Source organism: Oryctolagus cuniculus, chromosome 3, assembly GCF_964237555.1.
Source record: "Oryctolagus cuniculus chromosome 3, mOryCun1.1, whole genome shotgun sequence".
NCBI classification, from domain to species: Eukaryota; Metazoa; Chordata; class Mammalia; order Lagomorpha; family Leporidae; genus Oryctolagus; species Oryctolagus cuniculus.
In genome coordinates, this window is record NC_091434.1 from 11044379 (window position 1) to 11116467 (window position 72089).

General features: G+C 41.7%; 1 protein-coding gene across 2 annotated transcripts; it reads right to left on the reverse strand.

The window, feature by feature from the left end:
- Nucleotides 1–10906: 10906 nt before the first annotated feature.
- CCL20 (C-C motif chemokine ligand 20) lies at nucleotides 10907–14817 on the reverse strand. 2 transcript variants are annotated; one of them, XM_017343177.3, is made up of 4 exons: nucleotides 14089–14817; nucleotides 12811–12922; nucleotides 12052–12129; nucleotides 10907–11394 (listed from the first exon to the last, which is right to left on the reverse strand). In XM_017343177.3, the coding sequence occupies exons 1-4, from the start codon at nucleotides 14165–14167 to the stop codon at nucleotides 11373–11375; spliced, it is 291 nt and encodes a 96-aa protein (XP_017198666.1). In that variant the 5' UTR covers nucleotides 14168–14817; the 3' UTR covers nucleotides 10907–11372. The 2 variants fall into 2 exon arrangements, with proteins under 2 accessions (XP_017198666.1, XP_008257494.1); XM_008259272.4 differs by having other exon boundaries at nucleotides 12811–12925; nucleotides 14089–14808.
- Nucleotides 14818–72089: the final 57272 nt, after the last annotated feature.

Here is a 72089-nt window from a genome sequence, read left to right on the forward strand (position 1 = left end):
TTAGAAAATCTGCCTTTGTGAATTCTTTCTCTGTCCTTTTGAAATGTAGATTTTTGGAAAAACCTCTTGCCAGAGTTACAACACAGGAATAACTTTCCCAAGGACCTGAAAGTCTTCCCTTTGAAATGTAATCATCAAAGAAGACAGTGCCCTATCTCCCAGCTTTATAGTGGGGTGGGAACCTAACTTCTATGGGAAGGTACCTGACTCCAAGTTGTAAAATTGTCTCCATTGTGAAAATATTAAAAAGTTTACTGTTCCTTTGGTAAAGTCAATTAGCAAACACAGATGGCTTACAATACCCTACTCTAGCTCTTATAAACTCTAATTCCCTTTGTTTCAGCAGAATTGAGTCCAGACTTTAGAATGGGGTTCACTCTTGTATTGACTAGCCTTGCGTATTTGATTTTGTCTGATACAATTTTTGCTTTGATAGGCACACTGAAGGCCCAGTTAATTTAAAAGACCACAAATTTGCAATAGTACCAGACCAAAGAGAGTGGAGCTCAGCCACCAGTATTTAGCAATCTGTGAATCAAGTATAAGGGTAAACTGAGACACATGTGGAGTTTTGCAGCTTGCATGCAGCACAAGGGAGCAAAGGGACAAGAATGTCCACAGAATTGATTTTGTGTCAAAGGCTGGGATTAGGCTGGCTGGGGAAAAAGCTAGAGCCTACCGACATGGTTGAAAGACAAGGGAGGAGGGAGAGTGTTGTGGCACCTGCAACTCTAGAATCCCATATCGAATCCCAGCTACTCTGTTTCTGATCCAGATCCCTGCTAGTGTGCCTGGAAAGTAGAGAAAAATGGCCCAAGTGCTTGGGACCCTGAACCCCTAAATGAGACCCCAGATAGAGCTCCAGGCTCCCGCTTCAGCCTGGCCCAGCCTAGACTATTGTCGCCATTTGGGGAGTGAACCAGCAGATGGAAAAATCTCTAAATCTCTCTCTCTGCCTTTCAAATAAGTAAAATAAATTTTTAAAACAAATTTAAAAAGAAAAGAATTTTAAAAAGAAATGAAGGGAATGTATGAGATCTAAGTACCAAGAAGAGAGGTTGCCATTCTCAGACAGGAGTTGAGCAGCTCAGACCCTGTCACTCATGCCTAAGTCCCTCACTCATTTTCATTGTCTCAAGGATAAAGGCACCATCTTAAGGTGACAACTGTCCTTTCACCCTTACCTCCAGCCACTTCTGCGGCATGCGTGCACACACATACTAGCACATGTGCATGAACAAGCTTTGCTACACACAAATTAATTTCCCCACCTGACACCTTGAAAGAGGGACCTATATGTTCACCTCATTTCTTGGAAGCCTTCTGCAAGCCCCAGGTAGAACTCACAGTCCTACCCTTAAGTTCCATAGCATTTCTGTTTAAAAAAAAGTGCTTTTCTGAATTAAAATTAAAAGTCTCTTCTTTCTTTTTAACTGGAGGTTTAAATGTTGGATGGGGGGAGGGTTTGTTGTTGGCTTTTCAGTGCAAGGGGATAATATTTTTACCCTCTTTTCTAGTCAAATGGAAAACACCCATTTATTCAAACTGACAACTGACTCATCTGCAGGCAGGTTTCATCAGCTAGAGAAAGTGGAGCTGAATTTTACAGTAGGGTAGAGAGGATGGGCAAGCCAGGTCAGGCCCAGAAGAAATCTGAGCTGAGAGGAGCAGGGCGGTGGCGGAGGTAAGAAGAAGCAGGTGGCAAGTCCTTCCCCAGGAGCCCCGAGGGTAGAAAACTGAAAAAATGGAATCCTTTCAGTGAGTGCCACCCAATATCCGGTCCAGATGAGACTGCACCCATCCTGCCAAATCCAGGGAACGGGTGATGAAACAGGGTGGAGGAAATCTCTGTGATTGCCTTAGACTTGATTTTATTAAAAGAGACAGATACTAGGTGACATCTCTGTGTGTAACATTTATTATATAGGCATCTGACAAAGTGCCAAGGCAAGGCCACAGAAGTACCACAAAGCAGAGCAAAGAGCTTATTGCCTCTCTCATCATGGACATGGGGTGGGAGACATAATGGTGCCCTTTACATTTTTCAGGGAAAACCATGTGTTAGCTTCTGCCTTGAGACGTGAACAAATCATGGCCAAAGAAGTCCGGTGATGTGGGACATCCATTCATCACCAGAACCCTTCTACTCAATGAACATACCCTGAAACAAGCCCAAGACAGATGTGAATGAACTTCTGTGGCTGAAGGAATTACATAAGGAACTGAAGAATTTATGCAGAGGCCTGCACTGGGGCATAGTAGGCTAAGCATCCACCTTTGGCACCAGCATCCCATATGGGCACCAGCTCGTGTCCCAATTGCTTCTCTTATGATCCAGCTTTCTGCTCATGACTTGGGAAAGCAGTATAAGATGGCCTAAGTGCTTTGGCCCCTGCACCCATATGGGAAACCCAGAGGAAGCTCCTGGCTCCTGGCTTCAGGTTGGCCCAGCTCTGGCTGTTGCAGTCATTTGGGGAGTGAACCAGCAGGTGGAAGACCTCTCTCTCTGTCTCTACCTCTCTCTGTCTGTAACTCTGCTTCTCAAATAAATTAATAAAATATTTTTAAAAAGAATTTGTGTAATAATGTCATGTTGACAATGTTAGACTTTATGGAAATGTGTGATACATCCCAAATGCCCCAAGGTTAGCCTCCATTTGTTCTTCTCAGTACCATAGTCTTTGTCTCCTATTCCTGCCTGAATCCACTTCTAAACCTCAAGACTTGGAAATGAGCAGCTCTTTTCTTACCCCGATTTGGGCCTCTGAAGCATTAAGCTCATTGTGACCTCAGTCTGAATGAATCTAAATCCAACACTTCCCCTTCACCTGGAATTAGGTGAATTTAGTTTTATTATATCTCCATTAAGATGAGTGTCCTTCAGATGGGGAGGAGAGAAGAAGGAACAAGAAAAATAAAGCAAATGTTCCACACCAGCCTTGAGACTGTTTCCTGCTAGAAACACCTTGATGCTAATCACTAAAGGAATGCACCATGTCCTCCAGCCACGTTGTACTACCAGGTTTATTTATAATCTGAACCAGAGTCACAGAAAGAACACAAGCTTGTAAAATCACCAAGCCCAATGGAGGCCACCAAGTCACAAGTCACCAAATCACAGTTTGAACACACATTTAAGTTTTCCTATCTTAGCCCTAGCTGGAGTCTTGTTACTTGGTCAAAAGCCAACCCAGTGAAGAGCGCTTTATGATCTTCAGGATTCTACCTCTGACCTAGTCTCTCAGAATAAACCCAGGCCTAGTGCAACAGCCCTCACAGACCCTATGTTAGCACAGAAAGGTGAGATTGCATGCTAGGATGGCTTTGTAAACGTTGGTTGTCTTTACCTTATCTGGTTCCTTTCTCAGCCACAAGTAAGGCGTAGATGCTGTTTCTGAAAGACAGTGAATTGTAACAGACTGTATAATACAGATATGAAGAAGTTCTCCATTCAAACCTCGTCCCTACTCTCTAGCCTTTCATCTGACCTTATTTTTTCCTTCTTAATACATATATAATATAGCATGTATATGTATGTATATATAATATATAGTGTATACACACAAACACACACACACTCACACACACCTGTTTGATTGCTATGTGTGTTGCTTTTACCCCACCCTCAACTAGAAGCCACATGAGAGAAGCAGCTTTGTCCTGCTTATCCCCAGTGACCATACAGTGCTTAATACATAGTGGGTGCTCAAAAGCTATCTCTTGAGTGAGTGAATAAGTAGAAAACATGCTATAAAGAGATTCAGGAAGAAAGAAATTACAGTGTGGTGTCTGACACTTCCAGGGAAGAAGTTATCTATACCACAGTTGAAATTACTCTTGGCCGGCGCTGTGGCTCAATAGGCTAATCCTCCACCTAGCGGCGCTAGCACACCAGGTTCTAGTCCCGGTCGGGGCGCCAGATTCTTTCCCGGTTGCCCCTCTTCCAGGCCAGCTCTCTGCTGTGGCCAGGGAGTGCAGTGGAGGATGGCCCAAGTGCTTGGGCCCTGCACCCCATGGGAGACCAGGAGAAGCACCTGGCTCCTGCCTTCAGATCAGCACAGTGTGCCGGCCACAGCGCGCCGGCTGTGGCGGCCATTGGAGGGTGAACCAACGGCAAAGGAAGACCTTTCTCTCTGTCTCTCTCTCTCTCTCACTGTCCACTCTGCCTGTCAAAAAAAAAAAAAAAGAAAGAAAAGAAATTACTCTTTATTGTTTGAAGAAACAAAATTTTAAGAATAAACTCACTGGAGCTGGCATTGTGGTATGACATGTAAATCTGCCCCCTGCAATGTCAGCATCCCATATGGGTGCCGGTACGAGTCCTGGCTGCTCCACTTCCAATCCAAGTCCCTACTAATGGTCTAGGAAAAGCAGGGAAATGTGGCACAACTACTTGTGCCCCTTTTGCCCATATGGGAGACCTGAATGAAGCTTCTGGCTCCTGCTTTGTCCTGGCTCAGTCTTGGTCATTGCAGCCATCTGGGGAATAAGCCAGCTCATGGAAGATCTCTCTGTCTCTACCTCTCTATATATAATTCTGGTTTTTAAATAAATAAATAAATCTTTTTCAAAGAAAAATCATCTTTGGTACCAAAAAATATATGAAATGTTTTGACAATTTATACTTTCTAAAGCAGCAAAGCATTCAAATGGCCATGAAGACCACAAAGAGCCAAAGTCAAGGGGCATCAGCCACAGAATCACCTTTATATCAGAGGCCTGGTTGCAACCTTGAGCCACAGTGTCTCTGAAGACTATGACCTTTGGAAATTCCTCTGAGCCTGGTTCTCTTTATCTGTAAGATAAGCATAAAATAGTACCTAATTCATGTTTAAGCGAGATACTACATTAGCAATCTTAGCAAGTAATTTTAGCCTATAAGTGCTTAGTAGTCCAGAAAACATTAAAGACGTGACTATTACTCAAATCCTTACCTTCACCATTGTTTTCTTATACTTCTCATCCTTCCATCCCAATACTGCTTTGTGCTCCAACTCAGCTCCACAATGTTCCCCTCTGACTTTCCCAGCACCTCTTTTCGATTGTAAAGCAACTTCCTTGTCCTTCCATCTTCTACTTCCCCATCCCCTTGTCTCAGTTGAAACCCAAGCTTATGGTAAGAGCACTACTCCTCTGTGGTATTTTCAGGAAAAGGAGGTTCTTTTCCATTTCCTCTTCCGCCAGAGGACCAGCAGTGAATTCAGACTCCTATTTGTGTGCTTCTGTGATGGCATTTCTCCATTCCTATACACCTCCCCCATACAGATGCAAGTTGACCATCTCCTTCCATTCCCCTCCATCTGATCTTGATTATCTCTTCACCTTCTTTGAGACTTTGGCATGGATTCATAGTCTCCCAGTTCATTATTGTTGCCTACATCAGTTGAAAAACTTACATTCATGAGCCACAACTCCACTTATTGAAGTTCTTGTCCCCTTCCCCCAGCCAAGATTCAGTTTAATACAGCATTTACTTCTCGGTAGGGATCAGGGGACCTGCCAGGTGACATTACAGAAATGTAATCAACAAAACCTAGAAGGTGGGAAACTACAGAGCAAATAGCCTGGTTTTTCCAAAATACAAATTTCAAAGAGAAAAGGGGTTTATTACGGTTTGAACAATGTTAATTATTAATGAGTCATAGATTAAGGATGGAGACTTGATCTAATGATAGTGTCTGGGAAGTAGGTCTCCTGGAAGATCTTCAGATTTTTGGAAGCTCGCCCTCAGAAGAGAGTTCTCATAAGAGAGTTGGTTACATATACCGAGTAGGCTCCCTGTGTCATTCTGCTTTGTGACTTGCTGATGATCACTCCTCCACACTCACTCTACCACTGCCAGCCTCCACCATGTGCCAGACTAATGGATCACCCATTCTTGGAGCATGTACCTCCAAACTGCAAGCCAAAAATAAAACTTCCCCTTAAATGTCTCCTCTTAGGTATCTTAGTTAATGTTTTTTTTTTAAAGATTTATTTATTTGAAAGACAGAGTTACAGAGAAAGGTAGAGACAGAGAGAGAGGTCTTCCATCCACTGGTTCACTCCCCAGTTTGCTGTAATGGCTGGAGCTGTGCCAATCTGAAGCCAGAAGCCAGGAGCTTCTTCTGGGTCTCCCACATGGTGCAGGGGCCCAAGGACTTGGGCCATTTTCTACTGCTTTCCAGGCCATAGCAGAGAGCTGGATAGGAAGAGGAGCAGCCAGGACTAGTACCAGCGCCCATATGGGATGCCAGTGCTTCAGGCCAGGGCTGTAACCCACTGCACCACAGCGTTGGCCTCAATTAATGTTACAAGAAATTAACACAAGGGTGGTAGAGGAAAGGAGTTTACAGATTAAAAACAAAAAGAAAAAAAAAAACAAGCAAATGTAGTGTGTGGCTCTCACTTGAATCTTTCTTCGAACAAATAAGCTTTAAAAAAACTGTTAAAAATGAACAAGGAAATTTAAAAATTGACTGAATATTTGACGAGATTGAGAATTAGTGTTTTTTTTTACATCTATGATAATCAAATTGTGTGTTGATAAAAGTCCTTATATTTTATTTATGTTGAAATATTCACAGACACATTAATTTGATATCTGAGAAATGCTTCAAAGCAATCCATGGCCTACAAGTGGGGAGAAGTGAGTTGGGGGACAGCAGGGTGCAGCTGAAACAAGACTGGCATTAGCCAATTAGTACTGGGTATGAGTACACAGGGGATCCTTATAGGAGTCTCTCTGCTTTTTTGTATTTTCCTTTAATCACAATCAGAGAGGGAAGTCAATAGGAATGACTCATCTAACTTCCAATGTCCTTTCCATTTGAGTCACACATTCATGGTCACACCCAGACCCTGGCTCCTGAAGCTACACCAGCCCCTCTGATCCACCCAATGTCCTGCTCTTTGTCCACATGGAGGTCTTTCATCTGAAGACCTCTCCATTTTTTCCCATATGAGATACTGTTTTCAAATATTGGAACATTGAGCTTGGGTTCTAGTAACCACTTCTCCCTCCTCGTGAGGGAAGCTGAACCACCATTTACCGCTCTGTCGTCATTTTCAACTCTTTTGGTATATTGATTCTCTCTTCCTCTTTCTCCACCTCTCTCTCCTTTTCCTCCTCCCTTTTCTGATCCTTTACATACTTTTCCATCAAAAAAGCTTCCCTCTAAGCTTTAATTCCTCTTACCTTGATTGTCAAGCTGCTTGTCACCATCCATTCTTCAACACTGAGATTCTCATTTCTACTATCTCACTGAATACTACAAAAATCAAGAATGACCTATGTACATCAGTGAACCAAGGACTTCCAGGATCAAATGCCATTATCCAACCCTTATTTTATGTGAGCTCTTAAAGACAATGGACAGTAATGTAAAGCACTGGTGAGTCACTGAAAAACTGTGAGAAAACCATAAGAACATAGGAAGTCAATATGATGTTGATGGCTATGGCTGGACATTAGCAGGTCTTACACAAGAGACTTTCAGAACATGTAACCGAAAATTTTAGAAACATTCAGTTGGTTATAGAGTGATTCCAGGAGTCAGGACTAGACAGTAATTACAACTTCATGGTGGATACCCATGTTCTCAGAAGACAGTACAAACTGAAAGGTCTGCCTAACATAAGAGAGAACAATGGCCGGCACCGTGGCTCACTAGGCTAATCCTCCGCCTTGCGGCACTGGCACACTGGGTTCTAGCCCCGGTCGGGGTGCCGGATTCTGTCCCGATTGCCGCGCCGGATTCTGTCCCGGTTGCCCCTCTTCCAGGCCAGCTCTCTGCTGTGGCCCAGGAAGGCAGTGAAGGATGGCCCAAGTCCTTGGGCCCTGCACCCGCATGGGAGACCAGGAGAAGCACCTGGCTCCCGGCTTCAGATCAGCGTGGTGCGCCAGCTGCAGCTCACTGGCCACAGCGGCCACTGGAGGGTGAACCAACAGCAAAGGAAGACCTTTCTCTCTGTCTCTCTCTCTCACTATCCACTCTGCCTGTCAAAAAAAAAGAGAGAGAGAACAATGGTATCCTGTGCTATTTTTTCCTAAGTCAAATGGCTTGATGGAAGTTTAAAGAAGATCTTTCCTTTATCTCTATCACTTGAAACTAAGAATGAGAAAGAATTCATGTATTACATGAGTAAGTAAAAGTAATTTAAAAGGAGAGGAGATTCTGGTAGAAGAAGACAGACACCAGGAGTTTATTCTGTGTAGTTCTATGAATGCGGAATCAAAATAAGGCAAGCTTATCTACTATAAAATAGCTCAGAACAGCCACAGGTTGAACATACACATGGGGGCATGTGGGAGCTTTCCATGATGCTGGTAGCATTTAATATCTTGAAGGGGCAGGGTTACATGGTTACATACATATATAAAAATTCATCAAGCTGTATTTCTTTTTTTTTAAGATTTTTATTTATTTATTTGACAGAGTTACAGACAGTGAGAGAGAGACAGAGAGAAAGGTCTTCCTTCCGTTGGTTCACTCCCCAAACGCGCGCAATGGCCGGAGCTATGCCGATCTGAAGCCAGGAGCCAGGTGTTTCTTCCTGGTCTCCCATGTGGGTACAGGGGCCCAAGCACTTGGGCCGTCTTCTACTGCTTTCCCAGGCCACAGCAGAGAGCTGGACTGGAAGAAGAGCAGCCAGGACTAGAACCGGCACCCATATGGGATGCCAGCACCACAGGCAGAGGATTAACCTAGTGCACCATGGAGCCGGCCCCAAGCTGTATTTTAAGATATATATACTTACTGCAAGTAATTTATACATCAATTAAAAATTAATAAAAATATATTCATTTTCCAAAATGGAAGAAAAGAGTTGTGAAGTGGGACCAACGTCCCTAATCCAAAGAAATTGTTAGTACAGTGAGTCTAACGCATTAAATATTCAAATTACAAAGTGAGCCTAGGCACTCTGATCCCAAGCTTAAAAAAACAGCTTTATGAGTCCCATTGGACTTCTCAGATGTCTTGCTCACCTTGCTTGCTCATGTACTTTCACACAAGTGCTTGACATTGTTGATCAATAAATTGGCATTTTGGCCAGGAGATTGCAGTTTGCAGAAACTCACTTCGCAGTTTTAGTACTCCTTGCCCCAAAAACATTCAGACTACTAACAAATTTTTTTTCTTTTCCAACTCCACAAGTCCTACCCGGTAATCAGCCAAATCTGCTGTCCTCTGACAATGCGTCTCCTTAGCAGTACTGTTCCAGACAAAGGTGACTGTTGGTGGTGGCTGGAAGGGGTGTCCTGAATGAGTGTTAGGCTGGGTTTCGGGATCTTTTCCACACCTTTCTTTTTGCCATGGCCTCCACTGTGGTCTCATCAGTTCCCACCTTATTCATTGCAGCTGGTGCCTCTGTTTCCCATGAGCCTCATCCCCCTTTCTTCTGCCATGCAAAGACCACATCTGCCTTGTCTTTTTCGATGGTTCTCAGGGTACCCATGTCAATTTAAAACCACTATATTTAGCTGAGGCAAGAGTTTCCCTTAATGTTCCACTTCCACCCCCACGGAGTGCATACTTTCCCTTTGAACGATATTGCTTGATAGTGATATGATTGCTATTTTGAGCAGGACGATTCTTTATTGAGCAGAATGATCCAGCACATTCCATAAGGTTCAGCATCCCACACCCCAGCCCACTGAATAGCTGCAGCTCCCCACTCCCAGACTTTGTGACAACTGAAGCATGTCTCCAGATATTTCCAGACACTCCCTGCTTCCTTCTTTCCAAATGGCTACCTACTTCTGGTCCATGAACTAAACAGTGCAAAATTGCTATCTTCAAGGATCGAGAACATCGAATGTCGGCTGTTTAACATGGGTAGGCTGAGCATCCTTTTCTTATGGAAGCTCTCACTATTGATATCTAATGGCACCCCGTGTCTTTCTTCATGGGATGCTTACCTCCATGTGTTGGTAATAGCTGCTTTAATCATTGTTCCTCCCTCTCACCACGTTGCTCAGCCAGAAGTATCTATGAGAAAGTTACCAAGCCTTAAATCACTCAATCTCTCTGGCACTGGGCACAGTGCCTGGCACACAACAGGTACTAAATCTGGGTGTGATGAATAAACCAACAGGATGTTGATAATACTTTCCCTGATGACTCAAAGTTGCTATTCCTAGGCACAGGGCTGCCTTTCAGGTATACTGAGCCACTTACTGTCTGTGGCTCTGCTTTGGATGATGCACTTGCGCCCTGCCTGATGAATTTGTACATCAGGGCTTTGCATCATATCGTCAACATACCTGTCTCCAATGATCCTTTGTGTCCTTTAGAATCTAAGCAAAACATATGGATTGCTGGGTGCAAACTTGAATGCATGATGTTGGAACATTAGCTACATTGGTGCAGGGTCTTTTCATTCTACGGCAGGGTTTTTGCAAGCTTTCTCACATTTGCAGTCTCCCCTCTGATTAGTGAAGCAGTCATTTTCTAAGAACCCTCTAAGCAGACATACCGTTTTGGAAAATACTTTTGGATGATTCCAGGGGGACTTTAAAAAGTAATATTCCTGTGCTAAACCATTCATAGAATCCTGACTGGTGACAGAATAAAGAATTCAGTCATTTCTGAAAGTATTTTCTAATTGAGCGTTGTGTACCTTTATTCACAAAGTATTTTGATACACTCTTTTAATTTAAAAAGGTTTTATATTAGTAAAAACTAGAATATGGATCTCAAGTATAGGATCTTTCTAATCTTTGGTTTGTATAACCTAGAATTTAGAAACAATAAACTTTTTATTATAATTCATAAAATCTTAAGCCTATAACCATGTGGAACAGAGATAAAGAGAACAACCAGAGAGAAGTAAATGAGGAAAATAACTTTCCAGAAACTGTTCATATCTCATGGCTTTAAGTGTTTTCAATGTATATCATATTAATAAATTATATACAAACAACTTTTTGGTTCCTTGTTTTATTTTCATTTTTTATCCTTATAATGTTTCTTCTTTATAAGATTTACAACAATTTGAGACAAAATTATATACACAGAAGAATGTTAAGTAGTTGTTTTAAAAATAGCTTGTTGCTTGCAAATAAGCCCTTATAATCTTATTCCCCCAAACATAATTTTATACTTTGCACTAAACCAAATAGCTTATGGTAAAACAGTATTAAATAGACAAACATAGAAAACTTACAACTGTAAATAACTTAACACAAAGCAGTTTGACTCTAATGTGGTGCTTAAACAAAGCAAATTATGATGCAATATGAATCAACTTCATTAACTGGACAAGCCCAACAAGGTATAAATCAGATAAGTGCTAGACCTTCAATGATGTGCAAATGAAATCTCCAACCCTACATAGGTTCTTTTGGTTCTTGGGCTGTGTCCAATCCTACTCCAGAATAGCATTTGTTTTTACATCTTCTTGACTCTGTTACTGTAAAGAGAAAAAGAAAAAAGTATAAGCAAAGACAGGGTGACTGCATTGTGGGAATGGTTTTGGTACCTAAAGACTGTAGCATATACCCTCAACATCACCTCAGGATGCCAAGAAGTTCAGAATCTTCATGAGGAAATTGTGGTTTAGAGAGATGAACCCCACTCAGCATAACTCAGGTAATGAAAGACAGAAGCAGGATTTGAACACTTAGTCCGTGTCTCCAAGTTCAGTGTCTATGCCACACTGGGGTAAGGGCCTTCCTCCCATTGATAAAATGTTGCCACTTGGTACTCTCAATCTAAATCAGAACCATTGATCTCTCTAATTTTTATTTTTTCAGTTTTTAACTACCAAATTTCAGGTTAAATGACATAAATAGGCATCTTTGAATCAAGAACCAGGTCATTGGTGACTATCAAATGCATGAGAAACCTAACACATCATGTGAAAATCACTAAGTTAAAATAATAATTATGATAATAATAATCTGTAAGTAGGAAAATGTAGTCTTTGTTTTCTTGGACCAATTCCAAAATCCCCTTTAAAATTTTCATAGCACTTAGGCTAAAGAATTCCAGCAAGTCTATGGTCAACCCATTGCTCACTATTGTTTATACAAATATTTAGAGAAAGCTTACTGTCAATGTTCCATACCTGAGGATATGCACAACTCTTTTCACCCATTCCTTCTTCGGATCTGCACACACAGACAAATTTTTCTTTGTGTGAAGGCTGAAAACCCAGAATATTATTTGTATTTAATGAGCTTTTAAGTGATATTCTAAAGGATATGCAATGAAAATTTCATTTTCCAGTTGATTATTATATACATTAAACATTTCAGCTAATGAAGCAAAAGAAAATGTAAAAAGAAAATCCTGATAGTTTCATGCAAGAAATGAAAGTGATTGTCTCAGACTTTTTCTGAGACATAAATGATAATAAATGATGAGACAATGGTGGGATGATGAAGTCCCAAGATGATTGTAGAAATGTGTATATATCTGTTTGATAACATATATCATTCCAAAACATAATATTTTTATATTAATCAAGAATATTATACATGATAATGTAGCTAGACTGTTTTACTTTACCTCCCTAACTTTTTTCTGGATTTCAAAACACACATCTTCCATATCCTGAGATAGCACTTTAATTGCCTGTAAATTCACCTTAGAAAGTGCTTGTTGGTGTCATATCATCTTCTTTTTTGTTTGAAAAAAAATCTCTAATTTTTGCTTTATTCCAATATTATTGAAAATGAACTTAGAATTAGAAATTCACAAGTATAACAAAGTTATCTTCGTCACATTAGTTATTTCTGAATGAAATTCAAATAGACCAAAAGTTTTATAATCTAAATTGTCATCTATTCCAGATATAATTGAATGAAAACAATTAATAGCTTACATGATAGCATTGATGTCACACGCTTCATTGGCCAGCTGCTGTGTGAAGCCCACGATAAATCTGGGATGAATTCTACATTCTGTATACCGAAGGCAGCAGTCAAAGTTACTTGCTGCTAAAAGTGAAATGAAAGGCATTGAGTCTACACGAATGACTTACACTGTGATTGGTATTACAGAACAACCTAAAGTTGGTGACAGCTAGTGAATCTGATTTACATGACAAGTAATCTGCTGTTCAGTAGAAGAGTTTCAATGTCTTTGAAACCTTTACTAGATCTTTGAGGTCCAATTTCACAGGGTTTCCAGTTCTGTTAAAAATAGTTTGTGTGCTGGGAAGCTCTGCTTCAATAATACGGTTTAGAAACAAGTGACGTCTCATAAGTAGAATACTTTTAGTAGGAAATCCAAATTGATGGGATTTCATTTCATTCACTGTAAACACTCAAGAATATGATATTCTACCATCTGTTAGAAAAAATCTTACTAGACTACTTCCCAAATTTAGAAAATAGATCAACTGTCGGACTCTATCTGTTATCTGGCTACTGAGTATTAAGAAGCATGATTAGAAAGAAAAATGTGATTTACAGAAGCTACAAAGAAGTTACACTTTTAAAAATGCAACCTGTGGGAGCTACAACTAAAGTACTTTGAAATTGTAATATTAGTTCATGGGAATTGTTAATTTTGTTTGTAAGAGTTCAACGTGTGCATTTTCAGGAAGGCATCTGTTGCTAAAAATGATGCTCTCTTCAGTTATAAAGCAATAACTGGATACTTTCCTGAGTTAAATTACAGCACGCTGTCAGGTCAGGGGCAAACATTATCTCATAGCTGGCAAGGGATGCAGCCAAGGTCTAGTAAATACGGTGTCAGGTGCCGTGCCATGCCGACGAAGGATGAGTTTTAAACTTTACTAAAGCTGTATAAACCAGAAATGGGAGTTTTCTCTACATTTTGGAATGATCCCATTTACTGATACTATTACACAAATTCCATCCCAGAAACAGGACCTTGGCTGTCTTCTGAAGTTAAGAGGTCTCTAAGAGCCCATAACTCCCTAAATCTGCAGGGACTGACAGCAAATAAAACAGCCTAATCAGCAGCAAGCAGCAGTAATCCTGTCCTCCAATCACCAATGAGCTGACATCTCCCAGGGCTCTCTTGTACAGGTCCTAAGAGGCTTCTAGCCTTTAGGGACTGTCCAGAAGAGCTCAAAGCTTAGAGGGAAATAAAATAATTCTCCCCCTGTACTAACAGAAAGAGAGACACTTACCTTCCAACTTGCTGCAGAGATGCAGTAGCAGCAATGACATCAATGCAGACAGAAGTAAAGATTTGCTACCACACGTCATTTTCAGCTCAAAGAACAGATCTGCTCAGTGCTGGGTACCCAGTGCCCTGGCGGTTCTGTTGTGTTCTGATAGCAACCTGGGATAGCCCTACTTATAGCAAATATTGGGAATGTACACAGAAGGCGTGTTCTCACACGGGGTTTTCCCCACTGATGAACCTGCCGCATCATGTCATCACAAAGACAACCCACAGGGAAAACTTCCTGCCTTTCCCAAATGTTTGGAAGGTGTGAAGGTTGGGGAAAGCTTCAGAAGGGGAGACTCCTATCAAGTCTTTGGATTCCTGTTCAGTTTTACTTTCATCTCTTTTGCCTAAGAAAATAAAGGATTAGCAGCAATACAAAGGTCAACCCAGAACCGGAGCATTCCAGTGTTCCTATTGTTACACCCTGTTTCCTTTCCATTGCCAGTCAGGCAAGGGGAGTATGGTCTGGAATGTCAGGAATACAATTGCAGGGTTGACCCTAGGCTGTCACAAAGCAGACCCTGAATTTCTAGACTAGTGTTGAGAGCAGGTGATAATCCCAGTAATGGGGGAAAATACCAGCCCCTAAGAAAGACACAAGCCACAGCTTCATCCTGTTCTGTACCAACTCTTCTGAGAAAGTATATATTTACAGGCTCTAATCACTTTTGAAACCCAAGAGAAAAAATCCTCTTCTATTTGTGATGATGCACTTACATATCTCAATACAAAGGCTTAGAAAGATTGAAGGAATAAAACCTACAGTAGTGGTTAGCTAAATATCAAATAACAGTGATAATGACAATAAGTAATGTGAATCCCTAATCTATGGTGGTATAATAAGAAATGTCCACTAGACAAAAACAGGTTGAAAGTAATAGAACCTAGCCGGCGCCGTGGCTCACTAGGCTAATCCTCCGCCTTGCAGCGCCGGCACACCAGGTTCTAGTCCCGGTCAGGGCGCCGGATTCTGTCCTGGTTGCCTCTCTTCCAGGCTAGCTCTCTGCTGTGGCCAGGGAGTACAGTGGAGGATGGCCCAAGTACTTGGGCCCCGCACCCCATGGGAGACCAGGAGAAGTGCCTGGCTCCTGCCATCGGATCAGCGTGGTGCACTGGCCGCAGCGTGCTGTACTGTGGCGGCCATTGGAGGGTGAGCCAACAGCGAAAGGAAGACCTTTCTCTCTGTCTCTGTCTCTCTCACTGTCCACTCTGCCTGTCAAAAATAAAAAATAAAAAAACTTAAAAAAAATAAAAAAAGATATACCAGGTAAACAGCAAACAGAGGAGAATAAGAATCCCACACCCACAGTAGAGAAGATCGATTTTTAAAACAAAAAAGCATTGTAAAGACAAAGAGGGCCTTAACAATGATAAATAATTAATCTATTAATAACAAAAAATTATGATAATATGTACATTCAACATCAGCACCCCCAAATACACAAGCAAAAAGCACAGAATTGAAGGGAAGAAGAATTAAATCAACAAGAAAAAATGTAAGTTTTGATACCATACTTTCAATAATTACTAGAAAACCCAAACAGAAGATCAAAAAAGGAGACTTGAACCGCATTATAATACAACCAGAGCTAACAGACATCTACAGAACACTTCTCTTAACAGCAGGATGGACAGCCTTCTCAAGTGAACATGGAACATCCTCCATGATAAAGCATATATGATGCTATAGAGTAAGTCTCAATAAAGTTAAAAAGATTGAAATCATAACGTTTGAGTATGTTTTCAAATTACAATGGAATTAAATGTGAAATCAATAAGAGAAGGAAAATAGGAAAACCATGATATGCAGAAATCAAACCATATGTTCTCAATAATTAATGTGTCAAAGAAGAAATCACTAGGAAAAGTAGAAAACACTTTGAGGTGAATGAAAACAAAAATATAACACACCAAAATTGATGGAATGTAGTGAAAGCACTGCCCAGAGGTGTATTTATGGCTGTACACACCTGCATTTAACAAAAAATAAGGGGCAGGTGTTTAACACAGTGGTTAAAATCGCTACCTAGTATGCTTGCATCTCATATCAGAATGCTGGTTCAACTCCTGGCCACTCTACTTTCAGTTTTCAGTTCCAGCTTCCTGCTAATGTGAGGTCATGTGACAGAGTTCCTGCCTCCTGTCTTCTACCTGGCCCCAGCACTGGCTGTTATGGGCACAGCAGATGGAAAATCTCTCTCCCTCTCTCTCTCTGTGTGTGTGTGTGTGTGCACGTGTGTGTGTTCTTCTCTCCCTTTCTCCCTCTCCTCCCCACCCTCTTTTTTCTCTTTAAAAAAAATAACACCTTAACAAATAAGACATCTCAAATTATAGGCTGATATTCTACATAAATAGAAAAATTAGAGCAAGCTAAATGGAACGTCTGGAGGATGGAAGAAGCAGTTGGGACTGATGAAGTAGAGAAGAGTAACACAATAGAGGAAGTCCATGGAGCCAAAAGCTGGTTCATTGAACACATCAACAAAATTAACAAACTTTGACTAGACTAAGACAAAAACTAAAGGAGAAGACAAGGAGGGAAAACTGCTAACCAAGAAAAAGAAGGGGCTCACTACTGACCTTAACAAAAATAAAAATAATTAGAAGAAAATATTCTTATTATTTGATGTCAATAAGTTAGGTAACTTAAAGACACGTTATTGAAATTGATTCCAGAGAATGCAGAAAATTTTAATTGATCCATAACAAGCAAAGATACCAAACTGATGACTGAAAGTTTTTCTGCAAAGAAAATCCCAGGACCAGATGGCATCACTGGTAAATTCTATCAAATATTCAAAGAATCAATATAAATTCTTCACACATTTTAAAAAAAAAAACCAATGGGGAGGAAACACTTTACAACTCCATATATGAGCACAATAGTATATAGATTCCAAAATAAGATAAAGACATCACAAGCAAAGAAAGCTACAGACCAATATCATTTATGAATAGATACACAAAAAACCTCAAAAAAGAACCTTGACTTGCAAGCTGCATTCATCAGCAAACAAAAAGGATCATTCACCATAACCAGGTGAGATAGAGACACTTTTTGTTTATTTGTAGAAAATGAAATGTAATTTTAATAGAATAAAAGACAAAAGCAGGTCAAAAACATTTGGATCCAACAACTTCCCATGGTAAAAATACTAATCAAGCCAGAAATAGTAGAGGATTTCCTAAACCATTCGTACAGGTCATTTTTGAAAACCTGACAGCTAATACCATGCTCAATGTGGAATGAGTCCCCAGAGATTCTTTCCCCCAGAGATCAAGAACAACACAAGGATATCTGTTTTTTTCCACTTTTATTCAACATCGTACTGGAGGGTCTAGCCAGGCCAATTAGCAAACAAGAGAGTTCCACGTTGGAAATAGGCATTCAGATTGGAAAGGAAATAGTAACTATCTTAATTTGCAGATAACATAGAATACCCTGAAGAATCCACTTTAAAAACATTATTTCAAATAAGTTCAGCAAAAAGGTTCAGCATAATTCAACATCAATATACAAAAAGGAACTCTATTTCTAAACACCATCAATGAACATCCTGACAAAATTTAGAAAAACACTTACTTTTACAATGGCATCAAAAATAATAAAATATCTAGACATAAATTTGACTAAAGAAAATGGAACTGAAAACTACAAACCATTGTTTTTAAAAGATAAGGGGGCTAGTGTTTGACCCAGCAGTTAAGATGCCACTTAGACACCTACATCCCATTTAGAGTGCTGGAATTCAAATCCCACCTCCCCTACTTTTGATCAAACTTCCTGCTAATGCACACCCTGGGCGGCAGCAGGTGTTGGCCCAAGTGTTTGTCTCCTTGCAGCTCATGTGGAAGGCCCTGAGTTCCAGGCTCAACTTGGCCCAGTCCCAGCTATTGCAGGCAATTGAAGAGTGAATCAGCAGATGAAAAATCCCTCTCCCTTTCCCTCTCCTCTCCTTCTCCTACACCCTCTCCCCCGCTTCTCCCTCTCCCTTTCCCACACCATCTTTCCTCACCCTCTCCCTGACCTCTCCCTCTCACCCTCTATCTCCTTCTCCTCTCCCTCTCTCACATTTCCCTCTCCCTCTCCTCTCCCTCTCCCAAACCCTCACCTTCTCCCTCTCCCTACTCCTCTCCCTCTTCCTCTCACTCTCATTCTCCCTCTTTCTCCCTCTCAAAGAAAATAAAATTAAGATGGTACCATTACCAAAATTGGTCTACAGATTCAGCACAATTCCTACTAAAATCTAAGATGGTTTCACTGTAGAAATGAAAAAGTCAGTACTCAAATTCATATGGAATTACAAGATACTCTGAATAGCCAAAACAGCCTTGAAAAATAAGAAAAAAGTTAGAGGACTTATGTTGCTTGATTTCAAGACTTACTACAAAAATATACCGATCAAGACATGCAGTACTGGCATATAAACATACACATCAATGGCATATCAAAAAAAAAACTATTATCATAGTCAATTAGTTTTTAAGGCAACAAAACTCTTGGATAGGAAAAGGAATTGTCTTCAACAAACAGTGCTGGAAATTATGGATATTCACATGCAAAAGAATGAAGTTAGACTGTTAGCTCATACTATACACAAAAATTAAACTCAACTGCTTCATACATCTAAATATAAGAGACAAAACTATGAAACTCTAGGAAGAAAAGAAAGGAATAAATCTTTACCACCTTGAATTAGGCACTGATTTTTTAGAAACAAAGCCAAAAGCTCAAAAATTAAATTAAAAAATAAACAGAGCTATAACAAAACTAAAACTTTTATGTTGCAAAAGGTACTATAAAGAATGTGAAAGCACACCCAGAGAAAAAAGGAAGTATTTGCAAACTAGTATGTCAGAAAAGATTCATATCCAGAATATATAATGAATTCCTACAATGCAATAATAAGAAAATAAATAACCCAATTAAAAATGAACAAAATAGCTGAATATAAATTTCTCCAAAGAAGATATATAAAAGTCCAACAGCGCAAGAAAAGATGCTCAGCATTAGTAGTCATCAGTGAAATGTGAGTCGAAATCACCATGACATACCCTTCACATCCACTAGGATTGCTATAATCAAAACAAACAAACAAACAAACAAAAACAAACAAACAAAAAATAGTAAGTGTTGGCAATGATGTCAATAGACTGTGACCTTTGTACATCGCTGGTGGAAATGCCAAAGTGACAGTCTTTTTGGAATTATCATTGAATTTACAGAATGACCCAGCAATTTCATGCTTAGGTACACACTAAATAGAAATGAAAATTTACAGGGGGTGCTGCATTGCGGCAGGTTAAGCCTCCACCTGCAACACCACCATCCCATTTGGGCACTTGTACAAGGCCCGACTGCTCTACTTCCAGTCCAGCTCCCTGCTAGTGCACCTGGGAAAACAGTGGGCCCTGAACCCAAGTGGGAGACCTGGAGGAGGCTTCATGCTTCTGGCTTCAGCCATTTTGGCCATTTGGGCAGTAAGCCGGTGGATGGAAGATTCTCTCTCTTTGTCTCTCTCTCCCCCCCCTCCTTCCTCTCTCTCTCTGAAAATCTGCCTCTGAAATAAATAGAAAATAAATATTTAAAAAAAGAAATTAAAATTTATGTTCACACAATTGGTGTATTAATGCTTCTAATATTTTAGCTATTAAGCAGAAATACTGGCAGGCACCATGCCTCACTTGGCTAATCCTACACCTGCTGCGCCGGCACCCTAGGTTCTAGTCCCGGTTGGGGCGCCGGTTCTGTCCCGATTGTTCCTCTTCCAGTCCAGCTCTCTGCTATGGCCTGGGAGGGCAGTGGAGGATGGCGCAAGTGCTTGGGCCCTGCACCCGCATGGGAGACTAGGAGAAGCACCTGGCTCCTAGCTTCAGATTGGCACAGCACGCCGGCCATGGTGGCCATTAGGGGAGTGAACCAACCCAACGGAAGGAAGACCTTTCTCTCGGTCTCTCTCTTGCTGTCTATAACTCTCTCTCTGTCTCTCTCTCTCACTGTCTAACTCTGCCTGTCAAAAATAAATAAATAAATAAATAAATACTGTAAATGTCATCAACTGAGTAACAGAAAAATAAAATGTGAAAATTTTGCCTAATTGAATGTTATTCAGTAATAATAACCAATGAAGTATAATAAAAAGTGCAAAATGGGTGAACCTGGAAACACTGTGCTAAATGAGAAACTCAAGAACAACAAGTCTGTATCATATATGATGGTCAGAATTGGTAAATCCATAGAGATAAGAAGCAGAACAGTGACTGCCCAGGTCTGGGCTAGAGTGTTGGGAGAAGAAAAGGGACATGGGAGGTGACTGTGAACGGGTGTGTGTTTGATTTTTACTTCTTATCTAAAAATAGATATTGGCTATGATTGCATAGCCCTGTGATTATACTAGAAGACATCTAGTTATATACTTCAAAAAGAGTGAACTTTACGGTATGTCAATTCTCTCTCAATAAAGCTGATAACAAAGCCAAGAATGTCCCATCTACCTATGTCTGACACTCACACCAGTCCTACAGCCCCTCTTCCTTTCTCTATTACTACTTCAGGTTCCTTGTAAGCTGAGTTCATTTCTCTCTCCTCTCAATCCTTTCATTTCTCCTCTTCTCCTTCTCCCTCATGTCGTAATCACATCTCTCTTTCCTCCTCCATTTAATACCTATAAAAAGCTGATTTTTTTCCAGTATTTAGATTGATTGAAATTGCATTTCCCTATGTTTGGTTTGACAGATATATCATTTCATATTTGTCACGAAATATGAAATGTCACAAATTTTGTTTCTAAAATGTGACCCTCAGCTGCTTTTCTGTCGGGCAGTAAACATGCTAATGAGAAGGTCAACATAACATTATTTCAAATCTAACCTAGTAGAATACCATTTACTTCACTGAAATTTATTTTCCAGCCATTCTTTTTTTTTGTTTTTTAAAGGTTTATTTGTTTTATTTGAAAGGCAAAGTTACAGAGAGGCAGAGGCAGCAAGAGAGAGAGAGAGAGGTCTTCCATCTGCTATTTCACTCCCCAAATGGTTGCAATGGCCGGAGTTGAGCCGATCCAAAGCCAGGAGCCAGGAACCAGGAGCTTCTTCCAGGTCTCCCACACGGGTGCAGGACCCAAGGATTTGGGCCATCTTCTACCGATTTCTCAGGCCATAGCAGAGAGCTGGATCAGAAGTGGAGCAGCCAGGGCTCAAACTAGTGCCCATATGGGATGCTGGCACTGGAGGCAGCAGCTTTTACCCACTACAAATATCTTGGACATACTCTTCATGAGCCCTAATCCCTGCATGTAATCAAATTTCAGTGTTTTATTCTCTTTTTTCCCCCTGAAAAGATTTGATGAGTGTCTTACGTGAGAAATGCTTGGTGGTTATACAGATGGTTAAACATGATGGCAGAATTCAAAAGAACTCACAGCAAGACGGTTAAAATACATACAAACATATATAAAACAGGGCAATCTGCCACATTACAAGAACGACTAGCAAAATGTGATCATTTAAGTTGCTTAACTGCCCTTCCATTTTTGACAAGGGAATGTTAGAGATGTGCTGAGTCCAATGTGTTCTCAAAATAAATGTATTAATTAATTAAAGGGGGCCAGCATTGTAGCATAGTGGGAAAACCCTCCTGCGATGCCAGAATGCCATCCAGGCACCAATTCCTGTCCTGGCTGCTCCACTTCCCATCTAGCTCCCTGCCAATGGCCTGGGAAAAGCAGCAGAAGATGGCCCAAGTATTTGGGCCTCTGCCATCCTGATGAAGCTCCTGGATCCTGACTTCTGTCTGACCCAGCCCCAGCTATCGAGGCCATCTGAGGAGTGAACCAGTGGATGGAAGAGCTCTCTTTCCCTCCCCTCTGTAGCTGATTAGCAAATAAATAAATCAGTCTAAGAAATAGAGAGAAGAGAGAGAGAGAAGGGGGGAAGAAGAGAAGGGAGGGGAGAGGAGGGGAGGGGAGGGGAGGGGAGGGGAGGAGAGGAGAGGAGAGGAGAGGAGAGGAGAGGAGAGGAGAGGAGAGGAGAGGAGAGGAGAGGAGAAGAGAGGAGAAGAGAGGAGAAGAGAGGAGAAGAGAGGAGAAGAGAGGAGAAGAGAGGAGAAGAGAGGAGAAGAGAGGAGAAGAGAGGAGAAGAGAGGAGAGGAGAGGAGAGGAGAGGAGAGGAGAGGGAGTGTTCTTCTGAAAGGGATTCCATAACAAGTTTTTTGGAAGGTAGTGAGAGTCTCGCTTACAAAAGCACCTACTGGGGGCCATTGTTGTGGGACTGCAGGTTAAACCACCACCTGCAACTCCCACATCCCATATTCAAGCATTTGTTCAAGGCCTTGCTGCTCTGCTTCTGATTCAGTTCCTTGCTAGTGAACCTGGGAAGGCAGCAGATGACAGCCTGAGTCCTTGGGCCCCTGCTGCCCATGTGGGAGACTAGGGTGGAGTTCTTACCTCCTAGCTTCAGCCTGACCCAGCCTGGTCATTGCAGCCATTTGGGGTGTCAACCAGCAGATGGAAGATCTCTTTGTCTGCCTCTCTCTCCCTCACTCTGTCTGTGTGTGTGTGTACCACTCTGCCATCCAAACAAACAAAATAAATCTCTTTTAAAAATAATATTCATTAAGCAAGTTCTTTTTATGGAGAATGTGCTGTGACAGCAAGTAAGGATGAAACTTGATTCCTATAAAGTGGAAGCTCATTTCAGGAAGAGAGACAGATCAGTCAACAAAGGTAAGAGCCTGGCAAATACTGTCACAGATAAATCAAGACCTCTGGCCACACAAGGGATGAGGTGCTTGTCTGGGTCAGTGTGACACAAGTGCTTGAGCTTGAACTTGAAGGGTGATTAGGAAGTTCCCTTCACAATGTCAGATTTAAACATTCCTAAGCTTCCCTCCTGACTCACCAAAACATCAACAACCATAAATTTCTTATTGCTTTCTATTTAAAAAAATAGTATATAGAGAGGGAAAATGTATGGATTATTTGGATTCAAATCAGCTCTTACTCTTCCACTGTGACTTTGAGAAAATAATTTTAGCTCAAACACAGGTTCTTTTTTCATAAATGGGGACATTAAGACATTTCACCAAGCAAAATAGGTTTTCAACAAATCATTCTCCTTCTCCCCTTTCCTTTTCAATCTCAGGTTTAACTCCTTCCTTGTGCTAATTCTTAACCTGTAAAACAGTATTCCCTTTCATTGATCTTAACACAACTGATTTCAGTTCTAAGAACTGTCACACAGTGGCCAGCGCTGTGGTGCAGCAGGTTAAGCAGCTGCCTACAAAACTGGTATCCCATCTCAGAACTCTAGTTCAAGTCCAAGTCACTCCACCTCTTATCCAGCTCCCAGCTAATAAGCCTGCAAAAGTGTGGATAATAGCCCACGAACTTGGACTCCTGCCATCCACATAGGAGACTCAACGGAGTTCCTGACTCCTGGCTTCAGCCTAGCTCAGCCCCAGCTGTTGCAGCCATTTGGGGAGCGAACAAGTGGGTGCAAGAAAATCTGTGTGTGTGTGAGAGTGTGTGTCTCTCTCCCTCTCTCTGTCACTCTGCCTTTCAAATAAATAAAGTAAAAAAGATGTCCCAGGGCTGGCACTGTGGCACAATAGGTTAAAGCCCTGGCCTGCTTTCCAAATGGGTGCTGTTTCAAGTCCTGGCTGCTCCACTTCAAATCCAACTCTCTACTACGGCCTAGGAAAGCAGTAGGGGATGGCCCAAGTCCTTGCGCCTTTGAATCCCTGTGCAAGACCTGGAGGAAGCTTCTGGCTCCTGGCTTCGGCCTGGCCCAGTCCCGGTCATTGCAGCCATTTGAGGAGTAAATCAGCATATAGAAGACCTCTCTACCTCTGTCTGTAACTCTGCCTTTCAATTAAATAAAATAAATCTTAAAAAAAAAAAAAAAAAAAAAAAAAAAAAAACAAAAAACCTTTAAACTAAAAAAAAAAGTGTCCTGCAAAATTAATATCCCAGACTCTCCTGGAATCTTTTTCTGTCTGTTTAAAACAAATGGTACTAGAATAATATTTAATACTGTTTATATTGAGGGCTTATAAACTTAATACCAAGACTAAAATGCATTATTATGTCACAAAATTGTATCTATGGCTTTGCTGTTTCCTTATCTCTAAAATTATAATGACACTGATCAGTATTTGCTTGGTTTATGTCCCTGGATGTGCTGCACGTCTTCCAGTGTTGCGTTACCACTCTTCCTCTTTCCCCTTATCAGTACTGCATGTTAATACATTCTGTCCTTTGGGAGTAAATCATGCACGTACAGTGTTATTTTCATACGAATTTTCCAATTCCTAGGAAGATACAAATTTACTGTAGAAAATTAAAAATTAGAAAAGAATAAGGAAATATCCACCGATTCTACTCCCTCTTTAGGGCCTCTCAATTTTGGCATGACTAACAGGACAGCAGAATAGTTCTCTGCTGTCAGAGCTGTGCTGTGAGTTGTAGGTTGTTTTGCAGCATCCCTGGTTTTATCCTGCAGGTGGCAGTAGTGACCACTGCCCCTCACCTCCAGTTGTGACAAAAATGTCTCCAGATGTGGTCAAATGTTTCCTGAAGGACAAAAATCACACCAACGGATAACCACTATCCCGGGAGATAATGAACCCTTTGTCTAATTTGCAGTTAATTATTTTCAAAAATGAAACTTATTTCTCTAAAAAAATTGGATCCTATTTGTTGTAACAATATTATAATTTTATATTATAATCATAACTTTAATAATTACATAATATATTATAATCATATTTTAGCTATATTAAAAATAATTATAAACATCAGTATTATCAACTTTTAATCACATATTCAATATTATTTCTTTTTTAAAAATTTATTTATTTGAAAGGCAGAGTTACAGAGAGAGGAGAGACAGAGAGGTCTTCCATCCTCTGCTTCACTTCCCAAATGGCCACAATGGCCAAGGCTGGGCCAGGCTGAAACGAGGATTTAGGAACTTTATCTGGGTCTACCATGTGGGTACAGGGGCTGAAGGACTTGGACCATCTTCTGCTTCTTTCCCAAGTGCATTAGCAGGGAGCTTGATCAGAAGTGGAGCATCCGGGACTGGAATCAGGGTCCATATTGGATGCTGGCACTGCAAGTAATGGTTTAACCTGATGCACCATAGTGCTGGCCCCTCAATATTCTTTAAATCAAAGTCCACAAGCTACAGCCTACCCATGATTCATATCCAGCTGACTGTCTGTTTTCTCAGTCAAGTTTTATTGAACACAACCATACTCTGTTGCTCAAGTACTGTCGGCAGTATCTTCAGCACAACTGTAGAGTTGAGTAGTTGCAGCAGACTGCCTGGCTTGGGAATCCTAAAATATTTGCTATGCAGTCTTTTGCTAAAAAAGAAAAAAAAGTTCCCAACACCTGTTCTTAAATGTGGTTTTTAATGACTACACAGCAATCCATTTTTCAGAGCAGCTTATTCAATCAATTTGTGACTTTAAAGTTGTTTCCAGTTTTTGTTATCTCAAAATTATTTTTAATAAGCATGTAACTTTTGTGTGCTTCTTTCATCATTCACAATTGGGAACGTGTGTATGTTCCTCCTTACTCAAGTCAAACATACTTTTGTGAAAATACTCAAAGATTTCTTGATTGGAATCTCAAACATTATTTCTTTAACACATAGCATTATCTACCTACACGCAAATATCCTATACCTACTTCCATCCGAAACCTTCAGATCCCCTGTGTGCACATATGTGTGTGTGGGCACATATGTGTGTACTCAAGATGGTTAAAGATCACATAATGGAATGGGCATGTGGTGCAACAGTCTGAGACTGCGTCTTGTATCAGAGTGCCTGGTTCAAGTCTTGCCCACTCCACTTCCCGTCCAGCTTCCTGCTAATGTACCTGGAAACAGAAGATGATGCTTCAATATTCAGGTCCCTGCCACCCATGTGGAAGACCTGGGTTGAATTCCAGACTCCTGACTTCAGCTTGGCCCAGCTCTGGCCATGCAGGCATTTGGGGAGTAAGCCAGTTGATAAAAGAGATCTCTCTCTCTCTCTCTCTCTCTCTCTTTCTCTCTCTCTCTTTCTCTTTCTTTCTTTCTCTCTCTCTCTTCTTTCTCTCTCCCACCCTGCTAACCTCCCCTCCACCTGCACCATGTATATCAGTCTGTCTGTCTCATTTTCAAATGGAACAAAAACAGGTAAGTTTAAAAAATGATTTCATCATAAAGGAATTAGTGTGTATTTCAGAGAGGAAATGCAGGTCCTGGAAGCAGTCCTAGAGGAAAAAATTTTAGAAGAGCTCCTGTGGCCAGAGCACTTCCTTATCCCACCAGAAGTAAATATCGAAGCTATCGGAAGGTGCTTTCTATCTCAATGCCAGGTGGGAATAAGATATTGTCTCATTTAAGGGAGAAAACACTTAACTTCATCAGATGCTATGTGAGACACAGTATTGGTCCTGACCCTGAAAGTGTATGAAAGGAGTTGACATTATGGAGTAATAGAGTAATCTTTGATTTGACCTGGGCAAATTCAGAGGTAACAAGTCTGTAGACTTGTACACTCGAGAAACTTTCTATGAGCATCCCAGAGAGTAACAGAGCATAGAGACCAACAAAGTTACAATTTCTAGAACATAAAAAGTATTGGACCAGAAGTTTTTATGTTTTGAATATAGAAGTTTATATCCAAAATATAAACTTTATCATTATTTATAAAAGAATAAGTTTCAAGTAATTTAATAAGAACATTTATATACAATTATAATATACTTAAGTTTTAATTATGACAGCTTTGTAGTGTATTTTGAAATCAGCTCTTGTAATGACTCCTGATTTGCTCCTTTTACTCAAGATTCCTTTGGTTGTTGAAGACCTGATGTGGTTCTACACAAGTTTTAGTAGTGCTTACTATTTTTATCTTCTGGAAAAAATGTCAGTAGTATTTTGATAGAGGTTGCATTGAATCTGCATATTGCTTTTGGTAGTATGTGCATTTTAATGATATTAATTTTTCCAGTCCATGACCACAGAGATTCTTTCCATCTCTTTGTATAATTATTCAATTTCAATGTATTGCCATAGAAACAGACCTTCATACCAATGGAGCAGAAGAGAGACCCTGTAAGTAAACCCACGCATCTGTAGTCAACTGGTTTTTGACAAAGGTGCTAAGAATACTCATTAGAAAATGGGCAATCTTTTCAATAAATGATGCTGGGACAAATGAATATCTATATACAGAAGAATGAAACTACACTTCCTAACTTTCACCTATACAAAAATCAACTCAAAATAGATCAAAGATCTAAATGAAACTATTAGAAGAAAACACAGAGGAAACCATTCAGAACATTAGAACGACAAGTTTTTTTTTTTTTTTTTTTTTTTTTGGATCAGACCCCAAAGCACAGGAAATAAAGCAAAGGCAGATAAATGATACTTCATCAAACTTAACAGCTTCTACAGCAAAGCAAACAGTCAACAGAGTGAAGAGACAAACTACAGAATCAGAGAAAATATTTGTAAATTATTCATGTGACAAGGGGTTAATAACTAAAATATATAAGAAACTTAAACACCTCAAAAGCAAGAAAAAACAACCCAACTAAAGTGGGCAATATATCTAAATACACATTTTTCCAAGGAAGACATATGAATAACCAACAGATACATGGAAAAAAGTGCTCAACATCACTAGTCAATAGGAAGATGCAAATTAAAGCTACAATGAGTGTTGGTTACAATTTAAAATCTTTAAAAAAAAAGACAGAAAAACCACAGTGAGACATCACCTCACTCCTGTTACATTGACTGTCATAAAAAAGACAAAATAGGGTGCCAGCGCTGTGGCGTAGCAGATAAAGCCACTTCCTGCAGTGTTGGCATCTCTTATGGGCACTGGTGTTCAAGACCCGGCTGCTCCACTTCCAATCCAACTCTAAAAGATGACCCAAGTCCTTGGGACCCTGCACCTACATAGGAGACCTGGAAGAAACTCCTGGCTCCTGGCTTCAGATCCGCTCAACTCCAGCTGTTGTGGCCATCTGGGGAATGAACCAGTAGATGGAAGACCTCTCTCTCTCTCCCTCTCTCTCTCTCTCTCTCTCTTACGCCTTTCCCTCTCTCTAGCTCTGCAATTCAATGAAATAAATAAATATTTAAAAAATAAAAAACAAAATATAACAAATGCTGGTGAGGATGTGGGGAAAAGGACCACTTGCACAATGTTGGTGGGAATGTAAATTAGTACAGCCATTGTGGAAAACAACATGGAGGGTCCTCAAAAAAATAAAAATTAAAGCACCATATGATGCAGTAATCACATTACAGAGTATCCATTCGAAGGAAATGAAATCAGTGTGTTGAAGAGACCTTGATACTTATAAGTTCATTGCAGCACTATTCATCACAGCCAAGAATGGAAACTAGGTGTCCATTAACTGATGGATGATAAAGAAAAAGTGGAAAACTCTTCAGTCATGAAATAGGATGAATCCTGTTATTTGCAGAATCATGGATAAAGCTGGAAATTATTATATTGAATGAAATAAACCAGGAAAAAAAAGATAAATACTATATGATCTCTCTCATATGTGAAACATAAAGAAGTTTACTTCGTGGAAGAGTAAAAGGGTAGTTACCAGCAGCTGGAGATCATAAGAAGAAGGGCAGAACAAGAAAAGGACGATTAGCAAATGCTAAGTTCTAGTTTTAAAAGAGTAGAAAGGGGCTGGCACCATGGCATAGCAGGTAAAGCTGCTGTCTCCGATGCTAGAATCCCACATGGGTGTTGTTTCGAGTCCCAGCTGCTCCACTTCTGATCCAGTTTCCTGCTAATGTGCCTGGGAAAGCAGTCATAAGATGATCCAAGTCCTTGGGCTCTGCAACTACATGGGAGACCCAGCAAGGCTTTGGCCTGGCCCAGCTCTGATCCTTGCGGCCATTTGGGGACTGAACCAGAGGATGTGAGATTTATATCTCATTCTCTCTCTCTCTCTCTGCCTCTACCTCTCTTTCTCTGTAACTCCATTTCAAATAAATAAATAAATCCTTAAAAAAAGAACAGTGAAAAATTCTGGTGTACTAGTGCAGAGTACATTGTCTATAGATAATAATAATGTACTGTTTGTTTTCTAGAGAAAAAAAGATTGGGAGGAAGGATTTTGAGTGTTTTCACCATAAAAATTGGTACATGTTTGAGGGGATAGATATACTTATCCTGATTTGAATATACAATGTAAACATGCATCAAAGACATCATATGACACTCCAGAAATATGTAAGTTGTCATGTATCAGTTAAAATTTTTAAGAAGAAAAATTTTAATTCAGTAGTAGGTATTAATATAACAAATGATATTTTAAAATCACCTTCAAATTTCAAATACTAATCCATGATACATTGGAGATAGACTCATTGTTTGCTTTTAATTATAATTTTTGAGAACATCAAATGATAGTTTACATAAACTACTGCAGTACTATTCTACTCAGAAGATTATTTTTCATATTATTTCAATTAATGTACAAACAGTGTATCTCTGGCCTATTAGTGTGGCTGTTTTCTAGTATCATTTATTCTACTAACTCCCAAACACAACCTATGATTAAGTTTCCAACACAACATTAATGCAATATTGTTCTTACCGTGGTTTTTGAATATTGCCAAGTCATACAATTCTCACAATAGAAAAGCTGGGAGACCATCTAATTAAATATCTTAATTTTTAAGATAGGAACCCTGAAAAGCTGGAGAGACATTCAACTTTGCCATTGTGAAACCTGAGGACAGGATCTGGAACTAGAAATCAGAGCTCCTCCCTAGGTCTACAGATGATTCTTCAAGTCCTCCTCAAGTGTATGTAATCAGCACATGGATTATATCTCACTAGCCCATGCTAGTTCTCCTCCAGAGAACAACACAAGTTGTAGTTAACACACGGACTTAATCATATACTGGGGTACTATTGAAATCATTGAGAAAAATCAACAGCAACAATATGAATTCCCAAGATGACTACATAAAATAGATCAAGCATCTTGCTTCTTAGCATTATTGCTTTGGTTCCCCTGAAAGGAGAGCCTCAGGTGCAGACCACGTATTAAGGGGGAAACTCTCAGGAGTCAGGACTAAGTCAGGGAAATGGAGGAAGGAATAGCTCCAAAGGTCATGGCACTGGGGAACTGACTTCACCAGAGTCCCCTGAGAAACTCACAGCTCTCTTCCATAATTATTCCCCTGAAGAATGAGAGACAGAGCATCTATCAGCAGCTCACACCCCTCATTGGTTGAAGATTGTCCCCAGGGACATTAGCCCCCCAACTCATGTAGTTTAATGTTGTGGTGGGGGAGAAAGAGTAGTATAATGTAATTCTTTTAAGGTTTGTTATGAGATAGTATAAAACAAATTATCCTGACTGTTCCAGATTATTGCTTGTGTTGCATGAGGAAGTTGAGGACTTGGTTGCCTTTCAAGGAACCTTTCATCATCATGAAGATAATTCAAATTATCAATGTACATAAGAGCTCAAAGGCTTTAGTAGGAATTTTCCACTAACAATGTTGACGCCAGTGGGTTTCCCTCACCACTTCAAAATAATTAGCATAACCAAGCCAGTCAGCTTCTCGTGACTTAAGTTTCCTTTCAGTAGAGAATTTTTTTGATACTTTTAACTGGTGCATAAAAGCTGTACATATTTGTGGGTTATCTTGTTATGGTTTGATACAGTTATACATTGTGCATAATGTCCAAGTCAGAGTAGCATGTCTATTTCCTCAGACAAGTGTCATTTATTTATAGTGAAAGCATTCAAAAGCCTTCCTTCTAGCTTTTTGAAAAACACACAGTACATTTTCATAACCTATGATCACAATACTGTGCAGTAGACCTCCTGAACTTCTTATTCCTGTCTCACTCTAACTTAGTACTTAATCATCTACCGCACTGACACAGCTTCACCCCCTCAACATCACTAGATTTTCTTGTATTGTCACGTCTTTCAGGAAATACAAACTTCTCAAATTTTTTTTTTATTTTTTGACAGGCAGAGTGGACAGAGAGAGAGACAATGAGAAAGGTCTTCCTTTGCCGTTGGTTCACCCTTCAATGGCCGCCGCGGCTGGTGCGCTGCTGCCGGCGCACCACGCTGATCAGATGGCAGGAGCCAGGTACTTATCCTGGTCTCCCATACGGGTGCAGGGCCCAAGCACTTGGGCCATCCTCCACTGCACTCCCTGGCCACAGCAGAGAGCTGGCCTGGAAGAGGGGCAACCAGGACAGAATCCGGCGCCCTGACTGGGACTAGAACCCTGTGTGCCGGCGCTGCAAGGCGGAGGATTAGCCTAGTGAGCCGCGGCACCGGCCAAACTTCTCAAATTTTAATATTGTCAAAGTGACTTTGTTTTTTCTTCATTTGTCACTTATAGAGTACCTTCAGCCTGGCAGGTTCAAACAAGATTCATGCCTTGAAATTCAAGTTCAAGAAGGGTTGAAATGCTAAGCAAAATAACACGATGTTAAAATCCCCCTAAGAAACAAGATCGATACCATACAGCATGCTAAAATGTCCAGTGTTAATGCTGGAAGTCTATGTATTTGGCACAGTGTAACCATAATATAATATCTAAATGTTCTAAGTGTGCACTATTAACATATGTACACTGATTTTAGTTGCATCTCAAAAAATACTTTGGATTGTCTGTATGTGCAACATTTCATTTGAAGTTCATCAGACTAAAATTATTAGGTTTTACTTTTTTCTTTAAATATTCTGAAGCATTCATTGTACTTTCCTAAAGCACTTTCACTGATGAGATGCTTTGCTTGGTTTAACAGAATTCCCTAATGAACAGCATTCAGTGAGGGCTTGGTAATTGGCACAGCTGTTAAGATGATGCTTGGGATGTCTGCATCCTAAGTTGAAATGTCCAGGTTTGGGTCTTGGCTCCACTTCTGAGTCCAGCTTCCTACTAATGCTCACAGTGGAAGGCAGGGATGATGGCTCAAGTGGTTGATTCCTTGCCATTCATTTTGGAGATCTGAATTGAGATCCTGACTCCTGGCTTTGACCCAGCCCATCTCTGATTGTTGTGGTCGTTTGGGAAGTGAACAAGCAATGGAAGATCTCTTTCTGTTTCTGTATCTCTGCCTTTCAAAAAAAATTAGAAAACAAGTAAAGTTATGTCGCTCCCCCTCTTCGTGGAGGAGCGACACTGAACCCTGCCTAGGCTTCATATCCGAGTCACGGCACCATTATGTCGCTCCCCCTCTTCGTGGAGGAACGACACTAAATGCTGCCTAGGCTTCATATCCGAGTCACGGCACCATTATGTCGCTCCCCCTCTTCGTGGAGGAAAGACACAGGACCCTGCGCTGTTCTTTCGTCTGCTCGGCCCTCCCCGGGTTTGCTGCTGGTTCTTCCCGGGTTGGCTACTGTCCCTTCCACCTCCGTGGAAGGGCAGTTCCCCCTGGCCACATTCCCCACTTCCGCAGGGGAGCGGCACACCACCGGCCGGCTCTCTCAGAGGCTGCACAGGTGTTCCCTCAGATGTTCCCCTTAGATGTTCCTGGTGCATGCCGTCTCTCTCCTCCTTTATAGTCCTCCTCTGCCAATCCCAACTCGGCTGCCCACACGCCGAGTACGCTGCTTTCCTCCAATCAGGAGCAGGTCCTGCTGTTTATTGGTTGAACTGGAGGCAGCTGGGTAGAAGCTGTTTTCTTCTCTCCCAGCGCCATATTGTGGGAGAGCAGATGCATAGAATAAGTCTTAATTCCAGTAACTTAGTCTAGTCCGAGCTGCTCCCCACAAGTTACAATAAAAAAATACACAGTGTACTATGTAGCAAATGCTCTTCAATAGTTTTGTAAGTGATTTTAGTGTGATAATTGCCTGAGTTGGCAAATTGATGCCAATCTTTTATGAAATGTTGTATTGAGAAGGACTCCGAGGCTAAGTCCATGGCATTGATGAAAGAATGCCACAAAGATTTAGATTGGCTAATTTGAGACAACGAGGATGACGTAATGAGGGCAGCATATTTCTAGACCCAAGAATTATGTTCAGTCTTTTCCTTGCTAGGAAATTTCATCACAAAGAAAAAACATACATGTTTCTCTGAGTGTACTAATCTCCTAGGCTGTTTTTTGTTTTGAAGGTTGAAGAAAGTCTATGAGGTACAATATAGAAGAATGGAGTTTTAAATCTCATTGTGCACTTTAACAAATTTACCATAACATATACGCTCTTGAAAGACTAAAATATATCAATGAGTCAAAAGGACAAATGATTAATCATAGACTCATTATCTAAAGAATGACAGTGTTAAATTTCAGATAACTTCTAGAGTTATTTTACTCATATTTAACATTAATTTGATCATCGTGAACATGTTAAAACTCTATCCTTTTCTTTTAAGCCTAAGAATATTGTTGTCTGGCCATGCCCCATCTCAGAAAAATGCACTCTTCATGCTACTCTTTTAAATAATTGTGTAGCTTTCTGTTGTGTGTTTGTACAAATTTAATTCACTAAGTTATTTCTAATTTTTCAGTTTTTTAAAATGTATTTATTTCAAAGGTTGAGTTACAGAGAGAGCTAAGGAGAGAAAGAGAGAGCTTCCATCTGCTGGTTCACTCCCCAAATGGTCACAATGACTGGGACTGGGCCAGGAGCCAGGAGCCAGTTTCTTCCAGATTCCTCACATGGGTGGCAGGAGACCAAACACTTGAGCCATCTCTGCTACTTTCCCAAGTGCATTTACAGGGTGCTGGATTGGAAATGGAACAGCTGGGACTCAAACCAGCACCCATACAGGATGCCAGTGCCGCAGGCCATGGCTTTAACCCACTGTACCACAGCACTGAACTCTTAATTTTTCAGTTATTACAAATACTACTATGAAAGACTGCTATGCATTAACCTTTACAAATATTCTGAATAACTTTTTAAGACAAATTCAAGAAATGGAATTTGGGGATGAAAAATGTGTATATATTTAATAATTTGAGATTGAAAAGTAGCTTCCAGAGATCTCTGATCAGATAGACCCATTTCCCTGCACATTTCACAATACCCCCAAAAAGCAATATCCTTAGGACTTCATAGAAGCAACTACCTATTCTCAGAAATATGAGTCTAATATATGACAAGTGCCTCAGCATGCCTAGCGTGTCCTAGCTTTTACTTCACTAAGGGCTGGGAATTTTTTTATTATTATTATTATTTTTAAAGACAGAGTTACAGAGAGAGATAGAGGCAGAGTGAGAGGTCTTATATCCGCTGTTCCACTCCCCAGATGGCCGTAACTGCTGCTGGAGCTGCACCGATCCGAAGTCAGGAGCCAGGAGCTTCTTCCAGGTCTCCCACATGGGTGCAGGGCCCAAGGACTTGAGCCATCTTCTACTGCTTTCCCAGGCAATAGCAGAGAGCTGGATGGGAAGAGGAGCAGCCAGGACTAGAACCGGCACCCATATGGGATACAGGCACTTCAGACCAGCGCTTTAACCCACTGCGCCACAGCGCCAGCCCCATGGGCTGGGAACTTTTTACTTCTTTCTGACACAAGGGAGAATGCCTGCAGGTGTAAATGCCACACCCTGAACTCTTAAATATTTTGCCAGGGAAATCGAAGAACCGGAAGAAGAGAACCAATGGAAGAGAGGAGAGCAGTCCCTATCACTCCCGTACTTTCCGAAGGAGCCTCTGGGGACAATGTATATTTATTTAACAGATCAAAGGTTTTAAATATGTAACTGAGTTATTGTTCTGATGATGAAATCTGGGTAGCTCCCTATTGTAAATATGAAAATTCCCCAGCGTGTTTTCTCAAAGCTGTAAGAAGAAGCCAGCTATAGAATCATGTGGCTAGGCAGAGAAGAATGTTCTAAAGAATGCTGCTCAGGCAAGGCACAGATCAAAACTGGGCCACATGTTCCTTCAGAGCATGTGGCTTCAGGTGAGAGTCCAAAATTCCCATTCAGCCCTTGGAAATAGTGCCAGCTAAAAGGCTAGCACATGGGCATGTTGCAACTTCGAATGTGTAACATTTAAATGTTCCAATTTTAAGTTTGCTATGCTTCTATAGAGAAAGGTCCAGTTACCCATTTGTTGTATGGGTCTAAATTTATTTTAGGAAAGTCTAAGATTAATCCTTTATTTAAGCAACTCATATCTGTGAAAGCTGAAATCAGAAATGTGTGGGGCGGGTATTGTGGTGCAGTGAGTTGGACCATTGCCTGATATGCCAGCATCCATATTGGCACCTATTCAAGTCCCAGCTGCTCCACTTCCCATCCAGCTCTCTGCTGATGTGTCTGGGAAAATGACGAAGGATGGTCCAAATGCCTGGGTCCCTGTACCTACTCGGAAGATCTGGAAAAACTCCTGACTCCTGGTTTCAGTCTGGCCCAGCCATAGTTGTTGCAGTCATTTGGGGAGTGAACCAGCAGATGGAAGATCTCTCTCTCTCTCTCTCTCTCTCTTTCTCTCTCTCTTTTTCTGCAATTCTGACTTTCAAATAAATAAGTAAATCATTTAAAAAAAAAAGAAATGTGCATAAAATAATGTACAGATCTGTTCATTTGCAACCCAACTAGAGTTGGAAATAAAATGAAAAGTAGATATTTAATAATAGAATAGTGATTAAAATAATAATAAAGCATGCATAGAGTTGAGTGGTATGTTATTATTTAATCATTTTTAAGCAGGGGAAATGCTAATGGCATAATGATAGTGAGACTGGTAAGACACAAAATTGTAAATGGTGTGTTAATTCATTATAAAAAACTGTATTTTACTATTAACGCATTTTAAAAAGAGACTAGAAGAAAATCCACCAAAATGAAAGCAGAATTTTATCTGATTTTAAGAGGTCCTGTCCCCTTATTTTCATATTTTATTGGAATAATTATATTCATCAATTATTTACAATAAACACATAATTGCTTTATATCACAAAATAACAAACTATTCTAATACTCAGATTTATTCATGATTTAATTTATTAATCCTTTCTAGTGAAAAATTCTACTGCAAGAAAAAAACCTTATTTCTTGGAATAACGAATACCTCATTCCAGACTTTCTCAAATATATTATAGTAAACTTTGCAAAAAAATTTCACTGCCTTTCTTTTTATTTTGGAGACTGACAGAGTTCCAACCCACTGCTCACGCCTCAAATGCCTGCAATCCCTCAATGCCTGGGGCAGATCCAGGCTGAAGCTGGAAGTTGGAAACCCAACCCAGGTCTCTCATATGGGTAATAGGGACCCAACCACTTGAGCTAGCACCAGCTTTCTCTCACACTTTCTGCTTCATTTCAGGAAGATGGAAATGGGATTGGATCTAGAATTTGAACCCAGGAATTCTGATACAAGATGTAGGCATCCCAAGCAACGTCAAACACTAGACCAAACACCCAACCCTGCCCTCCTAACAGTGTAGGTGGCACTAGAAGAGATGTAACTCTTTCAGGAATACATCAATATGTTATATCTTGTATTGGGATTTATATTATAATATAGGTGAAAGCTTACTATAAAATTTACACGGATAATAAGCTTTATTGAAAAGTTAACTGTGAAGTTTTCTTTGTTAGGTTAGAAAAATATGTCCATAAAACAGTTTTTAAAATGTGGATGACTGCCCACATGTGAGACCAGGAGAAGCATCTGGCTCCTGGCTTTGGATCAGCAGCAGGCCGGCCACAGCGGCCATTGGGGGGTGAACCAACGGAAAAGGAAGACCTTTCTCTCTGTCTCTCTCTCTCACTGTCCGCTCTGCCTGTCAAAAAAAAAAAAAATGTGGAAGACTGTCTAGTAAGGGTTAGAATTTGGCCAAGCCATTAAGATGTGTTTGTTTGGATGACTACATCCCATATAGGAGTGTATAGATTCAAGTCCCAACTCCAGCTCTCAATTCCAGCTTCCTGCTAATGAAGATCCTGGTAGGCAGTGATGATGGTTCTAGTAGTTTGGTCCCTACCATACATATGGGAAACTTGAATTGAATTCCTGTCTTTCAGCTTTGGCTTTGACCCAACCCCAGCTTTCACAAGTATTTGGGAAATGATCCAACAGATGGGATCTCTCTCTCGCTCTCTCTCCCCTCTCTCTCTTCCTCCCTCCCTCTCTCTCTATCTGTCTGTGTTTCTTTCTACATGTCTGTGTGTGTGTGTATCTTTCTCTCTGCTCCTTAAATAATTTCTGTCTTAAAAAGAATGACTAATTAGTCATAATAGTAATTTGCAGTGTTATTGAGCAAACTATTGTCTTCTCTGAGTCTCTGCATCTCCATCAGAAAATGAGAAGCATGCAAATACTCATTTTCTGAATTTTGGTGGGGAAATAGTAACATATTATCTGATGTTATAAAAGAATTTTCCTATAGGTCCTGTTACTTTGCAGCTTCATTTTCACTCAATAGGAAGAAGTAACTGCAAACTCTTGAGGTATTATAGACTTGTGTTTTTAACCAACTTATAATAAGCCAATTTAACAAATAGGCTTATAAAGACTTTCTTGCCATTCACCATGACTGTCCCTAAGCAAGCATTCATTTTGAACCATATTAGTTTTCGTGACTATGTTACACCATGCCTTCTTAGTCATTCTTTCCTCTCACAGGAGACATTAGGCAAATCTTAAGGTGAGCTTTCACTTCCCACTACATACATTACCATCAATGGCACATTTCATCAGCACTAACAGGTGCCCACTGGGAGTGAACCCAGTGATGGAACCAGATAAGCAACTGGAATGTTCCCCCAAGACAAGAGCCAACAACTAACTTGCTTTATGTCAGTTCTGATTAAATGAATCATTGACTCAGTTCTAAATTATTTCAATTGATTATAGAAATACGTGGGGTGATACAGTAGCTAGCCAGGGAATGACACTGATAAGTTTTGGAACCATCACTGAATGGGTTCATTTGTTTGCCTCTGACCTGTGGACCTTAATCTAAGCCTGCCAAGAACTAGTAGTGGTAGATGATCAATAGAAAACATGGTCTCGGATGGAAGAACATTCAGCACAGTATCTCTAGATTACACCCAAAATCTTTTAGGAAGATCAACCAATAGGATGCCTCCTATCTGTTGATTGAGTGTAAACATATTCCACCTCACCTTAGGACCACTAGTTTCTCTCAGTAAAGACTCATAAGCAAACACTTTCAAACATCTGTATCATATAGACTAATTTCTCCAGGATTGAACCCGGTCCCAGAGATGAGTCAAGTACATATGGTGACATTTTTACCCAAGCTGCAGAGCAAGTAAGACCATTAGAGAAATAAAATATTAAGAAAAGCCATAATAAGACACTAAGAAGCATTGCATCTCACCCTGAAAGTCACTCACTCAGGCCTTTCCCACCCTAAAATTTCTTGCTACCAGATAATAACTGGTTTTAACAAGATAGTTAAACTAATGAAAACAGGTAACAGCAAACATCATTGAAGCTCATGAAGTCCCTCTTTATAGTTCTCTTTCATAAATGTTTCTTACTCTCAGATAAAGCAGGAATACTGCTTTATTTAAGCTTATTTTTGTCTTATCTTCCTCTTCTTCCTTTTCTCTCTTCTTTCTTCATCTCTTCCCACATAATCATTCCTATTCCTTTTAATAGGCTATGGACTTATACATATAAAACATAAGATTTATTTTCCTCTCTTTATAATTCTTTTTTCCCTGTATTTCTGTGTCAAATAATGGAGTACAAGAATAGAACTTTGCTCAGCCCTATAAAACGGGTTGTTGACCCTGTTTTCACTGCACAGAGCAACGTGGTCACAACAATGACATATAAGACAGTCTTATGACTGGGAAACTTAGGATTGAGTGAGAAATCAGGATATACCCATGAACAAGTAAAATAATTAAATAAAGCACTTACATAGCAACTTACTAGAAGGCATAAATATAAGTACTTTATACATATTAATTTGGTTAATAATTACAATAACAATATAAACATTATAGATATTAAATATTTTATGTTATCTTGACCATTGTAATTTCCCCTGAAAAAATGAAGAAAGTGCAACAAATAAATATGAAATATCTTGCCCAAAGTCACAGATGGTAAGTGACAAAAATGAGATTTGAACCCAGAAGTAGAGAGGAGACCAAGAAAAGGAGAAGGAAGAGCAAAATAAAAAGAAGGGGGAGGAAGAAAAGAGCAAGAAAAAAAATAGAATAAAATAAGGTACTAACTTCTGTGTTTCATATTTTACATTGTTAATGGAGACATACTTAAGAACCCAACAACTTATCACAAGTCCAGTCTCATAAGGGAAACAAAGAAATTTTAATGAACCTCGTGATCACACTAGATAAACACCTGGAATTTCTTGGAGAATTCACAGAATTAAGAAGACATTTTAAAAATAATGGTGGAGTATGGGAAAATGACATATATTTTACAAAAAGAAGAAATGAAGTTCTTTTTATTTTACCTCTTTTCCTAAAACTTGTCTGTAGCATATAGAAAAGCTAGGATTTTCTTGGTGAAGGGAAGAAAATACATTCTAGAAAGGTAGATGTGGAAAGTTTAGATAGATTAGATACATTGATAGATACAATTGATAGTTGATAGAGGAATATAGTCACAGACATACGATTGATAGACTGGTAGATAGATAAATTGTCACTGAATGTTGGTACAAAGAAAAGTGAGAATTCCTAAATACGGCAATATCAGCTCCTGACACCTGTAGACATTTCATATGTGCAATGTCTCAAGGAAAAATCTATACCTCACTCCTATCTTAATATTCCAAAAAAAGTTTGCGATCCATCCACAGTGTGCATGACATCATCCCCACAAAATTTTTTCCAGCACATGCACCATTCAGCCTGGACATCATATGACTCCACCAGCAATCTCCTTAAATTCAACCCTTGCATGTTCATAACTGCTGATCTTGCCTTGCCTTACATGTGACCTATTTACCATTTCCTGTATACCAGGAAGAAATTTGACTTTGGAGCAGAAAGAAATCTGTCAACATCAAGTCCCAGTAAATACTTTAGAACTTGAACCAAATCCAGTTCCCAAGAGTGACTAACAGCAATTTAGCATGATTGCACTTGAGCCATCTGATCCCATTTTCCAAGTCCGTGAGAATGACGCTCACAGAGAAACTCAAACAGGGATTCAAGATGAGCATCTCACAGCCAACAATCTCCCGGGGGTGTGAGCAGAAGGCAGAGAAAATGCTGGTGTAATTCAAAAGGAGTATTGGGAGATGAGGAGGGTGGGAAGACATTGCTCAGCAAAGTGAATGCAAAACACAAGCCAGCTTCAGATACAAGATAAGGCCAAGAGTGAAAGGCAACAGGTCTAACTAGGTTTCTCTTGCTTTGACTCCATCACTATGAAGGCAACTAGAGTGGCCACCACTCACCACACATACCTCCAGGCTTGAAGAAGACCCTCCAAAGGTGGGAGGGTCCTCTCCTGCAGACGCTCTGCCCACAGTCCTTGAAGATCAATTCCATCATCCCACCTTTGGAAATCTAAAAATTCTTTCTACTGTGGACATATTGATTTAAGGACCTTAATTCCTTAATTCAAGAGTAACTCCAACCCAGCACTGCTGTTAGGGCCTCATATATTATTGACCATTCAACTTACAACTCAAAGCTACTTTTCCAAGGCAGTTCCCCAGATTGAGTGAAAAGGTCCTTTATTTTGAATTCCCACAGGGCTTTGATTTTCATACCATATAATCACCTATTTCATCCTGTCCTTGTCTGGTTACCACCTTACAGAGATCGCTTATGGGTTCAGGAGTGTATGCTATATGAATGAACCCTGAGAAGTTACCTTTGATTACTCACACCCCTCTCTTCCTATATCTAGTCACTAGCTTTTTTATACTTTGCCTGAAGCTCATTTCCTTTTCTCCTTCCTTGGCTGCCCCGGTCTCAGATCTCAGAATTTGATGCCTGCAATACAATAGTTTTCTGAAATGCTTCTTTGATGCAGTCATAGAACCAAAGAACAGTAGGGGAATGATGTCAAGAAACTTATTCTCTATTGTTCTAGTTGGTTGGTCCCAAGGGGAGAAAATCAGATTGTGGGGGAACCATCCCATTTCCCCAGGGGATTGTTTTGACACAGGTAAAGTGGTTTATTTATTTTTTAAGATTTATTTATTTATTTGAAAGTCAGAGTTACACAGAGAGAGAGAGAGAGAAGCAGCAAAACTGATCTTCCTGTCGCTCCCCCTCTTCGTGGAGGAACGACACTAAACCCTGCCTAGGCTTCATATCCGAGTCACGGCACCATTATGTCGCTCCCCCTCTTCGTGGAGGAACGACACAGGACCCTGCGCTGTTCTTTCGTCTGCTCGGCCCTCCCCGGGTTTGCTGCTGGTTCTTCCCGGGTTGGCTACTATCCCTTCCACCTCCGTGGAAGGGCAGTTCCCCCTGGCCGCATTCCCCACTTCCGCAGGGGAGCGGCACACCGCCGGCCGGCTTTCTCGGGGGCTGCACAGGTGTTCCTTCAGCTAGATGTTCCCCTTAGATGTTCCTGGTGCATGTTGTCTCTCTCCTCCTTTATAGTCCTCTTCCACCAATCCCAACTCTGCTACCCACACGCCGAGTACGCTGCCCTCCTCCAATCAGGAGCAGGTCCTGCTGTTTATTAGTTGAACTGGAGGCAGCTGTGTAGAAGCTGTTTCCCTTCTCAGCGCCATATTGTGGGAAAGCAGATGCATAGAATAAGTCTTAATTCCAGTAACTCAGTCCAGTCCAGGCTGCTCCCCACACTTCCATCCCCTGGTTCTCTCCCCAGACAGCTGCAATGGGCAGCTGTCCCAACTCAGCCAGAAGCTTGGAATTTCATGTATCTTCCATCTGGGTGCAGGATCCCAAACACTTATTCCCTCCTCCACTGCTTTTCCCAGGTCATTAGCAGAGAGATGGATCACAAGTGGAGCAACTTGGACATGAAACAGTGCACCTATGGAATGCCAGCATCACAGAGGGCAGCTTTACCCACTATACCACAATGCCACAGTGACAGCCCCAGATAAGGTGGTTTGATAGGAGCTAAATCTGGGGAGAGAATGGATGATAAGGGAATTACAAAGAATGAGCTGAAGAGATTATTATGTTTGCTTGTTTGATTTTTTGACAACAAATGTGAATGAAATTTCAGAAGAGAGGAAAAACTGTATAAAGGGACTAGTTTGAAAGTTTTTGCTAGATGATTCACTGTGGGGGGAAAAAACATGCATTGATTCTACAAGAAATCCTATAGCAAGATGAAGTTTGTTCTTGAAATTTACTTGGACTCATTGATTTTTCAATAAGAGACTATAAAGGACTAAATCTCAAATATCTTGACTTTATTCAACCATAACACAACTTCAGAAGCATAGAATCATAAAACACAAAAGGATAACTATCTGTTCTACTCCTCAAAGAAAGGAAAAAAATTTAAATCTGTGGAGCTTTAGTGACTATGTGAAAATATATTGCTAATCACAGACAGAACCTAGCAATCCAGAAATATCTGCTCAACCAATGAGCCCTGCTGCTATAATATTAGAAGAATCCCCTATTCTTGGCCTATTACTCCTATTATTAACTCATTACCTACCAAAAGAAATTCTGGCATCATAAACAGGAAGTCACTTAGCAAGGCACACAAAATATTAAAATATTAAATGGAGGCTGATGGTGTGGCCCAGGGGGTAAAGCAGCTGCCTGATATGGGCACCAGTTTGAATCCCTGCTGCTCCACTTCCTATCCAACTCCCTGCTAATGATCCTGGGAAAACAGCACAGCCCAAGTCCTTGGCCCCCAGCACCCACATAGCAGACTTGGAAGAAGCTCCTGGCTCCTAGGTTTGGCCTGGCCCAGCCCTGGCTGTTGCAGCCATTTGGGGAGTACACCAGTGGATGGAAGAGATCTCTCTCTCTCTCTCTCTCTCTCCCCTTCTGCCTGTCAAATAAATTTTAAAAATATATTAAGTGAATAACGTTCACCAAAAAATGGACAGAGCTTCCCAGCTCTTTGATATTTACAATTTGGCATTACAGCCTTCATAGCTCTATCACTTCTTCTCAAGGTGTACCTGCCCTTGAAATTAAATTGGCCTCTTTTTTCATAACAAAGGCTATTAACTATTAAGTTCTCTATGCTATATTTTATTTATAGATCCATTATTCTTCAGGTACATATTTCTTCTATACCTCTCTTAAAGATAAAAGCATTAAAAAATTGAGTGACTATCCCAAAGTAATCCAACAAATAATATCAAATCTGAGATTGAAGCCAGAACAGATCACTTGGACAATCCACACTGCTTCTACTCCATCACCTACTTCTTTCAAACTGGCTATAAAAGGAGAAAAATGTGACTACCACCGGAATCCCTGGATTCCAAACATAATGGTAAATAACTCTGGCCTAAGTTCATATGGCTAGACTGCGGCAGCACTGGAAATTCAATATTGCCCTTCTACCTTCCCAAACCCACACTTCTTCAACTGTTTTTCTTCCTTTCTTCCTTTCTTCCTTCCTTCCTTTCCTTCCTTCCTTCCTTCCTTCCTTCCTTCCTTCCTTCCTTCCTTCCTTCCTTCTTTCTTTCTTTCTTTCTTTCTTTCTTTCTTTCTTTCTTTCTTTCTTTCTTTCTTTCTTTCATTTGAAAGGCAGAGTTACAGAGAGGCAGAAGCAGAAAAGCGGAGGTCTTCCATCTGCTGCTTCACTTTCCAGATGGCTGCAATGGCTGGAGCTATGCTGATCCGAAGCCAGGAGGTAGGAGATTTTTCCAGGGTCTCCCATGTGAGTGCAGGGGCCCAAGGACTTGGGCCATCTTCCACTGCTTTCCAAGGCCCCAACAGAGAGCTGGATTGGAAGTGGAGCAGCTGGGACTTGAACTGAAGCCCAAATGGGATGCTGGCAATGCAGGCCGCAGGTTTACTCACTACACCACAGCGCCGGCCTCTCTTCAATTGTTTTGCTTTGATTTCCAAACCTGTGACCTTGCCTCTGTCACTGTTGCCAGTCTATCACGGCGTGGCTCGAGGTAACTGGCATCCAGAAAGCATTCCTTCACTATCCTTGCTTCGTAATGACACACTTACTGCCGTTGTCTACAAAACCTCTAAACTGAAGGATAATTAACTTCAAGATTTTGTGGATCTCTAGCAATTCAGGGATAGCCTTCAAGATGTTTGCCAAATCCCAGTAACGGTGTGTAAAATGTACAGCAAATGTGTATAGAGACAGGCCACACTGCTCATGAGAGCTTTCAGGGACTCTGACTCCAAAAAGAACCACTGCCTTGGGACATTTCTCAAATCCTTGGTTGCTCTGGAAATAAAAAAGAACTGTGCTCACTCCTTTCAATTCATTTCCCTGAGTCCAAAATGCAAAAGACAAGGGCCTACAGTCTTTTCTGTCAAACAAACTGGGCTCCAAATAGCTCTTCCTTCTTTCCCACAGTGGAACAGGAACAGGATTCCTGTCATTGAGGGATGGTAATTTCCCAGCCTGGGCATGTCCCTCCTTTCCCCTCATTCCCTTCAGATAACTGTGCTGTGCTATTCCTATGCTACCTGATTATTCCTCCCTCGGAAACCTACGTGATCATGGTTTCCAGGCTCTTTCCATTCTGCCTGACTGAGCAGGTCATTTCCTGATGCTGGGACCAAAGCCCATCAGTTCTCTTCTGAAAAAAATCCCCCAAATGGAAAACCCAAATCTGTTAAGAAATGTGAAGAATGCAGATCTATTTCATTCCTGTTGCTAGTTTTTGTCAATGCAGAGCTTCCAGTTAGAAATATGAAATAGGATCAGAGGGAGGAGGCTGAAACGTGTAACCCACAGTAAGATTTCCATGTTGTGAGCAACATTATAATCCATTCACTCCACTCAACAAGCAAGTAAACCAAATTCCAAGAATTTTAATTTTTATCAAACTCCTGAAAGTAGCTAGTTGCAGCATCAAGATCTCTTTTTCCTTTCAAACCATTCTGCACCACCAACTTCGAGACACATGTGCACTCTTTTCTTACTTGAATAATTCTCTACAACAAATTTCTTTACCATGTAGCTATCTATCACATGGGAGCAATTTTCCTGGCTATAAGCCCACACTAGCTAGCACAGATCAGATAGGGGATCTTAACTGTGTAGCACCCAGTCTTAAAATATTTACACATATACAAAAGAAAAAAGTAGATAGTGATTAAAACTGTGGTCACATCCAACCAGCACAAAACTGAACACTTGATAACTGGCTTTGTGATCCAAAGTCTCAAAACTATTTCCTTGGCTCAGTAGCAGGATCCTAGCCCCTTGCTTAAACATTAAATCTGGCAGCAGCTTCCACTGGTCATGGGGTTCAGCAATTCACTACCTTAATGTTATTTCCAACAGGAAATTGTTCAGCCAAAGGTGCCATTATCTCCACCAAACCTCTCTGCCCTTCAACTGCAGCTCCTCCAGGAAAGATGTGAAGGAAAGACTGTTTTTACAACAGACTTAGTGTTTTAGAGGCAACCATGAGGTTCATGTTTGGGAAAATGAGGCCGCCGCTATACTTAGGAGTCAGTGTAATTTCCCACTGTTGTTATGAAGATTTTTGGAAAATGAAAAGAGGAACAGGAGGCACGATAAGGGGAAAGGCTGCAGTGCTGGGGCTGAATGTGAGTGGATACAGGAGGACGGAGGGAGAATACAGCGAGACCAGCAGGGTCTTCAAGACAGCACTGAGGTGGTGACTGCACAAAGTGGACGTGTTGAAGAGTGACTCCAGTGTTTGGGAATCAGAACTGGGCTTGACGTCCTTTTAGTTTCTTGTACTTTTCTTTAAAAGTGCAGTGAAGTTTAACCTCTCAGCCAACATGATCACTGATTTGGGGGCTCAGTATTGCCATGCTAGAACCAAATCAAAGTGGAGCATTGCTCCCAGCTCCTCGTCTTCCAATTGCTTCGCTGGACCTCAGCTGATGATCCTACTATCAGGAAAGAAGAAAGGAACTTTCTTTTTTTTTTTTTTTTAACAAATATATAACATTGAAATGCCTTTTATATCAGTACTTATTTCAATAAATTTTCAGGTAATAATTCATATTAGCAAAAATTCCATGCTAGGGGCTTTTGTATCTAGTATTTCACTCCTGTGTCTCAAAATGTCGAAACTATTCATACCAGAGTCACTAGTACTCTTGCAAACAATGAAAGTGTGTGAACCAACTCTAAAGTAATCGCTACAACAACCATGAGAGGTTTTATTTTTCAAAGGAGGAAACTGGGGCTCAGGGAAATGCATGTCCCGCCATAGCACCCTCAGCCATTAAGTCCCAGAGCCAGAATGGGAACTCGGGTCTGCCCAGACTAAAACTCAGGCTCCTTGAGCAAAAACAGGTAAGAATGAAATATGGGGCCAGCGCCACGGCTCAATAGGCTAATCCTCTGCCTTGCGGCGCCTGCACACTGGGTTCTAGTCCTGGTCAGGGCACCGGATTCTGTCCCGGTTGCCCCTCTTCCAGGCCAGCTCTCTGCTGTGGCCAGGGAGTGCAGTGGAGGATGGTCCAAGTGCTTGGGCCCTGCACCCCATGGGAGACCAGGAGAAGCACCTGGCTCCCGGCTTTGGATCAGTGCGGTGCGCCGGCTGCAGCGCGCTGGCCACAGCGGCCATTGGAGGGTGAACCAATGGTAAAGGAAGACCTTTCTCTCTGTCTCTCTCTCTCACTGTCCACTCTGCCTGTCAAAAAAAAAAAAAAGAATGAAATATGGGAGAAGGGTGAGCCTGTGATATTTTCAGCAGCATCTTAGACTTCTGCATGCATCAGGCATTCCTGAGCATGACAGCTTGGGCCCAGGGAACCACCATGGAACAAGGAAAACTGGGAGACTGAGATTAGGACTCAGGTGGGACAGGAATGGAATGGATGGTGGACCTAGGACTTGGAGCCGTGCTGGTCCAACTGTCCAACTAGTTATGCTGTCATCCAGGCAGAATAAGTTGGCATCAAGAGCCAGCATTGTGGCATAGCAAGTAAAGCTGCTACCTGCAATTCAGGCATCCCACAGGGGCACTGGTTCAAATCCTGGTAGCTCCACTTCCAATTTAGCTCCCTGTTCATGTGCCTGGGAAAGCAGTGGGAGATGGTCCACGTGCTTGGACTTCTGCACCCATGTGAGAGATCCAGATGAAACACCTGAATTCTGGCCGTTGCAGCCATCTGGGGAATGAACCTGTGGCTCTCTCTCTGCCTGCCCCTCCTTCTCTATATATCACTCTAACTTTCAAACAAATAAATAAATCCTTAAAGAAGAAGGAAGAGAAGAAGTTAGCATCCAACGCTGAACACGAGAGGTCTCCTGAGAGATGACAAACAACATACAAAGAGGTCTGCTCAGTAAAGCAGGGAAAGATGCCAGGAAGAACAGAGAAATCAAACAAGAGCTAACAGAGGCCCCATCTCCAAGGAGGAGTTTTCGGAGGAGGCTGGGATCTCTGAGGTAAACTGATAAGAGCAAAAATGACTTCTAGACTGAGACAAGGCAATCTCCAGTGCTGAGACCTTGCCTTGGGCCAGCAGTCGGCACAGAAAGCCACAAGTCACAGCAGGAGTGTGTGGTCAGGCTGGATCAGCAGCAAGGGGGTGGAGCCCCAGGGCATTACCTGAAAGAAAGCACTTCCGATTCATTCTGCTGTGGTCTCTAGGTCCCTAGAGCTGGTGGAAGACCACTTGGGGTGACCCTGGGCTGAGCCAAATTCACTGTATACCTTACCAATGTTTCTGTAGTTTGTATGCTCATATTTATTTTTAATATCTCCAGAAGAGAAGCATAAGCCGTTTACTCAATATACTTGATCACAGAATTCCTCTTTTGCACTTTAGCATATGGTCTATCATCTATTCTTTTTTTTTTTTTTTTTGGACAGGCAGAGTGGACAGTGAGAGAGAGAGAGAGAAAGGTCTTCCTTTGCCTTTGGTTCACCCTCCAATGGCCGCCGTGGCCGGTGCGCTGTGGCCAGCGCACCGCGCTGATCCAAAGGCAGGAGCCAGGTACTTATCCTGGTCTCCCATGGGATGCAGGGCCCAAGCACTTGGGCCATCCTCCACTGCCTTCCCAGGCCACAGCAGAGAGCTGGCCTGTAAGAGGGGCAACCGGGACAGAATCCGGTGTGCCGGCGCTGCAAGGCGGAGGATTAGCCTAGTGAGCCGCGGCGCCGGCCTTATCATCTATTCTTATCTTCTGGAAACATTTGCTCCCATCAAATGGGAAACAGAGCCTTAAAATGGAGCAAGGTTTTACTGGCAGGGGGGCATCCAGGGGTCCCATGCACACAGGAGGATGCAGGACTGCAAATCAGGCAGGGCCACACAGACATAACGAGAATAATCCTTAGACATATGATGCCTAGCGTATTATGGCTCAGTGGGTTTAGCCGTCACCTGAGACGCTGGCATCCCATGTGAGTGCCAGTTTGAGTCCTAGCTTCTCCACTTCCAATCCAGCTCTAACAAGCCTGGGAAAAAAAGTGGAAGATGGCCCAAGTGCTCAGGGGCCTGCACCCTTGTGGGAGACATGGATGGAGTTCCAGGCTCCTGGCTTTGACCTGTCCCAGCCCTGGTTCATGCAACCGTCTGGGGAGTGAATCAGCAGATGAAAGATCATTCTCTCTCTTTCCCTTCCCCCGATTATCCCTGCCTTTCAAAAAATAAACAAACCTTAAAAAAAGAAAGAAAGAAAGAGAAAGAGCCCTGCTGTCCTGTGCTCCACACAGCCATTTGGCCACTTCTTGCCCTGTTCACCTCGTGCTGTCCATATTTGTAGCCACTCTTGCCTGCAGTTTCTCCACGCAGCTTATGAACTCCCACACGTGACCCTTGCTCTGCCCACTGCCTGGTATGGAACTCCCAGTTCATGTTTTTGACCCTTTTCCCTCCCTTAAATAAAGCCCTCACGTTCCTGTGTATTTGTTCCTTCCCCAGATAAATTCTGAACCATATCCTGTTGCCTGTCTTATTTAGGTCTAAGCTTAGGATGCTTCTCTAAGCTTGAGACAAGAACCCAAAATATTAATTTTAAAATATGCTCCCTGCTAACATAAATGGTGACCACAGAGGAACTAAATATTCAGTTCTGCCTCTCTTCTCTCGGCATTCGTGCCTTCCCTCAGAAGTGTGTTTGCTTCAGGTCAAGCTTTCTCTCAGCGCTCATGGTTTGGGGAAGAGGCTGTAAAAAATGCAAGGATTTTTTTTTCTGTTTCTCATTTTGGTAGCTTCGGGAGAATGGGATGTTAGTGTTAATGGAATTTTGGCAGGAAGATGAGAGGTAGATTTTAGCAGAGGGCCAGTAAGTTGGAATATAGACGTTTCCAAGCTGTTTGTAACATGTTCTTAAGGATTTATGGAGGTTAAAACAAAACTGTTTGCGGAATGGATTTAGGGTTGCCAGTCAATTGCCATACTTCAAATCCGGGATGCTTTCTATTGGTAATTTTGGACAGGTGAGCAGGGTCTGTTGCCTGGTAACTTGGTAGCTCAGGAAGGCAGAACTTTCAACTTGGCAGAGGCTTCACTTCCCTGCCACAGAGAGAAGGACTTTGGTCCCAAGATGGCAGCCTGCATCAGAAACCTGTGGTTGCCAAGATGGTGGCCCCATGAAGGACATGGGGTCACCAAGATAGCAGCCCCCATGGGGACTTCGCCCTTACAGGAAGATGGGCGGCCCCCATGGTTGGCCACATGGTGCATGCCTGGTTAGCCGAGTGACTTTTTTTTAATTTCAATTTGTTATTTTCTTGGCTGTGTGCCAAAAGGTGGGATTCTTGGATTCCTGTTCTTTTACTTCAGTTTGTTAATTTATGGCTATGCACCAGTTCTGGAACCCTTGAATTCACATTTTTTCCTGTTTTTTGTTTTAATGTTATGATTTCTCACCAGGTCCCTCTTGGATTTCCATTTTTTCCCCATTTTTCCCATTTTTTATTTTATGGCTTTGTGCTGGGACCCTCTTGGATTCCTGTTTTTTTTTTTTTATGTTATGGCTACATGTCACAATTTGTGAACCCCCTGGGGTTTGATACCCCATCCCAGAGTGATGTTTTCTCTTTGGCCTCCTAAGGTTCACTATCTCAGGCACGGCAAGCCTTCCAAGGTTTCATCTTGGATCAGGAAGCTTTCTTTTCGCCCTTCTGAGATTCGGTACCCCAGGAGTGGCATGGCAGCCTGGAATGGCATTTCTCAGGCTAAGCAATATTTTAAGCTTTATGCTGGGTTAAAAAAAAAAGGAAAAAAATATTTAGAACCACCTCAGTTGGCTGAGTAAAATAATGGACCCCATTCAGTGTACAAATGGAGATTCTAAGATGTCAAAATTATAGCTAATGTAATGTATCCAAGCTACATGTTTAAGGAATTATAGCTAATGCAATATACTCAAACTGCATGCTTAAGCGCAATTAAAGCTCATGAAAATCTGTGTCTGTTTTTATCTTCTCAGGTCCTACAAAGAGACTGTAAAGCTGTGTAGTTCTACATGCATTCCTACAGACTTACTTCTAAGGGTACAGTTTGAAAATTTGCAATGGGATCCCAAATCCCCTTGAGTTGAGCTGCATGGTAAAAATACATTTTAAGTATTTCATGATCGTATAAATAGGATTAAGTGTTTAGTAATAATAATAATAGATAGGATTAAAGAGGAGTGAATGCTCCCACATGGGAAACAGTCCATAGTGCAGACTCATAAAATGACAATTGCTATAAGAAAACACTCAGTGGCCTCAGAATTAGCCCATAAGGCATTCTGGTCTGGCTGAAAAGCCCACGAGAGCACTTTAGGCGTGGAAAGCCAGGACAATGGTATGAAAATGTCCCTCCATGAAGGACCTCTGTGGGTGAGACCCCAGTGGAAAGAAGTGGTCATTACCTCAGAGGAAAGGAAGGGTCATCAAAGAAGGAGACACTCTTCTCTGAAGGGAGAGAACATCCTCTTTGCTTATGGCCGTGTCCAAATAACAACAGAGTCTATGGTCACAAAAGGCCTCCATTGCCCTGGCAGCTCACAACAAGAGCCTCGGATGATCACTGACTTCATAAAAAAAAAGAGTGTTAATTGTTAAAGGAACAACAGTAGTCACTGTGCACTTGCTCCCCAGGTAGGACCTCTGTCCCTATTGATTGAAGTTCAATATGAGAATGGACTGCAAATTGTCTCCCCAAACTGTTCTCTATATGTTGTATGTGGGTGTGGGGGCAAATTGTTGAAATCTATGATTAGCATTGAGATGGTCCTCTATATATAAAGTCATACTAAAAATGATCCATAATGAAGGAGATGGGAGAAGGAATGGGAGAAGGAACGGGAGAAGGAATGGGAGGCAGGAAGGGATCGGGGTGAGGGGCATGAGGGAAAGAACCACTGTATTCCTAAAGTTGTATCTATGTAAAAATGCATTCATTAAATAAAAAAAGGAAGTGGTTATCAAACATGGATGTACTTTCCTCTGAAGGGAGAAGAGGACTTCCACTTTGCTCATGGCCTTGTCTAAATACTGATGGAATTTGCAGACTCAAAAGGCTTCCATATCCTAGACAGCTCAAATCAAGAGTCTTGGCTGATCACTGATGTCATACATAAGAGTGTAAATTGTTAAATTAACAACGTACTAGCCACTACATACCAGCTTCCCAGGACCTCTATCTTCAAAGAGTTACAGTATTAGAGTTAATGGTAAAACTTGTTTTCAAAGATTTACTTTCTTTTAATGCGTTAAGTATAGGATATTCTTATGTCTCATAAGTTTTAGTTATGTCTAAATGCTCAACTCCACTGCTTGTAAAGAGATTTGTTATTATCCTTAGGTACTTTTTAAAGTTAATTAAGTTTCTCAAATATGGACTCTTTGATCCATGTCTTTCAGTAATATGCCTATCTTGTATGCCTTAAAGTCAACTGGAGAATACAAAATGGTTAAAGAACTCAGGGCTAATGAGACGATTGTTCCAATGTACCCTCTATGTGCTAAACCCTTATCTAAAAGATAGTTTCTTATGCATCCCATTAAACCCAGCATCTGGGAAAGCAAGGATACCAAATTTCCCAGCAAAAGCTCAGGTTTCTAAACAAGAGATAGATTACCTGGGATATATTCCAACCCCAGGAAAACATGCTCTCTTAGGAGAAAGAAAGCTATTTCATGTATAAGGTCGCCACAGATGAGAAAGCAGCTAAGGACATTTCTGGGAATGGCAGAATTCTGTAGAATACATATTCCAGGATTTGGATTAATAGCCAAGCCTTCATATGAAGCTTTCAAAGGCCCTGACACAAACCCATTTTGTTGGACGGGTAGCTACAAAAGGTGTTCCAAAGAATTAAAGAGCTTTTAATAGAACTTCCAGCATTAGGAGTCCCTGAGTAAGCATTCACCTTGTTTGTAGAAGGATCCCCTTCAGACCAGTTGCAGCATAAATGGAAGGGATCTTACAAGGTACTACTGAGCATGCCCACTTCAGTGAAATCACAGGGCATCCCAAGCTGGGTGCATCTGTCAAGGACTAAATTTCTACCTCTTGACTCCTCACAGGTGAACCCAGAAGATGCATCTGCTTATTCCTGTGACCTCTTCAAAAATCAAAAAGTTGAATAAAGCTCTTGCTTTCAGCACATCAAGACTGCTGCACTTAAGGTAGACATGTTGTACCTACCTCTTCTTTTGATTCTTTCTAAGAGCTGTTATTGGCAAACAAAAAACTCCTTAATGAGTTCTTCTGTTATTATGATTAAAAATCCTGGTAAGCCACATGCAATTTGTTTTGTTCCAATTTTGCTTATGCTGATTGATAAACTTGTATGTTTCAAAACTCAACGACTTCTGAGAGTAATGATGACCATGCAGGGGACACGGCCATTGGCAGTGACTGAAAGTATGCCAACTCATGAAACACATTCATTAGATGAGATAGAAGGAGATTTCCAAACCTAGGACAGGCAGGACCCCTGCCCTCAACAGCAGGAAGTAGCTACAGAAGATGTGATGAGTCTACATCCTTCAGCATCTCCTTAAGATTAAAGATCTGGGGTCCAGTGCTGTGGCACAGTGGGTTAAAACCCTGGCCTGAAGCACTGGCATCTCATATGGGTGCCAGTTCTAGTCCCAGCTGCTCCTCTTCCAATCCAGCTCTCTGCTATGGCCTGGGATAGCAGTAGAAGATGCCCCAAGTCCTTGGACCCCTGCACCTGCATGGGAGACCTGGAGGAAGCTCCTGGCTCTTGGCTTTGGATTGGCACAGCTCTGGCCATTGCAGCCATCTGGGGAGTGAACCAGTGGATAGAAGACCTCTCTCTCTGACTCTACCTCTCTCTTTGTCTCTACCTCTCTCCGTAGCTCTGCCTTTAAAATAAATAAAATAAAATCTTAAAAAAAAAAAAGTAAGGGTCTGAAATCTCTGAGAGGGGAATAATGTTGGCAGTCAGATAGGATTAGATTGATTAAATAATGAGCTGGAGACCACACCCCTCTGCCCCTACCTGATCTCACCTATATATGCCCACCTGCCAATCAGACTACTTAACCACTCCCCTTTAGAAGTGAATAAGAGGCACAGAGCACCCAGGCCCTGACCCTGCTCTCCCATATGCCCTTTGGGCACACAGCCATTTGGCTACTTCTCAGCCTCTTCACCTGCACACTGCCCACTTTGCAGCCTCTCCTGCCCATGCCGTTTCTCTGCACAGCTTTGGCTGCTGGACTCCTGCACGTGGCCCTTTGTCTGCCCACTGCCTGGTATGGAACTCCCTGTTCATCTTTCGGCCCCCTCCTTAAATAAAGACACCACGATCTTGTATATTTCTCTCACTTCCCCAAATCAATTCTGAACCTTAAAAAAAAAAAGAAAAAGGACTGTAATTCCCTCTTTCAAGATGATCGTACTCCACGGCAATCCAGTCTTGTGAAGAGGCAGCTAGGCCTTCTCTTCCATTTCATCCAGGCCCTGAGAGTCGTTTAGGTGACAGTTCTATCAGCTTTCTCCTTCCCTCACATGAGGTCATGCATTAAAAATAAAATGCTCTCTCTCTGTCTTTCCTTCTCTGTCACTGTCCCTTTCAAATAAATAAATAAGTCTTGTTTAAAAATTGGGGCCAACATTATGGCATAGTAGATTAAGCCACTACCTGAAACACTGATATCCCATACAAGCACTGCTCCACTTCTGATCCAGCTCCCTGATTTATGCTCCTGAGAAAGCAATGGAAGACCTCCCAAGTCCTTGAGACCCAGCACCCATGTGGGAGACATGAATGGAGTTCCAGGCTCTTGGATTTGGCATGGCCCAGCCCCAGCTTTTGTAGCCATTTGAGGAGACAATCAGCACGTGGAAGATTCTCTCTCTCTCTCTCTCTGTCTTTCTCTGCCTCTCTCTCTCTGTGTGCGTGTGTTATCCTGCCTTTCAAATAAGCAAATAAATGTTTTTTAAAAACAAAATGTAGCATATCCATTTACAGAAATAACGATTTTTAAAAATTACCGATAAACGCTCCAATAGATGAACCTCAAAAACTTCACGCTAGTCAAGGAAGTCATATGCAAAAGACTGCATATTGTGTGATCCTCATTATCCTTTATAAAATAAAGTGACTTGCTAGCCATGCTCCCTAGAAGCCAGCTGTCTTCTCCAAAGTGCATCTGTCATGTTTGTTTTGGGATAATATTGGCTGGAAGTACAGACTCAACAGTGGGTAGTCATGTGTACTGCCATTTACTAGGTATTCACTGGGACTGGGTCACCTTTTTTTTCTAATCATTTCTTAACCTATTTTTATAATGCAAAATAAGCTATAAAAAGACAGTTAAAAAACACAAGGAAAGACTGAGATTACAGCAGACCAGACATGACTAAGGAGGCAAGAACACTAACTGCAATGTGACTCCAGGAGGGGTCCTCAAACAGACAAAGGACATTGATAAAAAATGGGTGACGTCCACATAAGGTCTGGCGTTTAGTTCATCGCAGCACAGTGTGATTCCCTAGGCTTTTATGAATGCACGTTGTCCACAGTGGAGGATCCTGAGTGAAGCATACACAGGAACTCTCTACTGTCCCTGGAACATTCCCGTACGTCCAGAACCTTTCCAAAATGAAGCAGAAAACATAAAGTGTATGTTTCTGCACAGATGTGTGCTTCTTCAAAACAGACTCTTACTATTGTGACTTTAGATTGATCTTGTCATTTCTTCTGTTATTTGGGGAACCACTGAGTTTCCACCAGCCTTTTCCAGAGTCAGATGCAAAGACCTCATGTCCCATGTGAGCCCCCTCTGCAGCCACACCTGCTCTTTTTCTTCATCTCATGAAAGATTTCATTTATTTCCCTTGTCCTTGAAGAGTCTTCACTCCTGGAAGAATCTAGAAATAACTGAGACACTATGGACTGTGCACTATAATTTTCCTTTAAGTCAGGATCTAGTTACCAGAATGACTTTTGCTTGCTTCCAACTCAACCACTTACTCCTACACACACATACACACACACACACACCATCCTATCAGTAAGAATTATAATATATAACACTGAGCATATTGTATAATACTATCTGCTTTTAACCAAAATCTTCTAAAGGTCAAACCACCCCCTTGCAACCTAAAAACCATGAGGCAGAAACCATGAACTTACAGTGGCATATTCTTGTCCATTTTCCTTCTTAAGCACAAAACTCATTGAAGCAATGCATAGTAAAGAACAAGCAGAAAAATGAATCATGTGGGTCAAGACTGCATCTGTCAGCACATTGGCAGGAAGGAAAAGTTGAAGCAAAACATGCAAATGTCAGCATTTGTCTTTTCATTACAAGAAAGATCTTTACTGTTAGTATCACTTTTAACACCAGTGTTCAGGGTGTGGGAGGGAATGTTTCCAGCTCTTTTCAGAGCAGACAAAACAGCACAACATAAAGGGTAAAATGTTAACATCAGTATTTCCTAGAAATTGGCATTGACAGCATTCCTACTCCCTGACCAGATCATAAAAAGATTAAGCAGAAAGAAAACTTATGTAATTCAGGTGGAATAGAACTGAAAGATTGTAAGTCAATGACAGGCACAGATGAGACACAGACACTGTTTTCATAATTAATGACAGTTCTGATAGAGAGGACAGGGACCTTACTCATTTTAAAAATTAAGAAGTGGAAACCCGTGGGCTCATCATTTCCTCTCCTGTATTCTTTGTCTTTCTTTTAAAATTGGTTCACCTAGATTTGAAGACAGTCTCTCTAAGGTCAATTTAAATGTGGAAAAATCTACGAAGACAAGTGACCTACTTAGAGTTTACTGATATTTTAGTAGGGGATTCATAGGTCATCTAGCACATTCAGCCATGTTTCAGAGAATGAAATCAAGCTGGAAATTGTTGAGAGACTTTTCTAGGGTGAGTTATCCGGTGGGGGGATAAGCAGGGCTCCAGTCCAGTCCTGGTCTGGTAATGCAGACCCATCATTTACCCTGAAATTCCTTTATGCTCATGTTACTCTGGATAAAAAGATAAGATGTTAGACTATGAAGGAAGGGCAGCGTTATCATCACTATTTTCAAAGAAAGGGCATTCATAATCACAACAGAAAGACCAAAGGAGAAACTGAAGATAAAAATTATCTGTTATTGAAGAGCAACTATCCACTAATTATGTGATAAACTGTCCTGCATTGCTTGGTTCAGAAAAAAAAAAAAAAAAAAACACGCAAAATCCCATTCCTATTCATGCCCAAGATCCTCTTCCCTTAGCAACATGCCTCTTCCTGTCCCTTTAGTACCTTGGGATAGTTAAGTATGCAGAGAACAAACATGTCCTCGTCTTAACACTTCATGCCAAAAATCATGTCAAACAGGGAGCTCTTTCTGCAGGCAAAATGTCAAGACAGATGGGTAAATTCACCAAGAGCAAGGGCAGGGAAGCAAAAGAGAATGCATGATGCTTTGCCTTACAAGGTGACACAAACTTGGCCTTTAGGAGACAACAGAGCAAGGACAGAACGGTGCACATAACAACCCACCCTGGCCAGGGTGTCCCTGATCCTACCAGAAACCTTGGGGAAGAAAAACTGCAGGTTTAATAAAGCCCCATGGGGCAGACTGTTTGAATTGGAACCTGAGGAGCAGAGCAATCTGCCCTCGCCATACACGCATATATAAGGCACGTGCTTAGTGACTTGGTTCAATGGGAAGGGCTGTGCCATTTGCAAGACCTGGCCAGCAACTGAGAAGACAAATTTCATTCATACCACGTGACCTGCCCCTTCTGGTACAGGGGCCAAGGAGCAAACAAGTATTTCTCCCTGTAGCTTTCGAATTCTCTTTCTCTTCCTTTGTTTCTTTGTCTTACTATTTACTTAGCACTCAAAGTGTGATTGTAACTCTAGAGTGCTCCAGGAGGAAACCACCAGGAAGAGGGCCTTGATCTATAACCCAAAGGCCCCAGCAGTCGCTGTCACCAAACAGCAGTGAAACTTTTAAGAGCAGACTTAATTGATAAGAATCCCGACATGGGATAGAAGGAGGAGAACTTACAAATAAGTTGACAGAAACTTTCACTTTACAATGAGGAACCAAAGGCTAAAGAAAACACAAGGCCAGTCCCAAATTAGTCATCAGGTTAGCATTTGAACAGATCTCTCTATTCAGGTCAGTCCCAGAGAAAACTAAGTGCACCCCTTGTACCTCTGCCTGCTTTGTACATTCTCCAGTACGTTCTGATGTGAGGATGTGAGATAGTCCTCCCAGAATCCAGAGGTCGTTTTTCTCAGCAGAATCATGTGAGCTAAACAGTGCACAGCTCAATGGATCTATGACCAGTTAAACAAAGAGATAAAAGGAAATTCTGGGGAAGAGGAAACTCTACGGAAAGCACCTGTATTACAAGCCTGGGAGCATTAAGCAGAAGTCATTCAATAGTGCTAATTGTAAACATCAGACTGAAGTTGAATTATAATAAAAGCTGTGATTCAAATATGAAGATACTTCAAAAAATTTTTGGGAAATTGTAATTAAAAGATATCTTTATTTTGGCACAAAAGAATTTTAAAACTGCATAGTTTTTTCCTAATTTTCATAATATTCACTTCCCATAAACTTTTGGAATATCTTTATAATATATATTTTTAGAAAACAATGTTTTATTTGCTAGCAAGTTGAATTCCTCAAGAACTCTTAAGGAAGCATTGGCTTTAACCAAATAACACTTGCTGAAAGTAAAACATTTGACTTCAGTTATGTTGGACTTAGGTTTTGCACGTATTTTTTTTAGATCTTATGAGTACTCTTTGAACCAAACTCTGAGTCAATCAGTTTGGCCCATACTAAAGCAAAGGAGTTATATGTTTGTTGGATAAAAGACTCCAAAGATGTCTCAACTTTAGTTCCAGGAACTCATGAATGATACCTTACACAGAAAAAAAGCATTTTTTCATATGGAATTGAGGATTTAGAAGTGGGAGGATATCCTGGATTCCCAGGATGGGCCCTAATCATAATCATTGTAAGATGGCAGAAGAGTAAGATTTTACTGGAGGCCGGTGGTGTGGCACAGCAGGTTAAAGCCCCAGCCTGCAGCACAGGCATACCAAATGGGCACCGGTTCAAGTCCCGGTTGCTCTACTTCTGATCCAGCTCTCTGCTATGGCCTGGGAAAGCAGTAGAAGATGGCCCAAGTGCTTGGGCTCCTGCACCCACATGGGAGACCCAGAAGAAGCTCCTGGCTCCTGGCTTCTGATTGGCACAGCTCTGGCCATTGCAACCATCTGGGGAGTGAACCAGCGGATGGAAGACCTCTCTCTCTCTCTCTCTCTCTCTCTCTCTCTCTGCCTCTGCCTCTCTGTGACTCTGGCTTTCAGATAAAATAAATAAATCTTAGAAAAAAAAAAGGAGGCTAATATGGGTGATGACTTTTTCTGTTTTTGTTTTTGATTTTCATCACAGAGAACCCTCAGGAGGAGACACAGCGCACCATGAAGTCCTCACCTCTAGTTTGGGCCCCAAAGTCTCACTCAGAATGTGCTTACACCCTGCTCCAAAACAAATCTCTCAAACTGCCTTTCTAGGCACCCTACAACACTTCAGGGCCTAAAGAATTTCCAAATTAATGAACGAGCTTAGAGTGTGATGTTACTGACAAATAATAAATCATATCAGAGAAACTTCCCAGAAATTTCCTTTAGATAGTTATTGATTGATTTCCAATTAACAAATAAGAGTATATATCTATGCTGTATGATAGGACATTTTCACACACACATACACACACACACACACACTTTGCTGAATGTGAAAATACATAAATCAAGCTGTTAAACTTATGAATTACCTTACATATTTTTCATTTGATGATAACACATAAAATCTACCCTTAACAATTGTTTTTAGAGATTTTATGTATTGGGGCTGGCACTGTGGTGCCCCCTACAGTGCCAGCATCCCATATGGGCACTGGTTCATGCCCTGGCTGCTCCACTTCCAATCCAGCTCTCTGCTATGGCCTGAGAAGGCAATAGAAGATGGTCTATGTGCTTGGGCCCCTGCACCCACGTGGGAGACCTGGAAGAAGTTCCTTGCTCCTGGCTTTAGACTGGTCTAACTCCAGCTGTTGGGACAATCTGGGGAGTGATCCAATGGATGGAAGAACTTTTTCTCTGTTTCTCCTTCTCTTTGTAACTCTACATCTGAAATAAATAAATAAAATGTTTAAAAAAAAAACTAAAAAGAATAAAGGCTAGACACCAGCTGGGAGGTGACTAGAGATGACAGAGGTCCGGGTGAAAGGTAGTGGAGGCCACTATCTGGTTGGTGGTAGTCAAGATAGAGGGAAATATATATATATATATATATATATATATATATATATATATATGGTAAAGATTTTACTCATTTATTTGACAGGCAGAGTTACACAGAGAGAGGGAGAGACAGAGAGAAATCTTCTATCCACTGGTTTTCCACTAGTTTACTCCCCAAATGGCCGCAACAGCCAGAGCTGGGATGATCCAAAGCCAGGTGCAGGAGTCCAGGACTCGGGCCATGCTTTCCCAGGCCATTAGCAGAGAGCAGCATCAGAAGTGGAACAGCTGGAACTTGAACTGGTAGCCACATGGGATGTGGGCGCCACACGTGGAGGCTCAACCTACTGTGCCAGAGGGCCAGCACCTACTCTTAGCAATTTTTAAGACTACAATGTGTTGTTATTAACTGTAGTCACCACGATGTACAATAGGTCTCTTTAGCCTATTCCTCAAACTGAAATGTTATGTCCTGTGACCAACAGGGGTACTCTTTTAAATACTAAATAAATTAAATTAAAGTCATCAATGACATTCAATCATATTGATGCGTCCCATGAACTTCAGTAGAAAAAGAGTGTGTGATCTGAGTGCCTTTGTCCCTCCCAAAACGCGTATGTTGAAATCTGATCCCCAGTATGATGGTATTGGGGGATAAAGCCTTTGGAGAATTACTGGACCATGAGGACACCCCCTTAATGAATGGGGTTAGTGCCCTCCAAAGAGACCCAAGAGAGCTATGCAGCCCTTCCACCATGTGAGGATGCAACAAGAAGCTACCAGGCTCCTGACTTCTGATTGGCACAGCTCTGGCCAGTCAGGCAAATGGGTCCTCACCAGATAGCAAATTTGCCAGTGCCTTGATCTTGTACTTCTCAGATTCCAGATTAGTGAAAAAATAAACTTCTATTTATAAGCCTTCTGTAAGCCTTCTTTATAAGCTTTATAAACTTCTCCTTACAAGCCACCCAAGTTTACGGTACTTCATTATAGCAGCCTGAATTGACTAGGACAAAAAGCATCATGAAGTTGGACTATTCTGCATCTTACAATCCCAGGTCTTCACATCAGAGTCTAGTTTTCAGACAGAACACCCTGGGAGAGATCCAGTCTAGCTCAATCAGTTCCTGGAATGGAGGCTTTAGATTTAGCCAGATGCTCAACTCAAAGCCAGCTCTCTGGTCTCTGCCTTGGGACCAAGCTTCAGAGCCTCCAACCAAAACAGCTTGGAGAAAAGGACTCTCCTTCATGAAGAACATGAAGGCCAGAAGCCACCTCAGTATTGGCAAACAGCAGGACACTTAATTTCTCCTATCCAGTTACTCATTAAATATTTTTTCCATTTATTTATTTATTTATTTTTGACAGGCAGAGTGAGAGAGAGAGACAGAGAGAAAGGTCTTCCTTTTCCGTTGGTTCACCTTCCAATGGCCGCCGCGGCCATCGAGCTGTGGCCAGCGCACTGCGTTGATCCAAAGCCAGGAGCCAGGTGCTTCTCCTGGTCTCCCATGGGGTGCAGGGCCCAAGCACTTGGGCCATCCTCCACTGCACTCCCGGGCCACAGCAGAAAGCTGGCCTGGAAGCGGGGCAACCGGGACAGAATCCAGCGCCCCGACCGGGACTAGAATCTGGTGTCCTGGCACCGCAGGTGGAGGATTAGCCTATTGAGCTGCAGCGCCGGCCAACTCATTAAATATTAATACCTGGGTAGCATAAACCTGACGACCATTGACCGTGGTTAAAGGCATGTGTTAGTGAATAACAAACCTATGACTGCATAGCATTGGGTGTCATTTCTCTGTTTCAGCTGAAAGACTGTGGGACTGATGCCCATTGTACCCAAAGACAATAGAGGTTAATATCTCGTAGCTGGAGGAGGAATATGAGAGGAGAAAAAAATTGGGGGTGGGTGGTATTGTGGCATAGTGGGTAAAGTCGCCACCTGCAATACCAGCATCCCTTTTGGAAACCAGTTTGTATCCTGGTTGTTCCACTTCCAATGCAACTCCCTGCTAATGCTCCAGGGAAAGCAGTGGAAGGTGGCCCAAGTGCTTGGGTCCCTGCGCCCATGTGGGAAACCTGGATGAAGCTCCTGGCTTCAGCCTAGCCTAGCCCTGGCCATTGTGGCCATCTGGGGAATGAACAAGCAAATGGAAGATATCTCTCTCTGTCTCTCCCATTCTCTCTATAAATCTGACTTTCAAATAAATAAATAAACCTTTTAAAATAATTTTTATGGATATGTGCAAGGTGTATCATCCTGGGGCCAGGCAATGTGCTTTGTTTTCCATCCACTTATCTTTCCTATTGTTATCACAAAACCCTTTAACAATGACTCTTACACCTCCCCTGATACAGCAAATAATATCATCTTCCAAAACCATTGGAGATATTGAGTCAAGTAGTGTTCTAAAACCTCAAAACTCATTGCTAGCATATGTGAAGCTGATATGCCCTACCCACAATGTCTTGCTTTTTCTTTCATTTCATATACATTTTTATCACCCGATATGATTATCTCAATCTTTAAACAATACCCTTCTCCTAAGTCTTCATTGTGCAGACTTTAACCTGTGGGTTTTCTACCTAAAACTGGTACCAAAAGTTGCACCACTTGATTTGAACATTGACTTTGCCCCGAGAAAACGTCATGTGTTAGAGGATGTGCAGGGCCTGGCGCTGTGGCGCCCCAGGTTAGGGCCCCAGCCTACAGCACCAGCATCCCATATGGGTGCCAGTTCAAGTGCTAGCAGCTCCTCTTCCAATCCAGATCTCTGCTATGGCCTGAGAAGGCAGTAGAGGATGGCCCTATCTCTCTGGCTCTACCTCTCTGTAACTTTGTCTTTCAAATAAATAAAATATAAAAAAAAAAAAAAAACAGGATGTGCAGACTTTTCATGCCCAGGAAGTCTGTGAATTTTGGAGGGCCAGACTTTTGTCTTCCTGCAAATCTTTACATGTGATATCCACACACTACAGAAAAGGAATGATCCTTTTTTTTTTTTTTTTTAAGATTTATCTATTTATTTGAAAGGCAGAGTTACAGAGGGACAGAGGCAAGGAGAGACAGAGAGGTCTTCCATCTGCTGTTTCACTTGCCAAATGGCCACAATGGCCAGAGCTGAGCCAATCTGAGCCAGGAGCTTCCTCTGGGTCTCCCATGTGAGTACAGGGGCCCAAGGACTTGGGCCATCCTCCAGTGCTTTCCCAGGCCACAGCAGAGAGCTGGACTGGAAGAGGAGCAGCCAGGACTCAAACCGGCGTCCACATGGAACGCCAGCACCGCAGACAGCTCTTTCACTGCTATGCCACAGCGCCAGCCCCAGGATGTGGACTTTCAATGCAAGGTCATATCCCTGAGAGCTGCTTCCAGCTCATGACAAAGGAAAGAGGCTGGTGGGTTTAGGGGTGTGTGGGTGGGGTTCCCTTCCCATTGCTCATGCTTTCCATTTGATGAAAGTGCGGGAAGAATGGGCATATTTGCCCCACATTCATGTCTTACCACGCAGTCAGCCACAGGCACCCTCATGGCTGCAGTACCCAAGCACTGAGCAGGTTTAAGATCTTCAGGTGAGAACAGATCTGATTTACAACCCTAGAAATAGGTGAGGAACTTCTTCCAAAAAGAAAAGAGTAACAGGTCACCACAGAACACCCAGAAGGCCTCAGGAGCTGTCACGGTGGTTGGATCTGGGAGGATTAGGGAGACTGTGGACTGACCCTTGGGACACAGGAAGTTGCCGATTATCTCTAAGGGAGGGGGGAATCAGCCTCTCCTGCTTTTTGTTCACTTCAGATCACCAACCACATCACCTGGCTGCGCACCTGCCCCGTGTCCTCCACTCCGTCTCCTGCTCCCACACCTTCACCACATCCGACGACCTTACCTCTGAAATATTCCCGAGTCAGTTCTCTGACTCATTGCCTCTGTGCTGGCTATCCTCCACCAGGGTCCTGTCCCTCACACTCAATTTCCTTCACCCACGAAGGAATTTATGTGAAACACAAGTCTTCCCACGTCACTCACTCCTGGGATGGAAAACTCTTCAGTGGTTTCCATCAGTCTCAGGATAAAATCCCAGCCCCTTCTCAAATCCTAGGAGGCCATCTGGTCTTGGCTACTTGGCCATTTTATCTCCTAACACGACCCACTTCCCTCTTGTTCCTCATGCGTGGAGCTCTCCTCAGCGTGTACTGCTGCTTCTGCCTAGGACGTCTTCCAGCCCAGTTTTCTTAATTCCAATGTCAAGTTCACATCTTTCCTGGAAGCCCCTGTCTGACTTCCCCATGCTGACCTGGCCACACCTCCATTGTTGCACTTATCAGTTTGACCACCAGGTGGCAGCACAGGGCAGTATTTCAGAGCCGTTGCTGCCAAACTGCGCTGCCTAAACTCATGCTCTTGTCTTCCAACCACTACTGGAGTGAAGAGGACGCTGGGTAAGTGACCTAATGCCCCTGTGTTCATTTTCTTATTTGTAAGACAGGTAATAACAGAATCTACTTCAAAAGACTTGTGTGGGTGGTATGAGCTAATAGTAATTTGTAAATGCTCATAAAGGGCCCAGCACTGTGACCTACCTAGTGGGCTAGGCCTCTGCCTGCAGCGCTAGCATCCCACAGGGGCGCTGGTTCAAGTCCTGGCTGCTTCTCTTCAGATCCAGCTCTCTGCTACGGCCTGGGAAAGCAGTGGAAGATGGCCCAAGTGGTTGGATCCCTGCACCCACATGAGAGACCCAGAAAAAGCTCCTGGCTCCTGGCTTCGGCCTGGCCCATCCCCAGCTGTTGTAGCCATTTGGGGAGTGAACCAGTGGATGAAAGATCTCTGCTCTCCCTTTGTTTGACTGCCTTTACCTCTCAAATAAACAAATAAAATATTTTTTTTTAAAGTGCTCAGAAAAGTCGGAGCCAGCGCTATGGTACATCAGGTTAAAGCCGCGGCCTGCAGTGCTGGCATCCCATATGGGTGCCAGTTAGAGTCCTGGCTGTTCCTCTTCCGATCCAGCTCTCTTCTATGGCCTGAGAAAGCAGTAGAAGATTGCCCAAGTCCGTGGGCCCCTGCACCCACTTGGGGGACCTGTAAGGGGCTCCTGGCTCCTGGCTTCAGATCAGTTCAGCTCTGGCCATTGTGGTCATTTGGGGAGTGAACCAGCAGAATGGAAGACCTATCTCTCTCTGTAAATCTTTCAAATAAATAAAATAATTCTTAAAAAAATGAAAAGGTCCCAGGGTAAAAGCTCTCTACCAGCTACCTGCTGTTTTCTTACGATTTTCTGTTTAAGCATCTGTCTCTTCCAGCACACTGTGACTGATCTTCTATGTTTCACCACCAGTAGCAAAGTGGCTGCTTCACAGCTGTGTCTTCTTTCTCCCTTGGGTGTTTCACATTTCCCAAATTATTCGTGAGCTTTCCTGGCTGTTGGTGATACCTACTCTGAGCACTGCTTGTTCAAGCCCTGTGGCTTTGTACTCCCCATCAGAGGGGACTGTCCACAGCTGGGCTCCGACCAATCCCTGTTCTGCTTCAAAGTCCTACCTGGCTCACCGTCGCCTGGGGTAAAGTCTGGACACCTTTGCCCAGCTGACTAAGTCCACTTGGGCTTCACAATCAACCCCAGGTCATGTACCATCTGCCCCACCTGACTGCTCTCCTGCCCTGCACCACGTGTGCTCCCACTGAATTTCTGCCTGAAACTCGTCTCCATCTTGAGACTGGCAAACCCTATTTCTTCACGTCCTGCTCATGAGTTGTTTGATGGAGTTTTCCTCTCTATTTCATCTCCCCCAACACCCACAGTGTGCTCTCCTCTTCTCTGTGTTTCTAGTAGACCCCATAATAGAAACTGTGGAGATCACTGTCCATCATGGTGACTCAGGTTAACAATGTATGGTATTCTTGCCAAAAATGAAATGGTTCCACAGTCTCCTAATTACTGGGTTCAGTATCTGATTTCTATGTGAGGATTTTCATATAGTTAGTATAAGCTGATTTGTTTTCCAATACATGTATCATTTTTCCCTCCATCAGAATGACTCTGCTGGAAGCCAGGAATGAAAAGAGATATATTGAGAGATAAAAGAAGAATCTAACCCTAGTGCACTGAGTGAATTAAAGATAACTTCCTTTGCACTTCTCTTTCAAGAAACAACGAGATCACATAAAGAGGAGAGGCTTGAGACACTATAAGGAGAAAGGAGACGCCAGCCCTCCTTGTTCCATGTGGAACCTACAGGACTCCAGTCCCACCCACCATCTGAGTGATCCCAAGTGACTTGGGCAGAAGAACCACCAGCTGAACCCTGTCAGTCCATGGAACTACAGGGATTCTGAATAGCTGTTGTTTGAAGGTACTAAGTTTGGGGGTGCTTTGTGATGTAACAATATGCTAATGGCATGACTAATTAATGGTTCTATTAATAATTTCCTAATCCCATTAATTAATTTCATTAATTACTGCCATGGTTTGGTTTGTCCTCCCAAGAGTCCATGTATGGGAAGCGTGGAGTACTGAGAAGTGATAGGAAACCTTTGAGAGTTTGGGCCAAGTTGGGAGGCCTTCGGGTCAACTGGGGCTGTGCCCTCAGAATGGACTGTGGGGTCCAGTCCCACTGGCTTTGTGTCTGGCAATGTACTCTCTTGTTCCAGCCATGATGCCTTCCACTAGGATGTGGTAGAGCCCATGGGACCTTCACCAGAGGCCAAATGGGTGGGGCTGCTCGACTTCGACTTTCAGTCTCCAGAACTGTGAGTTAAAAGAAGCCTCTTTTCCTGATAAGTTAGCTAACCCCATGCACTTGGCTGCAGTGACAGAAAACACATTAGCACATCACTACGGAGTTGTCTGAAGAATCCCATCTTTGCCTCACATGACTATTCTGAATTTTGACTGCTCAGGGATGCCCTGTGCTGACCTGTGGCCCGAGCCTAGGGGAAAGTCGGCCTATCAGCAGACTCAGCATGTCCAGATAGGACACACGACACCTGGGATTCACCAGGACAAAGGAAAATGAGCCTGCTTCCCCTCTACTCAGTACCCGGAACGATCAGAGCCCCCTAAGTGCATAATAGATTGACCTGCGTTGAACATAAAGCCTTTGCAATTTGGATCCATGCCCTTCATTTTTATTTTCTATGAAGATGCAGAAAAATCAGTAGCTTAATGATAACTCTTTACATTAAAATAATTTATTATTAAATTTCCCTTAGAAATGTATTGGCTATTGCCAGTGCTGTGGTGCAACGGGTTAATGCCCTGGCCTGAGGTGCCAGCATCCCATATGGGCGCCGGTTCAAGACCTGGCCGCTCCGCTTCCAATCTGGCTCTCTGCTGTGGCCTGGGAAAGCAGTAGAAAATGGTCCAAGTCCTTGGGCCCCTGTACCCACATGGGACCCCCAGAAGAAGCTCCTGGCTCCTGGCTTTGGATCAGTGCAACTCTGGCTATTGCAGCCAACTGGGGAGTGAACCATCAGATGGAAGATTCTTTCTCTCTCTCTCTCTCTCTGCCTCTCCTCTCTCTGTGTGTAACTCTGACTTTCAAATAAATAAATAAATTTTTAAATAAAAAAGAAAGAAATGTATTGGCTGTTACAGCATTTGTTGGATTAGGCACACCAACAATTTTTCTGAAATAAAAATGCCCCCAAATTATCTGTGTGCTTAAAATCTAACTTGGTGCATTTAGTCACAAGTGAAATCTGAATGTCCAGCCAAGTAACAAGCTATGTTGATCATAAAGAAGAAGAACAGGGCCAGCAATGTGGCCTAATGAGTGAAGCCACTGCCTGTGACACTAGCTTCCCATATAGGAGTTCAGCTACTCTGCTTCTGATTCAGTTTCCTGCTAAGGCACCTGGGAAAGCAGTGGAGGATGACTCAAGTGCTGCCACCCATGTGAGAGACTAGGATGACGTTCCTGGCTCCTGGCTTCAGCCTGGCCTTCACCTGGCTATTGTGGCCATTTGGGGAGTGAACCAGCAGATAGGAAATATCTCTCTCTCTCTCTCTCTCTCTCTCTCTTGTTTTCCCTTGCAAGTAAGTAAATCATTTTTAAAAAGAAGAGGAGGAGGAGGAGAAGGAGGAGGAATACATGAGGATGGGCAGTGACAGTTAGATACATATCCAGACCTGATGAAGGCCACTTGCAACCTCAACCACCACTCAAGGAACTCTGGCATTTTGAACCCAGCCACTGTCTACATTGGAAAAGCAATAAAGTCTAAACCACATGAGCATAGTCACCAGCCGTCACTCATTCCTGCATTCATTCATTAAACCCTTCTTGAACATTTTCTGCCTGTCAAGCCCTTGGCTACTCTGGGGACACAACATAAGTCACCATAGTTGCACGTTCAGTCAAGGACAAATCACTCTCCAGGGAGATAGTGACATCCACTGTAACAGCTCAATTGCTACTGTGACAAGTTCTTACAAAATCGTTAACTTCAAATACAAATGCATTGTCTTTCTGTCTGAGAAGCCCAATGTCCGCGATGGATTCCACCAGGAGAAGGTCCAGTAGTGTCAACAGGGCTACCACCATTCCTCCCAAGACTCTGGCAGAAAATGTGTTTCCTGTCTCTTATGGCCACTGGAGTCTACTGTGCCGCTTGGTTCACGGCCCCTTTCTAGCAATCCCATCACCCTGACCTCTGCTTCCATAACCACCTCCCCTGCGACCGTGACCCTCTTCCCTCCCTGTTATGAGGAAACTCAAGATTACATTGCACCGAGTTGGATATTTCAGAATAACCATCTGACCTAAGGTCCTTAATCACACCCACAAAGTCTCTTCTGCTATGTTAGGTGGCACAGCCCCAGGTTCCGGGGATGCGGAAGTGGACGTTTCCGTGACCTATAGAAAAGTCAGGTAAAATGAGAAGTGCTTCTACCTCTCATGGTGCTTCTTTCCGTCTCTTGCTGAATATGAAGATTTTTGAGAGCACCGTTCCCAGATTGGTTGCTTAGGCTTGGATCAGAGCCCTGGAATCTGCATCTTTAAAATGATCCCAAGGCAAAAGGTAAACGGAGCACACCAGAGAAGCAGTATTCTAATATGGACAAAGGCCATGAACACTACATACAATTGAATCTAGTAGGCGGGCTGTATTTTAATCTCTAACAAGCTTCTTATTACTGCTTTGTATTACAAACAAAAGTGGTCTAATAGATTTATTCTGGATATAATGATATTAGTTTACTTTCAGGAAAATATTCTAATTTACCTACGACTGTAAAATAATTTGTTTAAAGAGATTGATAGGTAACCTATTATTTGGCTGCATTGCCAACAATTTCAGGGATTATAGTGTATCTTCTGAACATCAAGGGAACAGAGTTGAAAATAAGTGCTTTTGTAGCGGTTCTGAATTTATGAATTAAACAAAAAAGCTTAACAAGTACTTTTGATGATGCAAATCAAAGATTAGGTTTTCAAGACCATGGCACTTTCCTATGGTATACTCTTTAAGAGATGCAAATTGGTCTAATACTTGAAATACATAAGCCAATTGCAAATGTCTTGTTAAACTAGTAGGAGAAATAACATATTAAGTAGGGAAGAGATTACAGAATAGAGAATGATCTTACCATCTCATGCATATTGTTTGATTTATTCCATTCAAATTCCAATCATGGTAGAAGAGGGAATTGCTAAGGTAACTTAAAGCCACATGCTGTAGGTGTGTGAGGGCGGAGCAGGGGGAGACTATTCTTAATGACACTGAGATCTCAGAGCCACTTTCATGATCCTAAGTTACTGCTGGAATGACAGCCCCACTTAGTAAAGCAAACAGCCAAGTCTCTTTTTCTAAAGGGTAGTTTCTGGTAGATCTCTGTGTCTACATATTTAAGGTTGTACATTATAGCATTGTTAAAGATATAAAAAAATTGGACACAACCTAAATGCCTGCTACTAGTAATATAATTAAATAAATTTGGTAAATATGTAAGAAAGGAAGCTTTGTAAGAATTTTTAAACGTAGATATTTATCATAAAAATGACATACAGTAGTAACAGGTGACAAAAGCAAGATGCACAAACATGTAGAATATGGAAGACTGCACTGTTTCAAATAATAACTATACATTAATATATGCATGGAAAAAAATCTAGTGTAGCCACAAAATGAAAAAAAGTGGTTATATTGAGCCAAAAAGATTCACTGTGGGCTGTGGGAGACCCGAAAGAAGTTCCTGGCCATTTGCTTCAGCTTGGGCCAGACTTGGCTATTGCGGCCATCTGGGGAGTGAGCCAGCAGATAGAAGATTTCCCTCTCTATCTCTCTCTATGTAACTGCCTTTCAAATAAATAAATGAATCTTAAAAAACATTCACTGTTGGCTTCTGCTTTTTACTTTTTCTCTTTCTGGACTGTTTAAATTTGTCCACTACCACAGTCCATTTTTGAAATATAAAATTAATAGAAGTTTAGGTAGAATGGTAGATACAGTAGATGCAAAGATGTGTGTACTTTTTGTAAAGTTGTGTTTTCCTGTGTTCCATCTCAGTACAAAATCATAATTACTAAGAATAAAATAACAAGAAATAGAAATCTTCACTGCAGTCTCTTAACAAAGTTCACAGTAGGAAGCAAATTATAGAAGCCAGAGAAGAATACCTACACATCTTCACCCCTTAGTCTTTCCGTGTCCATCCCTGTCAGAGCATAGCAGAGGTCCCAATCTTTCCCCATGCTCTAAAACTACCCCCAAACTCCTGCAGAGCTTGGCCTTGGTTTTCTTCTCTCATGAGAATAATTTCTCCATCCTCCCTAGAATAAGTGGATTTTGTGTTTCTTAGCTACTTCCAGGTATCGTTCTGAGAGCTGGCACGCAGACAAAAACACTTGGATGGAGGACAGGTTATGCACATTCATGCATGGGTACTGTTGTACAGATCATGTACTATGTCTTACATAAGGTGCTGAACCCTGTCATACACAACATGAGAATGACCCCACTCAGTGGTGGTATTCACAAGGTACATACACTTACATGTTAAAAAAGAAACCAAGAGGTCATATAGATAACTTGTTATTGTTTGATGAAGATGCACACACAAACAAATGTGCATTCCACAAAATGCCACATGCTCTTTAAAGACAATGATTGATAGCTATCTACTCTTAATCATTTAAGAAACCATAATCCTCACTGTAAAAATGGTCTGGAAAAATGACTATAAAGATGTATTATAGCCAATTATTAAACTTCACTCTTCTCTGGATCTACACATTTTACTCTCTTATGCTAAGTGCCAGAGGGTCAGCACAAATATATTGAATGGTTGTCAATTTTGCCATTAACCCTTATTTAGCAGAATTGTTATTCATGTGAACTGCCAGTCTTCCTGCTGCCCATGAGGCCAACGTTCCTCTCCAGACCAACACTTGTGTAGAACATCACAAAAATGCTCCCTCCCTACAGCAGCAACTTTGACACTATAGACCAAATAGATCTAATGGGATATCTATAGAACTTTTCATCCTTCAGATGTAGAATATACATTCTTCTCACTAGTGCATGGAACTTCTAGGATAGAACACATGCTAGGCCATAAGCAGTTTCAGCAAATGCAAAAAAGTTTAAATCATACCATGCATCTTCTCTGACCACAATGGGATGAAGCTGGAAATCAACAACTCAATAATCTCTAGAACATATGTAAACACATGGAGAATGAATGACATGCTCCTGAATGAACAATGGGTCATTGAAGAAATCAAAACATTTCTGGAAGTGAATGAAGACAACAATACCACACATCAAGACTTATGGGATATAGCAAAAGCAGTGTTAGGAGGAAAGTTTACAGCAATTAGTGCCTGTATCAAGAAATTGGAAAGGCACCAAGTAAATGAGCTATCAATGAGTCTCTAGGACCTAGAAAAACAATAGCAAACCAAACCCAGAACTAGCAGGAGAAAAGAAATAGTTAAAATTAGAGAAGAAATAAACAAAATTGAAACAAAAAATGCAAAGGATAAGTGAAATAAAAAGCTGATTTAAAAAAAAAAAACACAACAAAATTGACACACCATCAGCCCAACTAACCAAAACAAAGAGGGAGAAGACCCAAATCAATAAAATTAAAGTTGAAAGAGAAAATGTAACAGCTGACACCACAGAAATAAAAAAAGAAACATCAGAAATTA

Coding starts and splice junctions, on each gene's coding strand:
- CCL20 (XM_008259272.4), bottom strand. CDS start 14,167: ATGACGTGTGGTAGCAAATCTTTACTTCTGTCTGCATTGATGTCATTG. Junction 12,926..14,088: donor TCTCTGCAGCAAGTTGGAAG/GTAAGTGTCTCT, acceptor TTTCACTTTTAG/CAGCAAGTAACTTTGACTGC. Junction 12,130..12,810: donor TGTGACATCAATGCTATCAT/GTAAGCTATTAA, acceptor CTGGGTTTTCAG/CCTTCACACAAAGAAAAATT.